This window comes from Aegilops tauschii, chromosome 2 (genome assembly GCF_002575655.3).
Source record: "Aegilops tauschii subsp. strangulata cultivar AL8/78 chromosome 2, Aet v6.0, whole genome shotgun sequence".
Classification (NCBI taxonomy): domain Eukaryota; kingdom Viridiplantae; phylum Streptophyta; class Magnoliopsida; order Poales; family Poaceae; genus Aegilops; species Aegilops tauschii.
Window position 1 is genome coordinate 653,773,950 of NC_053036.3, and position 72,089 is coordinate 653,846,038.

At 46.4% G+C, this 72,089-nt stretch overlaps 3 protein-coding genes across 4 annotated transcripts; 1 reads left to right on the forward strand and 2 right to left on the reverse strand.

Moving 5' to 3' along the window:
• Positions 1 to 21,748: 21,748 nt before the first annotated feature.
• On the forward strand, positions 21,749 to 24,848 carry LOC109745924 (probable magnesium transporter NIPA4). 2 transcript variants are annotated; one of them, XM_020305036.4, is made up of 9 exons: positions 21,749 to 22,166; positions 22,603 to 22,659; positions 22,824 to 22,914; positions 23,001 to 23,161; positions 23,271 to 23,398; positions 23,487 to 23,624; positions 23,974 to 24,066; positions 24,227 to 24,332; positions 24,405 to 24,848. In XM_020305036.4, exons 1-9 carry the CDS (start codon positions 21,989 to 21,991, stop codon positions 24,527 to 24,529), a joined length of 1,077 nt encoding a protein of 358 aa, XP_020160625.1. In that variant the 5' UTR covers positions 21,749 to 21,988; the 3' UTR covers positions 24,530 to 24,848. The 2 variants fall into 2 exon arrangements, with proteins under 2 accessions (XP_020160625.1, XP_040256211.1); XM_040400277.3 differs by having other exon boundaries at positions 21,762 to 22,166; positions 24,382 to 24,848.
• A 276-nt stretch (positions 24,849 to 25,124) lies between these two features.
• Positions 25,125 to 28,698, reverse strand: LOC109745925 (uncharacterized). The gene is made up of 6 exons (XM_020305038.4): positions 28,346 to 28,698; positions 28,117 to 28,189; positions 27,939 to 28,009; positions 26,601 to 26,687; positions 26,204 to 26,522; positions 25,125 to 25,542 (listed from the first exon to the last, which is right to left on the reverse strand). Exons 1-3 carry the CDS (start codon positions 28,607 to 28,609, stop codon positions 27,993 to 27,995), a joined length of 354 nt encoding a protein of 117 aa, XP_020160627.1. The 5' UTR covers positions 28,610 to 28,698; the 3' UTR covers positions 25,125 to 25,542; positions 26,204 to 26,522; positions 26,601 to 26,687; positions 27,939 to 27,992.
• A 6,851-nt stretch (positions 28,699 to 35,549) lies between these two features.
• On the reverse strand, positions 35,550 to 35,950 carry LOC141041463 (peroxidase 5-like). Its single transcript, XM_073507615.1, has 2 exons — positions 35,762 to 35,950; positions 35,550 to 35,696 (listed from the first exon to the last, which is right to left on the reverse strand). The coding sequence occupies exons 1-2, from the start codon at positions 35,948 to 35,950 to the stop codon at positions 35,550 to 35,552; spliced, it is 336 nt and encodes a 111-aa protein (XP_073363716.1).
• Between the last annotated feature and the right edge of the window lie 36,139 nt (positions 35,951 to 72,089).

The window sequence follows — 72,089 nt, forward strand, 5'->3', positions numbered from 1 at the left end:
GGGGAGCACGAGGCGGGGCGGCGCGTGGGGGCAGGGCGACGGCGACTAGCACCGGGCGGCTACCCGTCGAGGCAAGGGCGCAGGGCGACGGCGATGAGGAGCGGGCGGCGACGGCGAGCACGGGCAGCCTGGCGGCGTCGGGGGCAACTGGCGAGGTATGTCGAAAATTTCCTAAGTGTGGACTTATATAGCAAATCCTTTAGTCCCGGTTCATGGCACCAACCGGGACTAAAGGTGGGCATTAGTCCCGGTTGGTGCCACCAACCGGGACCAAAGGCCTCTTTTCAGCAGCCCAAAGGGCGGGAAGCGGCGGCCTTTAGTCCCGGTTGGTGGCACCAACCGGGACTAAAGGGGGGCATTGGTCCCGGTTGGTGCCACCAACCGGGACCAAAGGCCTTGCGCTGCCCGCGGCCAAAAGTTTAGTCCCACCTCGCTAGTTGAGAGGGGCTCGGAGTGGTTTATAAGCTCCACTGTGGCTGCCCTCTCGAGCTCCTCTCAAATGCAGGCTTACGAGCCTAATGTCACACTGTGCTGTTTGTTGGCCTATTGGGCCTTCTGCAGGCCTGAATCCTGGCCCAGGTTGGGTTTCTAGTCGTATTCAGGCCGTGGTGGCCCAATAGGTGGCAGTTTTTTAAAAAATTTGCATTATTTATTTTCTTTTGTTTTTTGCTTTATTTTTTAATTCTTTTTGCTTTTAGGTCAGCAAAATTATAAACTGTCTGTTAGTGCCATTAGTTTTAGAAAACATATAAACTTTCTATTAGTGCCATTAGTTCTTTATGAAAATTCTTTTTGCTGTATTTAGTTTTTTTATTTTCTTTTTTACTATATTTATTTTGTTTTATTTCTACTTACAGCAAAAAAACTTATTTATTTTATTTTATTTTGTTTCTAATTACTAATTATTTTACTTTATGATAATTCTTTCTGCTATTAAAGTTTCTACCAAAAAAAGTTCTTTATGAAAATTCTTTTTGCTTTTAATGATTAAAAATAAAAAAGAGGCGCAATGCGCGTTGATTTGCTTCAAGCCTTTCGGAATAGTGTAGACTGCACTGCACATAGCTCGATGCAGTCTACCTTATTCCTCAAGGCTTGAAGCTAAGCAACGTGAGCATTGCGCCTCTTCTTCATCGTCTCTGCACTCAGGGCTTATAAACCGCTCCTAGTGCCTCTCAGCTAGCGAGGTGGGACTAAAAACTGCTTAGCTAGTAAGAAACTCTAGTACCGGTTCGTGCCACGAACAGGTACTAAAGGTGCTCATGGGGCCACAGCCTCATTAGTACCGGTTCGTGGCACCAACAGGGACCAAAGGGTGGAATTGGTCCCGGTTCGTGCCACCAACCGGGACCAATGGCCTTGCACAGCGGCGTGGTGGTGAGTTTAGTCCCACCTCGCTAGCTAAGAGAGAGCCGCACCTGTTTATAAGGTGCAGTGCGCCTGAGCTGTCGAGCTCCTCTCTAAAGCAGGCTTACGGGCCTAACCTCTCTGCACTCAGGGCTTATAAAGCATTTCAAATGAACTCTGAAAAGGTTGAAAGTTGGCATGGTATCATCATTTCATCCACATAGCATGTGCAAGAAAGTTGAGAGGGTTACGGCAAAAACTAGATGCACTTCTTGTACAAAACGGACAATGGTATCATACTCGTCTATTACAAAGTTGGCATGCTATCATCATAATAGTTGCGGGAGAAAGTCTTCACTTTTTCTTTGCTTGTGTCATTTGCTTATTGCGCCGTAACCATGGATAATCTTCATCGTTTATCAGGATGCTTGGGTCAGCCTTGACTTTGAAGGGAGGAATTTCATGAAACTTTTCATAATCTTCAGACATGTCTGTCTTGCCCTCCACTCCCACAATGTCCCTTTTTCCTGAAAGAACTATGTGCCGCTTTGGCTCATCGTATGATGTATTCGCTTCCTTATATTTTCTTTTCCTCGGTCTGGTAGACATGTCCTTCACATAGATAACCTGTGCCACATCATTGGCTAGGACAAACGGTTCGTCAGTGTACCCAAGATTGTTCAGATCCACTGTTGTCATTCCGTACTGTGGGTCTACCTGTACCCCGCCTCCTGACAGATTGACCCATTTGCACTTAAACAAAGGGACCTTAAAATCATGTCCGTAGTCAAGTTCCCATATGTCCATTATGTAACCATAATATGTGTCCTTTCCCCTCTCGGTTGCTGCATCAAAGCGGACACCGCTGTTTTGGTTGGTGCTCTTTTGATCTTGGGCGATCGTGTAAAATGTATTCCCATTTATCTCGTATCCTTTGTAAGTCAATACAGTCGAAGATGGTCCCTTGGACAACGAGTACAACTCATCACAAACAGTGGTGTCACCTCTGAGACGTGTTTCCAACCAACTGCTGAAAGTCCTGATGTGTTCACATGTAATCCAGTCGTCACACTGCTCCGGGTGTTTGGAGCGCAGACTGTTCTTGTGTTCATCGACATACGGGGTCACCAAGGTAGAGTTCTGTAGAACTATGTAGTGTGCTTCAGACCAAGAATATCCGTCCCTGCATATTATTGAGTTCCCCCCTCCAAGCGTGCCTTTTCCAGTCAGTCTCCCCTTATACCGCGATTTAGGGAGACCTATCTTCTCAAGGCCAGGAATGAAGTCAACACAAAACCCAATGACATCCTCTGTTTGATGGCCCATGGAGATGCTTCCTTCTGGCCTAGCGCGGTTACGGACATATTTCTTTAGGACTCCCATGAACCTCTCAAAGGGGAACATATTGTGTAGAAATACGGGCCCCAGAATGACAATCTCGTCGACTAGATGAACTAGGACGTGCGTCATGATATTGAAGAAGGATGCTGGGAACACTAGCTCGAAACTGACAAGACATTGCGCCACATCACTCCTTAGCCTTGGTATGATTTCTGGATCGATCACCTTCTGAGAGATTGCATTGAGGAATGCACATAGCTTCACAATGGCTAATCGGACGTTTTCCGGTAGAAGCCCCCTCAATGCAACCGGAAGCAGTTGCGTCATAATCACGTGGCAGTCATGAGACTTTAGGTTCTGGAACTTTTTCTCTGGCATATTTATTATTCCCTTTATATTCGACGAGAAGCCAGTCGGGACCTTCATACTGAGCAGGCATTCAAAGAAGATTTCTTTCTCTTCTTTCGTAAGAGCGTAGCTAGCAGGACCTTCATACTGCTTCGGAGGCATGCCGTCTTTTTCGTGCAAACGTTGCAGGTCCTCCCGTGCCTCAGGTGTATCTTTTGTCTTCCCATACACGCCCAAGAAGCCTAGCAGGTTCACGCAAAGGTTCTTCGTCACGTGCATCACGTCGATTGAAGAGCGGACCTCTAGCTCTTTCCAGTAGGGTAGGTCCCAAAATATAGATTTCTTCTTCCACATGGGTGCGTGTCCCTCAACGTCATTCGGAACAGCTAGTCCGCCGGGACCCTTTCCAAAGATTACGTGTAAATCATTGACCATAGCAAGTACGTGATCACCGGTTCACATGGCGGGCTTCTTCCGGTGATCTGCCTCGCCTTTGAAATGCTTGCCTTTCTTTCGACATTGATGGTTGGTCGGAAGAAATCGACGATGGCCCAGGTACACATTCTTCCTGCTTTTGTCCAGGTATATACTTTCAGTGTCATCTAAACAGTGCGTGCATGCGTGGTATCCCTTGTTTGTCTGTCCTGAAAGGTTACTGAGAGCGGGCCAATCGTTGATGGTTACAAACAGCAACGCGTGCAGGTTAAATTCCTCCTGTTTGTGCTCATCCCACGTACGTACACCGTTTCCAGTCCACAGCTGTAAAAGTTCTTCAACTAATGGCCTTAGGTACACATCAATGTCGTTGCCGGGTTGCTTAGGGCCTTGGATGAGAACTGGCATCATCATGAACTTCCGCTTCATGCACATCCAAGGAGGAAGGTTATACATACATAGAGTCACGGGCCAGGTGCTGTGATTGCTGCTCTGCTCCCCGAAAGGATTAATGCCATCCGCGCTTAAACCAAACCATACGTTCCTTGGGTCAGCTGCAAACTCAGCCCAGTACTTTCTCTTGATTTTTCTCCACTGCGACCCGTCAGCGGGTGCTCTCAACTTCCTGTCTTTCTTACGGTCCTCACTGTGCCATCGCATCAACTTGGCATGCTCTTCGTTTCTGAACAGACGTTTCAACCGTGGTCTTATAGGAGCATACCACATCACCTTCGCAGGAACCCTCTTCCTGGGGGGCTCGCCGTCAACATCACCAGGGTCATCTCGTCTCATCTTATACCTCAATGCACCGCATACCGGGCATGCGTTCAGATCCTTGTACGCACCGCGGTAGAGGATGCAGTCATTAGGGCATGCATGTATCTTCTGCACCTCCAATCCTAGAGGGCATACGACCTTCTTTGCTGCGTATGTACTGTCGGGCAATTCGTTATCCTTTGGAAGCTTCTTCTTCAATATTTTCAATAGCTTCTCAAATCCTTTGTCAGGCACAACATTCTCTGCCTTCCACTGCAGCAATTCCAGTACGGTACCGAGCTTTGTGTTGCCATCTTCACAATTGGGGTACAACCCTTTTTTGTGATCCTCTAACATGCGATCGAACTTCAGCTTCTCCTTTTGACTTTCGCATTGCGTCCTTGCATCGACAATGACCCGGCGGAGATCATCATCATCGGGCACTGGTTCCTCTTCATCTTCAGCAGCTTCCCCCCTTGCAGCATCATTGGGCACATCGTCTGGTTCCTCTTGATCTTCAGCAGCTTCCCCCGTTGCAGCATCACCGTATTCAGGGGGCACATAGTTGTCATCGTCCTCTTCTTCTTCGCCGTCTTCCATCATAACCCCCATTTCTCCGTGCCTCGTCCAAACATTATAGTGTGGCATGAAACCCTTGTAAAGCAGGTGGGCATGAAGGATTTTCCGGTCAGAGTAAGACTTTGTATTCCCACATGTAGGGCATGGACAACACATAAAACCATTCTGCTTGTTTGCCTCAGCCACTTCGAGAAAATCATGCACGCGCTTAATGTACTCGGAGGTGTGTCTGTCACCGTACATCCATTGCCGGTTCATCTGCGTGCATTATATATAATTAAGTGTGTCAAAAACCATTACAGAACATCATGAATAGATAATTAAGTGACCAAATTAATGGAAGTTCATCATCACATTAGAACCAAAGTACATACATAGTTCTCATCTAACAACATATATATAGCTCTCCAGAGCATCTAATTAATTAAACCATACATTGAAACTATGTAAAACATTTCAATGCGAAAACAAATGCGATCATAATCGCAACCAAGGTAACAATTGACCCAACGGCATAATGATACCAAGCCTCGGTATGAATGGCATATTTTCTAATCTTTCTAATCTTCAAGCGCATTGCATCCATCTTGATCTTGTGATCATCGACGACATCCGCAACATGCAACTCCAATATCATCTTCTCCTCCTCAATTTTTTTTATTTTTTCCTTCAAGTAATTGTTTTCTTCTTCAACTAAATTTAACCTCTCGACAATAGGGTCGGTTAGAATTTCCGGTTCAACCACCTCCTAGATAAATAAAATCTATGTCACGCTGGTCGGTATATTTGTCATAAACAATAAATGAATCAAATAGTTATAAAAAGATAATATATACCACATCCGAATCATAGACAGGACGAGGGCCGACGGGGGCGGATACCAAAACCATCGTAGTATGTAATAAGAAGGAATAAAATAGTAAGAAAATTAGACAAGTATCTATCTAAAGTAAGAATTTTTTTCTTTCAAAAAGAAGATAAGAACAAGAGGCTCACCACGGTGTTGCCGGCGACGAGATCGGCGTGGGCGGTCGACGGCGGTGAAGACGGGAATGGGACGTGACGGGCCGCTAAACCTAGACAAATCTCGAGCAAAATGGAGCTTTGAGGGCGAGCTTCGAGAGGACAAAGCTTAACTAGTGTGGCTCAGGCATTTCATCGAACACCTCATGTGCATAGGAGGTGAGCTAGAGCACCACAAAAGCCCTCCCCTCGCCGGCCAGAGAAAAACAGAGCACTGGAGTGCTCTGCTCACGGGCGAGGGGTATATATAGGCACCTCATTGGTCCCGGTTTGTGGCATGAACCGGTACTAAATCCGGGCCTTCTGTCCCAGTTCATGCCAAGAACCGGGACAAATGGTTGTGGGCCAGGAGCGAGGACCATTAGTCCCGGTTCGTGGCTCGAACCGGGACAAATGGTTCCATACGAACCGGGACCAATGCCCACGAGGCCCCGGCCGGCCCCCTGGGCTCACGAACCGGGACGAATGCCCCCATGGGTCCCGGTTCGTGACTGAACCGGGGCTAATGTGAAAACTGCCCTGTGACCTATGCCCTGTTTTCTACTAGTGTTGAATAAGCTTTATACAATAATCTTCAGCATATCATACACATACAAATGTAATCATAGCATATACATACAACTAGTCTCATTAAATCATGTCATCATCATAATCATCATCCAACACAAAGTGGTCTCTCGTCATCATCTCGAAAATAGCGATACAAGTCTCGATTACTTGCAACTACATCGTCATCCATCTAAACAATGATATACGCGAGAAGAGCTATCACTTCGAGTGAGAGCGGAACTATGCAGTACATGAGTTCGTATCCCTCTCTCGCATTAGCGTGAACCTAAACTAACTACTGATGTCGCTCAGAAACCGGAAACCGGTACACCTGGGCCTGACACTCCGGCCACTCGTCGTATATATACTCCTGGCGTAGCACTTCTTCACCATCGATGATCTATGCACCTGCATCGTCACATGAGTCGGTGATATGCAACATATATAGTTGAGCAACAGAAAGAGACAGACTTGGCAAAAATAGAAGCAACATATCATAAGCATAAATAACTGTAGGGGAACGTAGTAATTTCAAAAAAAACCTACGCACACGCAAGATCATGGTGATGCATAGCAACGAGAGGGGAGAGTGTTGTCCACGTACCCTCGTAGACCGAAAGCGGAAGTGTTAGCACAACGCGGTTGATGTAGTCGTACGTCTTCATGATTCGACCGATCAAGTATCGAACGTACGACACCTCCGAGTTCAGCACACGTTCAGCCCGATGACGTCCCTCGAACTCCGATCCAGCCGAGTGTTGAGGGAGAGTTTCGTCAGCACGACGGCGTGGTGACAATGATGATGTTCTACCGACGCAGGGCTTCGCCTAAGCACCGCTACAGTATTATCGAGGTGGACTATGGTGGAGAGGGGCACCGCACACGGCTAAAAGATCAAACGATCAATTGTTGTCCCTTTGGGGTGCCCCCCTGCCCCCGTATATAAAGGAGCAAGGGGGGAAGGTGCGGCCGGCCAGGAGGGGCGTGCCAGGAGGAGTCCTACTCCCACCAGGAGTAGGACTCCCTCCCTTTTCCTTGTTGGATTAGGAGAAGAGGGGGAAAGAGGTGGAGGAGAAGAAGGAAAGGGGGGCGCCGCCCCCCTTTCCTTGTCCTATTCCGACTAGGGGGAGGGGCGTGCGGCCCTTGCCCTGGCCGCCTCTCCTCTTCTCCACTAAGGCCCACTATGGCCCATTAACCACCGGGGGGGTTCCGGTAACCCCTCCGGTACTCCGGTAAAATCCCGATTTCACCCGGAACACTTCCGATATCCAAATATAGACTTCCAATATATCAATCTTCATGTCTCGACCATTTTGAGACTCCTCGTCATGTCCGTGATCACATCCGGGACTCCGAACAATCTTCAGTACATCAAAACATATAAACTCATAATATAACTGTCATCGAAACGTTAAGCGTGCGGACCCTACGGGTTCGAGAACTATGTAGACATGACCGACACATGTCTCCGGTCAATAACCAATAGCGGAACCTGGATGCTCATATTGGCTCCCACATATTCTACGAAGATCTTTATCGGTCAGACCGCATAACAACATACGTAGTTCCCTTTGTCATCGGTATGTTACTTGCCCGAGATTCGATCGTCGGTATCTCAATACCTAGTTCAATCTCGTTACCGGCAAGTCTCTTTAGTCGTTCCGTAATACATCATCCCGCAACTAACTCATTAGTTGCGATGCTTGCAAGGCTTAAGTGATGTGCATTACCGAGTGGGCCCAGAGATACCTCTCCGACAATCGGAGTGACAAATCCTAATCTCGAAATACGCGAACCCAACAAGTACCTTCGGAGACACCTATAGAGCTCCTTTATAATCACCCAGTTACGTTGTGACGTTTGGTAGCACACAAAGTGTTCCTCCGGTAAACGGGAGTTGCATAATCTCATAGTCATAGGAACATGTATAAGTCATGAAGAAAGCAATAGCAACATACTAAACGATTGAGTGCTAAGCTAACGGAATGGGTCAAGTCAATCACATCATTCACCTAATGATGTGATCCCGTTAATCAAATGACAACCCATGTCAATGGCTAGGAAACTTAACCATCTTTGATCAACGAGCTAGTCAAGTAGAGGCATACTAGTGACACTCTGTTTTGTCTATGTATTCATACATGTATTATGTTTCCGGTTAATACAATTCTAGCATGAATAATAAACATTTATCATGATATAAGGAAATAAATAATAACTTTATTATTGCCTCTAGGGCTTATTTCCTTCAGTCTCCCACTTGCACTAGAGTCACTAATCTAGATTACACGGTAATGATTCTAACACGCATGGAGCCTTGGTGCTGATCATGTTTTGCTCGTGGAAGAGGCTTAGTCAACGGGTCTGCAACATTCAGATCCGTATGTATCTTGCAAATTTCTATGTCTCCCACCTGGACTAAATCCCGGATGGAATTGAAGCGTCTCTTGATGTGGCTTGGTTCTCTTGTGAAATCTGGATTGCTTCGCCAAGGCAATTGCACCAGTATTGTCACAAAAGATTTTCATTGGACCCGATGCACTAGGTATAACACCTAGGTCGGATATGAACTCCTTCATCCAGACTCCTTCATTTGCCGCTTCTGAAGCAGCTATGTACTCCGCTTCACACGTAGATCCCGCCACGACGCTTTGTTTAGAACTGCACCAACTGACAGCTCCACCGTTCAATGTAAACACGTATCCGGTTTGTGATTTAGAATCGTCCGGATCAGTGTCAAAGCTTGCATCAACGTAACCATTTACGCTGAGCTCTTTGTCACCTCCATAAACGAGAAACATATCCTTAGTCCTTTTCAGGTATTTCAAGATGTTCTTGACCGCTGTCCAGTGATCCACTCCTGGATTACTTTGGTACCTCCCTGCTAGACTTATAGCAAGGCACACATCAGGTCTGGTACACAGCATTGCATACATGATAGAGCCTATGGCTGAAGCATAGGGAACATCTTTCATTTTCTCTCTACCTTCTGCAGTGGTCGGGCATTGAGTCTTACTCAACTTCACACCTTGTAACACAGGCAAGAACCCTTTCTTTGCTTGATCCATTTTGAACTTCTTCAAAACTTTGTCAAGGTATGTGCTTTGTGAAAGTCCAATTAAGTATCTTGATCTATCGCTATAGATCTTGATGCCCAATATATATGCAGCTTCACCGAGGTCTTTCATTGAAAAACTCTTATTCAAGTATCCCTTTATGCTATCCAGAAATTCTATATCATTTCCAATCAGCAATATGTCATCCACATATAATATCAGAAATGCTACAGAGCTCCCACTCACTTTCTTGTAAATACAGGCTTCTCCAAAAGTCTGTACAAAACCAAATGCTTTGATCAAACTATCAAATCGTTTATTCCAACTCCGAGAGGCTTGCACCAGTCCATAAATGGATCGCTGGAGCTTGCACACTTTGTTAGCTCCCTTTGGATCGACAAAACCTTCCGGTTGCATCATATACAACTCTTCTTCCAGAAATCCATTCTGGAATGCAGTTTTGACATCCATTTGCCAAATTTCATAATCATAAAATGCGGCAATTGCTAACATGATTCAGACAGACTTAAGCATCGCTACGGGTGAGAAGGTCTCATCGTAGTCAATCCCTTGAACTTGTAGAAAACCTTTTGGAACAAGTCGAGCTTTATAGACAGTAACATTACCGTCAGCGTCAGTCTTCTTCTTGAAGATCCATTTATTCTCAATTGCTTGCCGATCATCGGGCAAGTCAACCAAAGTCCACACTTTGTTCTCATACATGGATACCATCTCAGATTTCATGGCCTCAAGCCATTTTGCGGAATCTGGGCTCACCATCGCTTCTTCATAGTTCCTAGGTTCGTCATGGTCTAGTAACATAACCTCCAGAACAGGATTACCGTACCACTCTGGTGTGGATCTTACTCTGGTTGACCTACGAGGTTCAGTAACAACTTGATCTGAAGTTCCATGATCATCATCATTAACTTCCTCACTAATTGGTGTAGGCGTCACAGGAACAAATTTCTGTGATGAGCTAATTTCCAATAAGGGAGCAGGTACAGTTACCTCATCAAGTTCTACTTTCCTCCCACTCACTTCTTTCGAGAGAAACTCCTTCTCTAGAAAGGATCCATTCTTGGCAACGAATGTCTTGCCTTCGGATATGTGATAGAAGGTGTACCCAACAGTCTCCTTTCGGTATCCTATGAAGACACATTTCTCCGATTTGGGTTCGAGCTTATCAGGTTGAAGCTTTTTCACATAAGCATCGCAGCCCCAAACTTTAAGAAACGACAACTTTGGTTTCTTGCCAAACCACGGTTCATAAGGCGTCGTCTCAACGGATTTCGATGGTGCCCTATTTAACGTGAATGCAGCCGTCTCTAAAGCATAACCCCAAAACGATAGCGGTAAATCAGTAAGAGACATCATAGATCGCACCATATCTAGTAAAGTACGATTACGACGTTCGGACACACCATTACGCTGTGGTCTTCCGGGTGGCGTGAGTTGCGAAACTATTCCGCATTGTTTCAAGTGTAGACCAAACTCGTAACTCAAATATTCTCCTCCACGATCAGATCGTAGAAACTTTATTTTCATGTTACGATGATTTTCAACTTCACTCTGAAATTCTTTGAACTTTTCAAATGTTTCAGACTTATGTTTCATTAAGTAGGTATACCCATATCTACTTAAATCATTTGTGAAGGTGAAAAAATAACGATATCCGCCACGAGCCTCAACATTCATCGGACCACATACATATGTATGTATGATTTCCAACAAATCTGTTGCTCTCTCCATAGTACCGGAGAACGGCGTTTTTAGTCATCTTGCCCATGAGGCACGGTTCGCAAGTACCAAGTGATTCATAATCAAGTGGTTCCAAAAGTCCATCAGTATGGAGTTTCTTCATGCGCTTTACACCGATATGACCTAAACGGCAGTGCCACAAATAAGTTGCACTATCATTATCAACTCTGCATCTTTTGGCTTCAACATTATGAATATGTGTATCACTACTATCGACATTCATCAAAAATAGACCACTCTTCAAGGGTGCATGACCATAAAAGATATTACTCATATAAATAGAACAACCATTATTCTCTGATTTAAATGAATAACCGTCTCGCATCAAACAAGATCCAGATATAATGTTCATGCTCAACGCTGGCACCAAATAACAATTATTTAGGTCTAATACTAGTCCCGAAGGTAGATGTAGAGGTAGCGGGCCGACAGCGATCACATAGACTTTGGAACCGTTTCCCACGCGCATCGTCACCTCGTCCTTGGCCAGTGTTCGCTTAATCCGTAGTCCCTGTTTCGAGTTGCAAATATTAGCAACGGAACCAGTATCAAATACCTAGGTGCTACTGCGAGCTCTAGTAAGGTACACATCAATAACATGTATATCACATATACCTTTGTTCACTTTGGCATCCTTCTTATCCGCCAAATACTTGGGGAAATTCCGCTTCCAGTGACCAGTCTGCTTGCAGTAGAAGCACTCAGTCTCGGGCTTAGGTCCAGACTTGGGCTTCTTCTCCTGAGCAGCAACTTGCTTGCTGTTCTTCTTGAAGTTCCCCTTCTTCTTCCCTTTGCCCTTTTTCTTGAAATTGGTGGTCTTATTTACCATCAACACTTGATGCTCCTTCTTGATTTCTACCTCCGCAGCCTTTAGCATTGCGAAGAGCTCGGGAATCGTCTTATCCATCCCTTGCATGTTATAGTTCATCACGAAGCTCTTGTAGCTTGGTGGCAGTGATTGAAGAATTCTGTCAATGACGCTATCATCCGGAAGATTAACTCCCAGTTGAATCAAGTGATTATTATACCCAGACATTTTGAGTATATGCTCACTAACAGAACTATTCTCCTCCATCTTGCAGCTGTAGAACTTATTGGAGACTTCATATCTCTCAATCCGGACATTTGCTTGAAATATTAACTTCAACTCCTGGAACATCTCATATGCTCCATGACGTTCAAAACGTCGTTGAAGTCCCGGTTCTAAGCCGTAAAGCATGGCACATTGAACTATCGAGTAGTCATCAGCTTTGCTCTGCCACACGTTCTTAATGTCGTCAGTTGCATCAGCAGTAGGCCTGGCACCCAGCGGTGCTTCCAGGACGTAATTCTTCTGTGCGGCAATGAGGATAATCCTCAAGTTATGGACCCAGTCCGTGTAATTGCTACCATCATCTTTCAACTTTGCTTTCTCAAGGAACGCATTAAAATTCAACGGAACAACAGCACGGGCCATCTATCTACAATCAACATAGACAAGCAAGATACTATCAGGTACTAAGTTCATGATAAATTTAAGTTCAATTAATCATATTACTTAAGAACTCCCACTTAGATAGACATCCCTCTAATCCTCTAAGTGATCACGTGATCCAAATCAACTAAACCATAACCGATCATCACGTGAAATGGATTAGCTTTCAATGGTGAACATCACTATGTTGATCATATCTACTATATGATTCACGCTCGACCTTTCGGTCTCAGTGTTCCGAGGCCATATCTGCATATGCTAGGCTCGTCAAGTTTAACCTGAGTATTCTGCGTGTGCAAAAACTGGCTTGCACCCGTTGTAGATGGACGTAGGCTTATCACACCCGATCATCACGTGGTGTCTGGGAACGACGAACTTTGGCAACGGTGCATACTCAGGGAGAACATTTTTATCTTGAAATTTAGTGAGAGGTCATCTTATAATGCTACCGTCAATCAAAGCAAGATAAGATGCATAAAAGATAAACATCACATGCAATCAATATAAGTGATATGATATGGCCATCATCATCTTGTGCTTGTGATCTCCATCTCCGAAGCACCGTCATGATCACCATCGTCACCGGCGCGACACCTTGATCTCCATCGTAGCATCGTTGTCGTCTCGCCAATCTTATGTTTCTACGACTATCGCTACCGCTTACTGATAAAGTAAAGCATTACAGGGCGATTGCATTGCATACAATAAAGCGACAACCATATGGCTCCTGCCAGTTGCCGATAACTCGGTTACAAAACATGATCATCTCATACAATAAAATTTAGCATCATGTCTTGACCATATCACATCACAACATGCCCTGCAAAAACAAGTTAGACGTCCTCTACTTTGTTGTTGCAAGTTTTACGTGGCTGCTACGGGCTTAGCAAGAACCGTTCTTACCTACGCATCAAAACCACAACGATAGTTTGTCAAGTTGGTCTTGTTTTAACCTTCGCAAGGACCGGGCATAGCCACACTCGGTTCAACTAAAGTTGGAGAAACTGACACCCGCCAGCCACCTGTGTGCAAAGCACGTCGGTAGAACCAGTCTCGCGTAAGCGTACGCGTTATGTCGGTCCGGGCCGCTTCATCCAACAATACCGCCGAACCAAAGTATGACATGCTGGTAAGCAGTATGACTTATATCACCCACAACTCACTTGTGTTCTACTCGTGCATATGACATCTACGCATAAAACCAGGCTCGGATGCCACTGTAGGGGAACGTAGTAATTTCAAAAAAAAATCCTACGCACACGCAAGATCATGGTGATGCATAGCAACGAGAGGGGAGAGTGTTGTCCACGTACCCTCGTAGACCGAAAGCGGAAGCGTTAGCACAACGCGGTTGATGTAGTCGTACGTCTTCATGATCTGACCGATCAAGTACCGAACGTACGGCACCTCCGATTTCAGCACATGTTCAGCCCGATGACGTCCCTCGAACTCCGATCCAGCCGAGTGTTGAGGGAGAGTTTCGTCAACACGACGGCGTGGTGACGATGATGATGTTCTACCGACGCAGGGCTTCGCCTAAGCACCGCTACAGTATTATCGAGGTGGACTATGGTGGAGAGGGGCACCGCACACGGCTAGAAGATCAAACAATCAATTGTTGTCCCTTTGGGGTGCCCCTGCCCCCGTATATAAAGGAGCAAGGGGGGAGGTGCGGCCGGCCAGGAGGGGGTGCGCCAGGAGGAGTCCTACTCCCATCGGGAGTAGGACTCCCTCCCTTTTCCTTGTTGGATTAGGAGAAGAGGGGGAAAGAGGTGGAGGAGAAGAAGGTAAGGGGGGCGCCGCCCCCCTTTCCTTGTCCTATTCGGACTAGGGGGCAGGGGCGCGCGGCCCTTGCCCTGGCCGCCTCTCCTCTTCTCCACTAAGGCCCACTATGGCCCATTAACCCCCGGGGGTTCCGGTAACCCCTCCGGTACTCCGGTAAAATCCCGATTTCACCCGGAACACTTCCAATATCCAAATATAGGCTTCCAATATATCAATCTTTACCTCTCGACCATTTCGAGACTCCTCGTCATGTCCGTGATCTCATCCGGGACTTTGAACAAATTTCGTTCATCAAATCACATAACTCATAATACAAATCGTCATCGAACGTTAAGCGTGCGGACCCTACGGGTTCGAGAACTATGTAGACATGACCGAGACATGTCTCCGCTCAATAACCAATAGCGGAACCTGGATGCTCATATTGGCTCCCACATATTCTACGAAGATCTTTATCGGTCAGACCGCATAACAACATACATTGTTCCCTTTGTCATCGGTATGTTACTTCCCCGAGATTCGATCGTCGGTATCTCAATACCTAGTTCAATCTCGTTACCGGCAAGTCTCTTTAGTCGTTCCGTAATACATCATCCCGCAACTAACTCATTAGTTGCAATGCTTGCAAGGCTTAAGTGACGTGCATTACCGAGTGGGCCCAGAGATACCTCTCCGACAATCGGAGTGACTAATCCTAATCTTGAAATACGCCAACCCAACAAGTACCTTTGAAGACACCTGTAGAGCACCTTTATAATCACCCAGTTACGTTGTGAAATTTGGTAGCACACAAAGTGTTCCTCCGGTAAACGGGAGTTGCATAATCTCATAGTCATAGGAACATGTATAAGTCATGAAGAAAGCAATAGCAACATAGTAAACGATCGAGTGCTAAGCTAACGGAATGGGTCAAGTCAATCACATCATTCACCTAATGATGTGATCCCGTTAATCAAATGACAACCCATTTCAATGGCTAGGAAACTTAACCATCTTTGATCAACGAGCTAGTCAAGTAGAGGCATACTAGGGACACTCTGTTTTGTCTATGTATTCACACATGTATTATGTTTCTGGTTAATACAATTCTAGCATGAATAATAAACATTTATCATGATATAAGGAAATGAATAATAACTTTATTATTGCCTCTAGGGCATATTTCCTTCAATAACAAAGTTGATCGTACCCAAAATGCCCTAACTAGAGTGATCGTCGCTAGTCGATGAGGACGGTTTAATTACATCACAAATAAATTTTCGTCGTGCATAACTCAAAGTTTCGTCATACAGAAAGTATGTACTAAACGGACACATTGTCATATATCGACAATCACTCCAACATGTCGTGCCATCCATCCAAGTCAGGGAGATAGTCCCCGAGCCTAGTGAAAGGCTTCAGGTCGAGACGCTGAGAGGCTACCCGTGTTCGGACGTCTTCCCGCGACATTTGTCCTTCTTCGTAGAACATCCCTGTTTTTCCGACGACCTCCTTCATGATGATTTGGGCAAGTTCGCGCTGGATGTGATAGAACTCAGCTCGAAGTCGATGATCCTCGATATCTCCTACGTTCTTTGCCCATTGCAGAATATGGGCATCGCCGGATGTAGGTGACATGCGAAGGTTCTGGTGATCCCGTCTGTACTCCAGCATGTGGTGTAGGACATAGAATCCATCATTAAGAGAATCACTCGGTTGCTGGATGCAGCAGAAGTCGGTCTTATGGCCGAAGGCGAGCCTGCCGCCCCTTCTCTTCTTGTCCTGGACCTCTCCACCCCGTGCTTCGTAGTAAAACATAGCACTGTCAGGAACATCCTTGATGTGGGTGTAATCCTTTTTGTTAATGTTCTTCAAAGAGTCCAAGTGAAGAGCGTGGGAGTATCGGGGGTAGAGGATGATGAGGACGGCGCGCCCGCCGCTGCGCAAAATAAGTACACCTCAAATTAATTAGCCTCCACCGTGCAAATGAATGATTGAAATCGAAGGAAGGATATCTGCGCGGATGACTTACAGGGGATGATAAGGCACGAGAATCGCCTCCTTGTCCTTATTGGCGAGCATGAAATTGACGATGTATTCACTCGCGTATTCACGGTGCTTTGCGCAGACTCCCAAGAAGCTCTCGTGCATGAAGTATGGGTCAGCGACACATATATGAGGTATCTGCTCAACCCCGATGATGTAGTTCATGTGCAAGGCACAAAGGCGGGCAAACGTAAAATCCACCTTCTTCACGTGAAACATGTCGAATATGTAATCGAATCGAAGGAAGAACATATCCGCGGGGAAGAAGTCGATGTACGACAATTGCCGCGAAACGTTAACCACGTAGAGTGGGTATCCTGGATCTTTCGAGGCGATGAGGCCTTTCTCTATCCGCAGCACATCGTCATGAAGTCTCCTTAGATCGCCGAATCTGCCCCCTAGTGCTGCTGCAGGTAGGATTGGTTAACCGGGGATATGCAATTTATCCGCACCGGGGATATCTATACGGTCTTGAACCTGAGGTTGCTGAGGCGGGGTTTCGTCGTCATCCCCCCTTAGTACCAGAGGAGGAAAATTCTCGTGCCTGGTTTGACACTAGCCACGGAAACCTTGAAGACGTTCGGGGGGATCGGCCGGCTGTGGAACAATGGTTCCTTCGGCTTCATTATCGTCGCCTTCCCCACGTCCACCTTCTGGTCGCCAATGGTGTACAATATGGTGCACGGGGTTTCGTCGGCCTGCAAAGAAAAGTCTGCGACGTGAGACATTCGAAAGGCAACGAAAACGGGAGATTATACATTTATTGAAGGGGGGCGGTGTGACAGATACCGTGAGGGCGTCGAGCTCAGCCAAAGACGAAGCACCGCCGAGCACGTCCGGTGTGGGAGCCGGTGCGGGAGCAGGTGCAGCTGCAGGTGCTGGTGCAACGCTAGTCGAGCTGCTCCCCAAGAAGTCAGCAAGGGGAAAGTCCGCTGCATTTTTTCTGGATTTTGCCTGGTCCAATTGAAAACGGCCGGAACCAAGGAAGTAGACATATCTACGACCATCTTTTTTGCGGCAGCTACCGCTGTTGCGACTGTCTGAGATGATTTCTTCTCAACCGCAATCTCAACCTTCTTGTCGATGTTTTCTTCGGTTAACCTCCGTCTTTCCTTTCTCTCCTCCGTGGTATCACTGTAGTACTTCTTCCACTTGGTGTCGTCTCCGACATCGTGCACGCGTCCATACGACGGTCGAGTATCCACCGGGAGTCGTTTCAATATGTTCAACGCCCGGTTGAATGGAGTGTCCCACTTGGGCCTCGCCAACGCCTCAGACGGCGAGTCGCTTTCGGCCGCAATCCTGTGCTGCTCTCTCTGCAAAAGGCACAAGGATCGTTTACAAATATGCATGACTAACGTGTAGTCGAACTGATCAGAAACTAAAATTACCAGCAGTCTCATGAACTCCGTCGTGAGCGCGTTCGTCTCGAAAACCTTCTTCACTGGGTCCCAACGGTGCCGGGCCCTGAGGACATCACGCTCCTGCGGGATGGTGAACTCCGCCAAGGGGTCTGGGATGCCCAGACTCGCGGCTTCCGCATCCTCCTTGGCCCATATGGACCTCTTCCCGCCGTAACCACGGCTTCCGAGGTGGTGGCACCCAATGTTCCTCTGTTGAAGCCCCTTCATGTACTTCGACTTTTTTGGCATCTTCGGCCTCGCAAGCCGCCTTGAATATTTCAAATTGCTCTGCCGTGATTGTCGGATTATCCTTTACAATCTCGGAGTAGGGTTCCTTTTTGTCGATCTTTGCTTTCACCCTTGTTTTCCAGGCGGCCAACGCGTCGCTAAACTTGGACATGGCGTGTTTGTTTATCTTCTTCATTGCCGGGTCCTTATCTGGATCTTTATAATCCTTTTCATTCCGGCCCGGGAACAAGAATATCTGGTGCAGCTTCTTTAGGAGGGAGGGCCTCACATTATCTATCTTCTGTAGTTTCTCATCGTTGATGGTGGCGGTTGTCCGTACGATGTAGCCTATTTGATTGCCATAGCACGCGCGCGCTTCCTCGGGCGCGGTTGGCTCAAAATTGCCGTCATCCACCGACGTGACCACCAGTATAGTGGTCCTGAGTTTGTTAGGAAGCCGTTGCCTCTTTGCTTTCGGTTCTACACTGGCTCCGCTCCCCAGGCAGCCGGTCTCAGTCTCAGCACCGGTCTGCGTGTTGGTCTCAGTCCCCGATGCGACCGGTGGGCCCAGCAACAACATCGGTTGATCGTCGGCAAGGCTCAAAAATTCGTCTGCTGCCAAGTAGACGTCGTCGCAATAACCAGAACCCTGTCCTTCATCGTTGCTAGTCATGTTTCCTACGATTAAATCTAGTCAATTAATTCTAGACCTAATAAAATGAATAATGACATAAAAAAATGCCTATGTTTTGCAGGAACGTTGACTCCTTCCCAGTGCAGCAAATTCCGGGCACTCCATATGTCCTAGTTTGTAGCACAAGTCATGCCGAAATTCACGGAAAATTTCGGCATGACCTTTGCTAAAAAGTGGACAAATCGAGAACCTGAAATTTGCCGGAACAGAAATGAATCAACATTCCGGCAAAACATAGGCCACTCAGCTTCATTCACTGGAAACAACAAAAGGCCACTTGGGCACAATCGAAACATGGGCAAACACAATTGAGGAATTTGCATATATCCTGACCACTTCAAATTTGCATGTCCTAGCGTTTGACACTTCAAGAAAATCTACACAAATCTCATGCTCTCTCAAGCTCAATTCAAAAACCAAATATAGATTATATTTAGTTAACTACTGAACTAAACTTTACTCTAAACTAAACCCTACTGCCCTAATTAACATCTAGTTAAACAAACTCAATTCAAAAACTAAACCCTACTGAACTAATTAACATCTACATTATCTACTACTTAACATCTATTATTACCCTAACTAAACAACATCAACATTATCTACTACTTAACATTAACATCTGTTAACTAAAAAGGATGGGTGGGGGGGCTTACAGAGAGGGGGGAGACGGTGGCGGGGAGGTGCTCGGCGACGGAGGTAGGGGCGGCAAGGGTGGGCTCAGGATCGGAACACGGTGGTCCTGGCGGGATCGGGGGCGGTGAGGTCGAGGGAGGCGACGGTGAGGTCGATGGCGGCCCGAGAGGCGGCGGCGGTGAGGCTGGGCGGCCTCGGGCGGCGGCCGTGAGGATGAGTGCGGCGTCGACGCCGGCAGCAGACGGCGGCGAAGTGGGGGAGACGGCGGCGAAGTGGGGCATGGGATCGATTTGGGGGAGAAGTGGTGGCCGGGGGGAAATAGTTTTTGGTTAAGTCAAAAGTAACGGTAGCGCGTTACAGAAAACGCGCTATAGCTAAGTTAGCTATAGCGCGTTTCAGAGAACGCGCTACTGCTACGTCTTCATCATTTTTCCCCTTTTTCATTTATTTTTCTTTACATTTTATATTTTTCCTTTCTCCTTTTTCTATTTCTTTCATTTTCATTTACTTTTCTATTCGTTTTTCATTTTATTGTATTTTCGTTAGCAGTAGCGCTTTACGCGTAAACACGCTCCTATAAGTATATTAGCGGTAGCGCGGTTTTTGGAAGATCGCTACTACTATGTGAAGCCCATTTGCTAAGTGATTGGAATTTTAGTAGTAGCGAGTTTTCGGTGAGACCCGCTACTGATATATGTCCATCTGCAGCGCGCTTATTTTGCACGCGCTACTGCTGTCTAGCAGTAGCGTGCTTTTTTAACAAGCGCTACTGCTAAAGTTCTGCGTATAACGTTTTCCCTAGTAGTGACTATGACGATATGACCGAGGTGTGTAACTGTGGAGGGGGGCACCGCACACGGCTAAGAGAAACTTTGATGTGCTATTGGGGTGCCCCCTGGCCACCTATATAAAGGAGGGGAGGAAAGAGGTGGACGGCCCAAGGGGCGCGCCAGGTGTGGGGAATCCTACTAGGACTCCCCAGTCCAAGTAGGATTCCCCTCCTCTTTCCTGTTCCTAGTAGGAGGAGGGAAGGAGGAGGAGGGGAGAAGGAAGGAGGGGGCGCCGCCCCGTCCTAGTCCAATTCGGACTAGCCCATGGGGCCGCGCGGCCACCCCTTGAGGCCCTTCTCTCCTTTTCCGTATGGCCCATTAAGGCCCACTACTTCCCCCGTCGAATTCCCGTAACTCTCCGGTACTCCGAAAAATACCCGAATCACTCGGAACCTTTCCGATGTCCAAATATAGCCTTCCAATATATCCATCTTTACCTCTCGACCATTTCGAGACTCCTCGTCATGTCCGTGATCTCATCCGGGACTCCGAACTATCTTAGGTCATCAAATCACATAACTCATAATACAAATCGTCCTCGAACGCTAAGCGTGCGGACCCTACGGGTTCGAGAACTATGTAGACATGACCGAGACACATCTCCGGTCAATAACCAATAGCGGAACCTGGATGCTCATATTGGCTCCTACATATTCTACGAAGATCTTTATCGGTCAAACCGCATAACAACATACGTTGTTCCCTTTGTCATCGGTATGTTACTTGCCCGAGATTCGATCGTTGGTATCCTCATACCTAGTTCAATCTCATTACCGGCAAGTTTCTTTACTCGTTTTGTAATGCATCATCCCGCAACTAACTCATTAGTCACATTGTTTGCAAGGTTTATAGTGATGTGCATTATCGAGAGGGCCCAGAGATACCTCTCCGATACACGGAGTGACAAATCCTAATCTCGATCTATGCCAACCCAACAAACACCTTCGGAGACACCTGTAGAGCATCTTTATAATCACCCAGTTACATTGTGACGTTTGATAGCACACAAGGTGTTTCTCCGATATTCGGGAGTAGCATCTTGATACATAGCAAGCACATGTTGATGGATGACTTTGAGAGCATAAATTAAGATCATGATGATCCCGAAACAAACATATGGTTGAAGCATAAGTCCTGATACACATGCCCCTATTTTTATTATAAGTGTTTTCAACGTCAGCTTGATTTACGATCCGGTCAAAGCTAAAATTTAATTCTGTAGCAAAAACGTGTTTAAGACCCTAGCTTAAAGGGCACCGTCCTTCCATGGGTTCGATACCTCAGGATCACCTTCAGGAAAAAAGACGAGGTTCATTTCTACTCTATTTTCAGGTCACTGAAGGAACTAAATCAAGATGCTCATAGGAATAGGGTGTGCGTACATTTACAAAGGTGAGTGGCTGAGGTTTGCATATGTATTGTGTGCAAAAAATTCAGTTTCACAGATGAAAAACACAAATATCAGTAAGAAAATTAGTACTTGCTGGTGCTGGAATGAATAATTGTGCTCCGAGTGAAGCAAAGAAAAAAAAAGGAAGAGAAAAATTGTGCCCAACAACCAACGAGCAACCCTCGCCGCCGCGCCACCACTCCCCGCCCCGCCCCGCCGCGGCTGCTCTGCTCCTGGAGAGAAGCACGCCGCCGCCGATCTCGCGCCGCATGAGGCCGACGCGCCCTCGCTGCTCCTCCTCCTTGTCGTTGCGGCGTTAGGGCTCGGCATGGACGGCGACGGCGGGTCGGCGTCGGGGGGCGGGAGGTGGTACACGGGCATGTCGTCGGACAACATCAAGGGGCTGGTGCTGGCCATCTCCTCCAGCCTCTTCATCGGCGCCAGCTTCATCATCAAGAAGAAGGGCCTCAAGAAGGCCGCCTCCTCCTCCGGCGGCGTCAGGGCCGGTAACCAACTCCTCTCCCTCTTGCGCTCCGGCGATGCGCAATTCGGGTTGAAAAATCACTTCTTTTTCCCCCGATTCACCGAAGACCACCCTATCCTATCCTCTGCACAAAGATGCCATCCCCATTTCAACTCACCTGTCTGATGCCTATCTAGCTTTACATTCAGAAGAAATGGAATTACTTACTGTCTGATTGCACTGAATGTTTTATTTGGCCGCAGTTTAGACTTTTATCATGTCCCACCACACTGTAATTCATACATCAAATGCTCAGAATTGGGTTTGTGATCCTCCTGCCGCACACTCGTTTACTCTGCTCGCTGCTCGGTCAACTTGTCTCAACATAACTTGTTGGTGCCCCCAAGCTGTTACTTAAATCTTGTGCTTCATGTGTATAACTAACTGTACTAAACAACTGATGCTCCATGTTATCACAGGGGTTGGTGGTTACTCTTATTTATATGAGCCTCTTTGGTGGGTTGGCATGATAACAAGTAAGCAAGCAACCACTCTTCTCTATCTTCTACTCCCTCCGTCCCATAATATAACAACGTTTTAGATTGAAAAACCTTCTTATATCATGGGACAGAGGGAGTATTTTATTTTCTCTATGTAGATAGATACCTTGTACCTTGTACATTTCTAAATTCCTTTGCAGTGGTTGTTGGGGAAGTTGCGAATTTCGTAGCTTATGCCTTTGCGCCAGCCATTTTGGTTACTCCTCTTGGTGCTCTCAGCATAATCATCAGGCAAGGCTTCTGGGTTACAGTATCCTTCCTTCCTGTGTTTCCTGTAATGAGATTCTTACTGGTTTCATCATTAATCTGTACTGCAGTGCTGTACTTGCACATGTAATGCTGCGCGAGAAGCTGCACATATTCGGCATTCTCGGATGCGTCCTATGTGTCGTGGGATCCACCACCATTGTCCTCCATGCCCCGCAAGAGCGTCAAATTGAGTCGGTGACTGAAGTTTGGGGTCTGGCTACTGAACCAGGTATACGTTGTCTGCGTCTGGCCAATTTCTGAATGTTCCTTCAAGTGTCACTCAGCCCAACTAAAGTGTGATTAACAGCAAGTGCTAACCAACTGATGCTGTTTTTCAGCCTTCATGTGTTATGTGGGTGTAGTACTTGCTATTGTCGCTCTTCTTGTGTTCAAGTTTGTTCCGCTTTATGGACAAACCCATGTCATGGTGTATATTGGTGTTTGCTCTCTCGTAGGTTCCATCTCGGTATGTTCTCTCTAGTTCTGTATCTCTGACCCTGTATCTATTGTTCTCCAGTCGTATATTGTGTGAACGTGTCTGTTGACATGTGCAGGTCATGAGTGTGAAAGCTCTTGGGATAGCTTTGAAGCTCACCTTTTCGGGAACGAACCAACTCATATATCCACAGACATGGGCATTTAGTATGGTTGTCATCTCATGCATCATTACTCAAATGAATTACTTGAACAAGGTATATACTTGATTTCCTCCCACTGAACCACCTATCCCTGACCTAGCATAATATGTAGGTTGTTGGAGTTTTAAACTATAGTATAGACATAAACCAAGGAGAAACAGCATGCAGTTTCTATTGTTTTTCACCCCTTGTGTCAAAAACACTCTTATATTAGAGCCTCAACTGTCTGGTTCCTTGGTGAAGGCTATGTGTGTTATAGAGATATGATTAGCTGAAATACAAGTTCATTAATGGTGGCTGCTTTACAAATTCTTACCTCAGCTAACTGTATCAAAATAGCCGCACTTTCCTAACCAAGCCATTTTTAAAATGACAACTGATTTCCTCCCTGAATACATTGCAGGCCCTTGACACGTTTAATACGGCAGTCGTCTCCCCCATATATTATACGATGTTCACATCTTTAACCATCTTGGCTAGTGTGATTATGTTCAAGGTATGATGATTCTATTGCTTAAGCTATTATTTTGTTTCTTTCCGTCTTTCATGGCATTTCGTTCAGCTAGTACGGAGTACCTGTCAAGAAGTTCAAGTAGTATCTGTCAGAACATTTTAATTGTTGCTTCGCATGTCATTTCATTTGTATCCACGTGCAGGACTGGGACCGGCAAAATCCGACACAAATCGTGACAGAGATGTGTGGCGTCGTCACCATCTTCTCGGGAACATTTCTACTTCACAAAACAAAGGACATGGCTGATGGTACTACATTTTTCTTGTTCCTTCGTTGGTGACATGCTCTGAAACCTAGTTATCTGCTCTGTGCCACCGCAGGGCTTTTGAACTCTTCTTCATTCCGTCTTCCAACCATTTCATCGGCGCGGTCCTTCAAGCAAACAGATGAGTATAGCGAAGGGGTTCCTCTCAGATCGTCGGACTCGTTCCGGTCACTGCATTGATGCCGGTCAGCCGCGCTGACCATCGATTTTCACCGAGCTAGGGCTCAGGAGCAAGCTTGTAATCAAATCTGTCTCGTGTGCGTTGTATCTCGGCTGTTTCGTATGTTCTGGGAGCATTGTGGCTGAGCCCCAAGGTATCTAAGTAGCAGGTTGTTAGCATAGCACCGGAGTGGGAGTTGTTCTGTATAATGGATGGATGGGTTATCAAGCAGGCAGGGTGCTGAAATTTTAACCTTGCTGTTGAGATGGTTTCATCCAATATGGTAGTTGAAAGTAAACTTAAATACATCAGCAAAATATTCATAATGTGATGCTGCAATCTCAGTCTTATGTCTGAAAAATTCACAACAAAGCCCGGTTTTTCTTCTGTTTATTGATTAGTACGTAGTGTGTATGTCTCAGATATAATATTACGTTTTACTTGATAATCCCAAAAGAAAATAGCTAAAAAAAATACAGTGGAAAAAATTGATATCAGAACACAACCTGTATTATCAACCATTATTCAATACATCAACTACATACACAAGACACAGCTACCATTACTCAAGAGATATCAGCCATTGCCGTGATGAACATTGCAGATTTATCTACATGCAGCAAGGAACCACCACAATGATTCATTGCAAACTTCTGACAGTCAAGCACGCGGTACATAATAAAACATTACCGGTAAGATTCAGACAGCTATGGTTACTAGAAGGCGTGAACCTTTAGGCACATTTTGCAGGTTCTACCAACAAGTAAGCTTAACTAACACCTGACAGTCCAGGGGTGAGTGACAACAGCTGCCAAGTACTACAGACAGTGCTACATCACACTGCATAGGAAGGGCTCGTGGATCTACATACTAAGAAGGGCTCGAGGCCCAACATAGCTCGATAACATCATATCGAGTGGCATCAGGGGGGTTGTTCGGCAACACTGGTGGTCATCGAAGCACTTCGCCTTGGCTATTGGTTGTGAAGGACATCATGTATCTCCCAAGAATGTTGCTGATAGGAAGAGGCCCCCTGTCACCACAAGCATCACCATCATTAGTACTACTAGACAGTTCCCAAACAATTTCTAGGAAAAACTATTGGAAGTAGTCATATACTTGAGCAACTGTAACCAAGTAGTAATTCCTTAGAGCACATTCTTCTGGCAACTACATACAGCCATAATACTAAAGCCACTTGAACAGAGCGAATCCTTGGAGCACATTCTGGTATGTGCATTAATACTCTCACACCATTACAGATCACATAATTATCATAGCAATTCAATGATTCAATCTGCAATCATACTGAAACTAGTCCAAAGCATGGATGCAATATGACGAGAACAAGATTTCCTCAACGGCCATAGCCAACATAAAACAACTGAAACCGAGCTAATCCTTTTAGAGCGCATTCTAGCAACATATGTGCATTCCCACTCTGAAGTTATTACACGAAACTGAGAACACATAAATCCCACCTCTTATTTACAGTCGACATCTTGACAGTACAGCTATAAATAAATAAACCTTTGGGGAAAAAAATTCATTACAATCTGTAATGACTTCAGATGACTAGCACGAGAATTTCGCAGCAGTTGCAAGTTTTCAATCAAAGATAGTCTGGACATGAGTAATCAGTTGTAATACATTCTACAGAAAGATAAAGCATGGGAGTGGATGTGTTGTGTTACCAGGCACGAGAATCACAGCTGTTATTACGGTTATCACCCATGACGAATACATGGCCTTGAGGGAGGCGCTGCAGGACGATGCACAGTTTCAGTATGGGAATCATCCGGGCATAGGTCAAGCAGATAACAACAAGGATGGAGTGGGAGGGAGAGATCGTCCACCATCTGAGACCCGTCATTTCATTTGGAAACAACAATGGGGGTACTCAGGAAGTCAACAACACAGAGCAGCCATGCCACTTTTGGTCCTCCTCCTGCAGTAGTAGTAGTATAGTCATTTGTTTGTGTAGTAGCAATGGTCATACAAGTATCTCTGGACCTGGCAATAGCAACTCCTCAATGTTGTTCAAGGAGACAATGCTCACTCAGCAGGGTAATAGAAAGAGATGCAACAAACCATGGCTTCCATCGTGTACGACGCATGCGGTGCGGTGTAGTGTTCGTTCTGTGCAACACCGTTAACAATAAGCTGGCCTTGCCGGACCTGTAAAATAAGAGAGCACGTAAGAATGTTGAAGGACTAATATGGAAGCAGCATATATAATACTAAGCACGGTCACGGGGACGGAAAGACGGGGATACGCATACAGGGACACGGGATACGGCTTTTTTCAAAAATAGCCATTCGGGGATACGGCAGGATATATAAGTATTTTAAAAAAATTAGATGAAAGATTGTTTTTTAGTACTGACATATGTTGCCTCATTTTTAGATGAAAGATTTTTTTTTTCTTCGAGGATCACACGGTCACTTTACAGGACCCTGCACTCAGAGCCCATGTAGCTCTCCACTCAGAGCCCACATAAGGCCCAATTCCAGGAAACCCTACACAAGTGCTCCTCCAGCTGTTCCCTATCCCGTGCTCCTCTTTCCTCCCTGCCCCAGCCGCCAAGAACTGTAGCGAGGAGATGAACATTACACCGCACCGCATGCGTCTACATCTTCCCTTTCAATCCACCCAAATCTTCTTTCTCCCTGCCCGGAGCTTTTTCCTCGCCTGCAACCACCTCGCCTTCTCCTCTCTGCCTGTATCTCCTTCCCTGCTAGCGACCGTCGAGGTTGCCAGCTCGAGCGTGGCATCCGTCGGAGGAGAGCTAAGCAGCGTCGTGGTCGCTGGAGGCCGGCTCCCGAGTCCCCCAACGTATCCCTACCGTATCTATGCCGTATCCTGATTTGTTTCATTTTTTTATTCAGATAAGATGGGATACTGCAGGATTCGCGTATCCCCCTGTGCTAGAACGGCAATACGGCAGTTTCTGCCGTATCCATGCTTTGTAATAGTATACGAATATGACAATCCTTGGTGAAGCAGCATGTGTGGATCAGCAGGATGAACAAATGAAAGAATGATTGATATGCATCTGAAGATATATAAGCACCGCCTTTGTGAAAGCAGCATATATCAATCAGAAGGATGAATGAATGATACTGTATCAATAATGTGAGTACAAGACACTGTGATTGTCGCCTTTGCTCAATCAGCAGGATGACTAAATGGAAGAATGAACAAATAATAAGTACTGTACTTAGTAGTACCAAAAAAAAAAGCTCAATCAGCAGAGGGGGGTGACTAAATGAAGGATTAATAAATGGAAGTAGCAATATCTATGAATGAATTGTACAGTAGTAATAAGGTGGGTGGAAGCAGGACAATGCTAGCGCCATCGCGTTTGCTCAATCAGCACAGCAGGATGAATAAGTGAAAGAATGAAGAGATGAGTAGTTGATGATTACCTCGATGAAGTCTCAATCAGCACAGCAATAACCCTCTTAATGAATACAACATCCTTACTTATGCCACAATTCTGCAGTAAAAATTAGGAGAAATGTAGCATCAGATTGACTGACTGACAAGTAGTAAAAATGGAATGGAAGAAGAGAAGAAGTAGAGGTAAAAAGCAGAGCAATGTACCTGCAGCGCGGTAGGCACCCTGAAGAAGACAATATCCCCCACAGACGGCCGCCCGAACATGCATGTAGCTCACCTGACCAAAATCAGAATCAAATCATCCATTCCCCATTTCATTCTTTGGTAGGTCATGGCAGATCATGGCAGATCCAAGGCAGGCAAGCAGAATGGAAGAGATCTATCTGTCTATCTAGCAGTGGCAGAGGGGGAAAAGAAAAGAAAAGGAAGCTACTTTCTCTGCGACGGCGCGGTCGCCGGGGCGGAGGGTGGGCGCCATGGACGCGGAGGCGACGAAGCGGACCTCGGCCAGGGCGGCGGAGACGAGGAGGACGACGAGGAAGAGCTTGAATCCGTCGGAGCAGCGGAGGCGCGCCAGCCAGCGGTGCAGGAGGGAGGCGGAGGTCAGCAGCTGCTGGTGGCACGGCAGCCAGTCCGCCGGCGACAGCGACAGCGGCGCGATGAGGCCCCGCAGCAGACGCGGCGGCGCCGTCGCCATCCCCTTCTTCTTCTTCTTGGTCGGTCTCTCTCTCTCTCTCTCCACCAAGAAGAGGGAGTGGGGAGTAATGGCTTCCTTCCACACCAAGAATCCTCCTTAGTACAGTAATGACTTCCCACAACCGCTCTAGTAACCGAGTAAGGCCCAGTTCTCTTTTGTACGATTCACCTAGAATCATAAGAATCAATCCTTTACCTAGCTTCTCTCAGATTCTTAAACCCATATATTTTTTTTACAATCCTAGCTGTTTATATCCTAACTAGCTAGGATCTTAAAAAGAAAATACGAGTTTAAGATTCTCGGAGAATCTGGGTGGAGAGTCGATTCTCAAATTCTGGGAGAATCGGTCAAAATAACTGGGCCGAAGAGAGAGAGACCACGACTCTGGCTACTGGCTAGTAAGGGAAATGACCAATCTGTCATCCACCTCTACCCAGAACGCACCAAGATTTATGGCTTTAAAAAAATCACATTTACATTCATGTCGTATGAATGGGTACAAATATATTTCAGCCCTTTTTTTTATATATTCAGACAGTGGCAATTTAGGACAGAGAAACTGGGCCTAATCCTAACCCTTTCATGCTCTAAGCCGTTTCCGTCACCAGAACCCGATCGGTTTTGGCACTTGGATGGTTGTCTTATGTCTTATCCCATGTTTTCTCGCTAATTGGGCTAAATGTGCTAAACTGTACCTACTCTAGTGGAAATTTCGGAACACTCTTTGTTAGTTGGGCCTAGCCATCACACAAAGCAGGAAAAATTTACATCTCGAGTCACTGTCGATACGTAGCACTTGAGTCTGCTCGGAAAAAAAGGCGGGTCGTTGCTCTCGAGAAACCTAGGCACGCCTCTACCGTCGTCGTCGCCGCCGCTACTGACGATACAGGAAACAACCAGTACCCTCGGTAGGGTTGTGATTGTGGCCAGAAGTATCAGAAGGGAGATCACACAAGGGGGTTGCCAAGGCTCGGGCCATCATGGTGAGGCAACAACTTATGCCCTGCTTTGTGTTTGTATTGATGTGGGAACACCTCGGGCGAGGGGGTTACAAGATGATGATGAATATGGCTACCGAGAGTATGGTCTATGGGATAGATGATAATGGCTACCCCTAGCCTCACCTTATATAGGGGACAACCACTAGGGTTTACAGGGTCCCTAACCGACCTTGCGTTGAGGGCTACTTGTCTTGCATGCCAAGATGATCGCCTGCTTGTGCCCTGTCAGGCCCCTCGGCCGGCTCCTGGAGATGTGTTGCCGCCAGGCCCCCAGGGTCCTGAGACCGGCCCAACACCAGGCTTCCTGACCGACGGGCCACCATCAGTCTGTTGCACCGTCAGGCTTCCTGACCGACGGGCCCCCGGGGACGCTGCTGGTGAACCAAAGTCGCAATATTTCAATGTTCCGATGAGTGGCTTCTCGATCAACTCACTAACTCTAGCAGGTGCTTCAGCGAGCCGTCAGTGTTTCAACTTGCACGTTCAGATTGTCTTTCATCTATTGGCCAACAGCGTCTCCTCTAGTACCTCGATGTGGAAAATTTGTCGAAATTTATCCATATTGACCCGATGCCTGGCAGTAATCCTCTAGTGCCTCGACAATTTGATTCGCACTTTCTGAAGCTGACTTGAAAAATAAAAATAGCAGACTATGATGTTCAAAAAGGAGGTGGCTGATTGCAGGATACGGCACTGCCACTTTTAAAGCTTGAAGAGTTGAAACAAAAACAGACGACGACGACAGTTAAGCCTTTTCAAAGAAATCGATGAAGTCCCTCTTCTGCATAGTCTCCCTCCATATTGGGACAAATATCAACTCTCTACCATTAACACACCCAGAAATGAGATCGGCAAGCCATGCCTGAAATCCAAGAAACATACATATAGATATAGTGATCATGTTCGCTTGTTGGGATAAAAAGTGGCGGAAGACATTATTTCCAAGAAAGACCTGAATACATATAGATATAGTTTCTGCTGGTACCAAGAAAGACCTGATTTCCCATCTTCATTCATCCTTGGGCTGTGCCTCATCAGATACTAGTTTTATTTTATTTAGTTGTTGGTTGAATCTCAAAGTCAACGGGACCATGTGATGTTTCAGCACAATCAATCAACGACAGTGCAGAGGACTTAATCTTGTCTATCGACCTTGTAACAGACTTCAGATTGGCCTTCACCGACTTGAGCTTGGCCTCCTGCAGTTGGGCGTGCTTGAGCTGCAGCACCCTCTTCTCCTCCTACAGCAGCTGAGCGTGCTTGAGCTCTTGCTCCTCCAGTACCTGCTCTCCTCCACCAGCAGCCGGGCACGCTTGAACTCCTCCCGCCGTACCCAGTTCTCCTACTGTGGTTGAGCCGCTCCTCCTGCAGCTTGAGCTCCAACAACAACATTCTGTCCATGCAACATGGACGGTTAGCCCCAGCCCCAGGAAATCATGCATGCATACATATATAAGGCCATGCACAAGTACAAATTGTTTGTTGTAACAAATGTCCCTGCCACTATTGTTGATAAGCATTCAAGAGGGATTCTAGCAAAGCAAATATGGCAGCATGTGAGTACTGCTAGCTGTGCAAATGACAGTTCCCAAAGTTATTCATGTTACAAAAACTGATTCCTGCAGAATTGACTGAGCATGACAATGTAACCAACCACAACGACTGGTCGAGCATTTTATATAAGATGAACAACCCTGTGGCCAATATTGTTGGGCCACATCGTCTCACCTCATGTCTCGATCCCTATATAAGTCGTCCCCATTTTCCCTACATACAGTAATGCAGATGGTATTGGTAGCTAAACAAATTCACCCACATAAGTAAATCATCACCTCAAACAGAATCGCTGTGGTGGTTTAACACCACTATTTTTGTTCACATATTGTCCTTAACAGGAAACATACACATTTTTTTTGAGGGAAAAACATACACATTTGCTATGACAAAGATCATCCTACTACGTACAGAGGTAGGGACAAACAATGTTTCCTTGTATGTACTCCCTCCGTTCCTAAATATATATAAGTCTTTCTCACCATCACCGTAGAAAATTCTTATGGGCAAGTAGAGAGGAGAGATCAGTGAGAGTGGGCTCACCTTGAAATCTGCGGCAAGAGAGGAGGGGCTTCACTTTCACTTTCACTTTCACGCGGAGGAGGAGGAGGAGGAGGCTGGACCTGGACCTGGACGACGCCGGCGACGGATGCGTCGGTGGTGGAGATGGGGGAGGACGAGCGGGACATGAGGACACACAGAGGGAGAGAGCACCCCTGCAGGTGGAGAGCGCGTGGCGGCGGTAGGGTGTGGAGAGGGACTGAGGGAGGGAGAGGCGGCGCAGAGGTTTCTCTTACGGGAACAAAACAAGACGTAGGCCCAGCCCATTAGACCCATTGAGACAGTCCACACGATCAATCATATATCCTCTAGTTTTTGCTCCAAAAAAAAACTATCCTCTAGTTTGTCTCATCCTCTAGTTTCTCAAAAAAAATTAAAAAAATCCCATGCGTACTCTCTTCCCCTAAAAGAAATAGCTTCGTTTCTCTCCTTCCCGGATCATTTTTATTTACCTATAGGTCATCTCCAACGGCAACCCGTATGTTTTCTCCCGCATCCGTCCGTGGATACGGATGCTGGAGGCCACCATTCAACGCTAGCCGTATACATCCAGCCTCACTCTCTTTTTAAGCCCACACGATCAAATAACCCCATACATAGATTGCAGACCCTCAAATAGCCGCATGCAGCACTAGTTCAAATTTAAAAAAGATCAAATATTACATCCCAACATTGTTGTCCCCTTTAACCGCCAACGCTTGAAGACAGTCTTGCGCATCCGAAAACGCCAACAAAAATAGTCAGTAAAGAGTACATCCGTCAAAGTAGTCGCCCATCAGTATCAAATGACCGCGTGCCTTGTTGCGGTTGAGTACTCGATGACCCTTGATCGAGCCCTTGAAATTGAGAACAAGTTCCTTCGCACGCTCCACGTCTTCAAGGACCGCCAACATTATCGCCGTCTCATCCGAGTATTCCTCTTTGTTGGACAAGCCATCCGACGACTCAACATAGTGCTCATGTATGTACTTCAAATCGCAACCCATAGTGCTCGTACAAAGCGGCTCAGTACCACACCTTTTACTTACCTCTGGATTTGGAAATCAAAGTGCACCATGAAGATCAAGGTGCTTGGCTGGCTACTAGTGTATGACCATCTTAACACAAAGAACATGTTGATCAGATAGCACTATATTATCGAGGGAGGTACTAACTGTCTCCTTTATATGACCGTCGAGCTAGAAGAAACCTTGGAACACATGATATTCCCTTGGAATCACCTGGCCCACACATGGCTTCATACTGGACTGGATTGCTCACTCAAAAAATCATTGGGGCCACCTCCTATTGATGGAAAACTTCCTAGTGGTGGCCTGGGCCATTTGGAAGGAGAGAAATGCCAATCACTTCAGAGGGATCTCACCTTCTTTTCTCTCCTGGAAAAACAGGACGACGAGTAAGATCTTGGAGGACAGTATCGACACCACGGGATCCCCGTATTGCCCAAGTCAGCTTGGCAACGACCTAGATTGGAACTACCTCTTGTAAAACCCACCATGCACATATAAGGGGAAGGCTAGTGGGATCTCATTCTCATCTACTTCCATAGACCTAGACTCTCGGTAGTAACTCATCTACACTATTGTAATCCCTCGCATGAGGTATACCCACTATGAATAACAACACAAAGGATGACATAGGTTATTTCTCCTCACCGGAGGTCCGAACCTGGGTAAAACACCTGTGTGAACTCTGATTTGGTACTTCCGGCCACATTAGCAACCCCTGTGCGAACCAGATTATGCACCATATCAGCTCCTCTTTCATTCCTAGTATAAAATATGTGACCAACATTGTTTCACTGATTGCACCGTCATATAACCGAACCTGATACACACACCAATTGATTCAACACCAGCAATTATCTCATGCAACTATGGTGCACATTCACACCGAATTCCTACAAAAATGTTATGCCTGAAACATGTGCGAAACATTTCTTTAATAGCATTTGCGATGCTTACGCGGACCCCGTAGGGGGAACAGACGAGCTTATGTATTGTTTTTCACGATTTAGGGAAGATTCTAAAAGGTTCTTCTCCTGAGAGTTTTTTCGTTGTTTGCTCTTGTTTCATTTTGGGATTTTCATTATTTTCTTATTTCAACCTTTTTATTTTCTTCCCCTTTTTTATTTTAAAATGAATATTTTTAAATGAACTTTGTTCAATTTATTAACTATTTTCATTTTTTATATTCACTATTTTTTCAAAAGTCCATAAACATTTATGAAAAAATTGAATATAATTATATTATATGACATTTAATAAAATGGATGATTTTTAAAATTTATTTAGATTCTAAAAAATTATGGTTTTTTTAGAAAGAAGTAATTAACCTTTTGAAATTTTTATGAACATTTGTTTCCCAAATTTCCAACAATTTTAAAATTCATAGATATTTTTGAATTCATGATTTTTATGGGTATGTTTTCAAAAAAATGTCCAATCAAAAATAAGTGAAAATAGTACTAATTTTCCCAGAGAATATAAAACCCAGCTCAAGAAGGTAATGCTGACCTAGTTTTTGTTGAGCAAGTTGGGTTATGAGATGAGAATTCGCCATGTGAAGCGTTCACCACACCCAGAACTGGACGGCTGCCTATTGCACCATGGTCACGCATATCACCCTCAAGGTAATGATACCCTAGTTTTCCTTGAGCAAGTTTGGTTGTGAGATGAGAATTCGCCATGTAACGATTCACCACACCCCGAATTGTACTGCTGCCTGTTGCACCATGGTCACATACATCACCCTCTGCCCGCCATTTTGGTGTGTGCCAACCTACATCACGCTGGTCGTGACTAGACCGCAGGCCCCCGCCCGCCACTGGAGGCTCCACGTCAGCGTCCACCTCCTTGTCGTGATAGCTGGCAGGAATCTTGATGGTGTCTGCGTGTGGATCGTGGGATGACGGTGTCGCTCGGATTGAGGCGTGGTGTGATCGATTCAATCCAGCAGATCTCAGGTATGGCGTCCAGAGCTAGTAGCCTTGGCACGATGATAAGAGTGGACACGGGGATTTGGGCTCTTTCGAAGAGATAATGCGCTATGTCTTGTTTTGATTGTATTGATTTCGAGGGTGTACAGAGCACATGTTGATCTAGCATGAGATCGATTGTGTATGAGTTTTCGTCTACCGTTCTCACCCCTCGGTTTATAATGATACCAGAGGTGCCTAGAGTTTACGCATAGGTCGCTTACATCTAAGGGTTAAACGTAACAAAGAAAACCTCTAAGTCTTGAAGTATGCGCCAAGTCTTCAAAAGATGTCCACCCTGGCGCTCTTGGGCCCGACAAACGTGACCCACTGCTTGATTATAGTGGAGTTGCTCGGCCGGGCCCATATAGCTGGGAGCCGGCGTGGCTAGCACCCCCGAGTCTAGGACACCATCACGATGCAACATGCATGCCATGGACGCCAACGAGCAGACATTATGTTCGATGAAATGTCCACACCAAAGATAGATTAAAAACGAGAGGAAAACATTGCCACGTGGACATGACTATGTCAAAACCACCCTGAGTCCCTACAGATACCACTTTAATTGAGTCGAGGGATGAAACTTCTCCGGTTTAGAAAGTTCAACCTGTAAATTGTCCGGTTTTGAAGTTAAGGAACGAAATATGCACTTCTCTATTGTTGTTGTTGTTGTTGTAAAATCTTGCTAGAACCAAGAACTGCCAATATTTATTTGTGAGAAAAATAGCTAGACTGAGCATGATGCATGCATGATCAAAGCATTCCTTTCTAGTACTAGAACCATTTCTCCTCTTCTCCTTTAATTGACAAGTCCATTTCATTGATCATGCTTTGCATACGGAAGTCAGCTGAGCCTGCCGTTGCCGTCGGGGCTGAGGTCCAGCTGCCCCATCCTGCCCATCCCCTGCACGAACGTCTCGAAGAAGGCGTAGGGGCTGTCGGCGAACTGGGTCACACACATGGCCGTCTCCGGCGACCCGGTGAGCAGCGTCTGGTCGGACGTCGAAGGCGTTGCTGGTGGCGTCGAGCTTGGCCGTGGCACCGTCGCTTGCAGGCCTTCGCCAGGGACGCCGCCATCCCGGCCTCCATCGTGGGGTCCTTGCCGGCCTTGCCAAAGCCGCTGAGCCGGTTCTTGAAGTTGGCGCAGTGGGCCTGGCCGAGCGTGTGGGCGCCGGAGAGTGCTACGAGCTCCGGCACGGTGAAGCCGTGGTCACCGACGAACACCGCCATGGAGTAGTAATCCATTGATGGTCACCTCTGTATCCACCTCCTCCTTGGCCGCCACCTCCACCGCCGTATTCGCCTCCCCTTCCTCCACCTTGTGCCGCCGCGCCACCGGCCGCCACGAGCAGCAGCAGCAGCACGGACAGGACGGCAGCGGTTGCGCGAGTGGCATGCTGCTGCTTCATGATCACCTTGACCCACACGCATGGGCACAACAAGTGAGAGGTCGTTTGGCCGGTTATTTGTAGACACGTGGATCGACAGAGGAGACTTCTCTGTTGGCCAATAGGCCACGGCTAGGCGTGTGGGTCATGCCCAGCTAGGCCCGGCTATATAATGCGTCGAGCCGATCGTTGTAACCTGTCCCGTGGAGTCGAGTTCGAGTTCGGGAAAGAAAAGGATTGCCGTTCTTGCGGCAGGGGGTGTACATGCGCAGGCAAATCCACTGTGTCATGTCTCTTGTTCCTCCTTCCTTCTTCTTGGTTCGTGCCAGAGAGCGAGAGGGTGACCGAGGAGAGAGCTAGATTTGGTTCAAGGTGTTGTAAGTCAAAAGTGAATGAATGGATCAAAACCTCATCTTTATTCCATCGATGATCACTACATATATATACAACCAGAACGGACGCGTCCGATCGTGGGGATGCGACGAAAGGTCGTACCGGTTAGCATCTGCACGTTGCAGTACAGAGATGATTAACACTCCCCCTAATCCTCGCTTGTCCTTATCACTGATCATGCTTGGAATCATCTCCTCCAAAAATCCTGTGGGAAAAAATATGACAAGATACACATAATATGCCATGAAAAACTCCTCCAAAAACCCTGTGGGAAAACAAGAAGAAAATGACATATCACCATGCTTGTATTACTATTGCCTCATTAAAAACCTTTCATGAGCACTAGTAGAAAAAGGGCCATTTGTCCCGGTTCATAAGGCCCACCTGTCCCGGTTGGCGAACCGGGACTAAAGGGTCGTTACTAATGCCTAGGCCTTTAGTCCCGGTTCTTATACTAACCAGGACAGATAGGCCTCCACGTGGCCGGTGCTGCGAGCCCAGGCAGGAGGCCCTTTAGTCCCGGTTGGTGGCACCAACCGGGACCAATAGGCATCCACGCGTCAGCTGTTCAGGGGATAGGGTTTTTGTTTTTTTTTCTGAAAGGGGGGTGGATTTGGGTGTTTCATATATTGTGTTAGGTAGCTAATTAATTAATAAAGAGAAGTGTCCTCTCTTATCTCCGTGCTTGGTCGACGCTACGTACTATACATAGAGAGACCCTCGACACGCTAGCTAGTAAGAAAATGAAGGAAACCATTAAGTATAGAAGTTCGTCATGCATACCGAGAGAAGTGATCGACCTCTCCTTCTCCGAGAGATTGGTCGAACAACAAGTTTTCGTATTATCTATCCGACGCTACTGGCTACATACATATACAATATGTAAGATCTCTTACAATCCCCTAGCATTTGAACTCAATTCTCCGGCTTTATTGATGACGTGGTCAAGAAAGAATCCCGCCAATTCCTCTTGAATTGCTTTCATGCGATCTTGTGGTAGGAGTTCATTCCGCATCTACCACGTCTAATTTGAAGAAGGGAGTTAATACATATATATGAATGAAACTCAACAGAAATGATGGTGTAATAAAATGAAATTGTGAATATTATTGCTTACGCACTTCATATTGTCTTTTAGAGTAGCCCCGCTTATTTTTCAAAGTCGCGTTGTAGATGAACTCGCACACATAGTATCCACAGTAATCATTCCCTTGTTCCTGCCACAAGCACTTTACGAGAAATAGAGGTCAATCAAACTGATAATGAAGCATTATAAATGGCATTGATGAAAGTAGCTAGAATCAACGGGAGATGCGCGCAACTAGCTAGCTAGTAGTATTTACTTTCGGATATCTATATTGCAGCTCCTTCGACAGTCCCGGAGCTTCTGCGGTGAACTGTTTCCAAACCCTGCAAGACAAAGAAAATAATTATTACTTGAGATATCAAGAAATGAACAAAAAGTTGCCGATATGGTGCGATAGTGATCGATTGAACTTACTTGTTGAGAATTTTAGTCATGTCCGCATAGGTCTCGGGATCTTTTCGTCTCGAGTCTAAGACGGTTACTAGTCCCCGCTCAAGCTTAATCTCCAGGAGAATATAGTGGAAGCTGCGCACGCATGCATAACTCATCAATTACATTACTATAACCTCGCTCGAGTAATAAGGGAAACCAAATATGCACACGACAGTAACACTCACTTGAAGTTGTAAGGAAAGAGTATTAAATCTTTGTTTTGATTTATTAACAATGATTTGAGCAAGTTGGCCTCGGCCTCTTCGGCGTTCTTTGTAACCTATAATTCATCTATGAGATTTGTGTTAATGAACCCAATATCATACATTTCTGCTTTTATGCACTCGACGATCTTCAATCTGCATAATATAGTGAGGATAATTATAAATACATGCAATGAAAGAGTTGAGCTATATATAGAGACTTAATTATGACAGAAGTAGTACTTACAGACAGTAGCAAGTGAGCGTTAATTTATCGAAGGCCTTTTAATTGAAGAACTGGAAGAACTCCTCAAATAGAACATGCAACAGATCAGTTCCAATGAGGTCGTGCTCCTCTTTAATTCTCAGATACAAAGTATTCGTCCCCCAGACTCTCTGCAGGTTTTCATGTACCAATTATGGAATCTTCGCATCATCGTTGTTAGAGATTTTTCATCTTTGACGAGAGGCTTGTTGGGGAACGTAGCAGAAATTCAAAATTTTCTACGCATCACCAAGATCAATCTATGGAGTAATCTAGCAACGAGGGGAAGGGGAGTGCATCTACATACCATTGTAGATCGCTATGCGGAAGCGTTGCAAGAACGCGGATGAAGGAGTCGTACTCGTAGCGATTCAGATCGCGGTTGATTCCGATCTAAGCGCCGAACCACGGCGCCTCCGCGTTCAACACACGTGCAGCCCGGTGACGTCTCCCACGCCTTGATCCAGCAAGGAGAGAGGGAGAGGTTGGGGAAGACTCCGTCCAGCAGCAGCACGACGGCGTGGTGGTGATGGAGGAGCGTGGCAATCCCGCAGGGCTTCGCCAAGCACCGCGGGAGAGGAGGAAGACATGGAAGAGGGGAAGGGCTGCGCCAAGACTTGGGGTTCGGCTGCCCTCCCACCCCCCACATATATATAGGGGCAAGGGAGAGGGGGCCCGGCCCCCTCAGATCCAATCTGAGGAGGGGGCGGCGGCCACGGGGTTGCCTTGCCCCCCAAGGCAAGGGGGGGCCTCCCATTAGGGTTCCCCCAAACACCCAGGCGCATGGGCCCTGGGAGGGAAGGCGCCCAGCCCACTAAGGGCTGGTCCCTCTCCACATACAGCCCATAGGGCCCTCCGGGGCTGGTGGCCCCTCCCGGTGGACCCCCGGAACCCTCCGGTGGTCCCGGTACATTACCGGTGACGCCCGAAACTCTTCGGGTGGCCAAAACGGGACTTCCCATATATAAATCTTTACCTCCGGACCATTCCGGAACTCCTCGTGACGTCCGGGATCTCATCCGGGACTCCGAACAACATTCAGTAACCACGTATATCTATTCCCTATAACCCTAGCGTCATCGAACCTTAAGTGTGTAGACCCTACGGGTTCGGGAACCATGCAGACATGACCGAGACGTTCTCCGGCCAATAACCAACAGCGGGATTTGGATACCCATGTTGGCTCCCACATGTTCCACGATGATCTCATCAGATGAACCACGATGTCGGGGATTCAATCAATCCCGTATACAATTCCCTTTGTCTATCGGTATGTTACTTGCCCGAGATTCGATCGTTGGTATCCCGATACCTTGTTCAATCTCGTTACCGGCAAGTCTCTTTACTCGTTCCGTAACACATCATCCCGTGATCAACTCCTTGGTCACATTGTGCACATTATGATGATGTCCTACCGAGTGGGCCCAGAGATACCTCTTCGTTTACACGGAGTGACAAATCCCAGTCTCGATTCGTGCCAACCCAACAGACACTTTCGGAAATACCTGTAGTGCACCTTTATAGCCACCCAGTTACGTTGTGACGTTTGGTACACCCAAAGCATTCCTACGGTATCCAGGAGTTGCACAATCTCATGGTCTAAGGAAATGATACTTGACATTAGAAAAGCTCTTAGCAAATGAACTACACGATCTTGTGCTAGGCTTAGGATTGGGTCTTGTCCATCACATCATTCTCCTAATGATGTGATCCCGTTATCAACGACATCCAATGTCCATGGTCAGGAAACCGTAACCATCTATTGATCAACGAGCTAGTCAACTAGAGGCTTACTAGGGACATGGTGTTGTCTATGTATCCACACATGTATCTGAGTTTCCTATCAATACAATTTTAGCATGGATAATAAACGATTATCATGAACAAGGAAATATAATAATAACCAATTTATTATTGCCTCTAGGGCATATTTCCAACAGTCTCCCACTTGCACTAGAGTCAATAATCTAGTTCACATCACCATGTGATTAACACTCACAGGTCACATCACCATGTGACCAACATCCAAAGAGTTTACTAGAGTCAACAATCTAGTTCACATCACTATGTGATTAATACTCAATGAGTTTTGGTTTGATCATGTTATGCTTGTGAGAGAGGTTATTAGTCAACGGGTCTGAACCTTTCAGATCCGTGTGTGCTTTACGAATATCTATGTCATCTTGTGGATGCTACCACACGCTACTTGGAGCCATTTCAAATAACTGCTCTACTATACGAGTCCGGTTTACTACTCAGAGTCATCCAGATTAGTGTCAAGTCCTGCATCAACGTAACCCTTTATGACGAACTCCTTGTCCACCTCCATAATCGAGAAAATTCCTTAGTCCACTAGATACTAAGGATAAGTTCGACCGCTGTCATGTGATCCATTCCCGGATCACTATTGTACCCCTTGACCAACTCATGGCAAGGCACACTTCATGTGCGGTACACAGCATAGCATACTGTAGAGCCTACGTCTAAAACATAGGGGACGGCCTTCGTCCTTTCTCTCTCTTCTGCTGTGGTCAGGTCTTGAGTCTTACTCAATACTCACACCTTGTAACACAGCCAAGAACTCCTTCTTTGCTGATCTATTTTGAACTCTTTCAAAATCATGTCAAGGTGTGCATTCTTTGAAAGTATCATCGGGCGTCTTGATCTATCTCTATAGATCTTGATGCCAAATATGTAAGCAGCTCTATCCAGGTCTTCCTTTGAAAAACTCCTTTCAAACAACCCTTTATGCTTTCTAGAAATTCTACATCATTTCGGATCAACAATCACCACTGGAATCAGCTACTTTGCCATCTGCCAGCTCTTTGCCATCTGCTAGCAGACGGCAAAGAAGCTCTTTGCCATCAGCTACCCAAAAGCTGACGGCAAAGAACTGGCTGATGGCAAAGACTTTCTTTGCCATCAGCCAGTTCTTTGCCGTCCGCTAGCTGACGGCAAAGATTCTTTGCCGTCGGCTAGCTGACGGCAAAGAGGGAGGGGGCCCCACTGACGAGCTGCTTAAAAAAAACTTAACGGCGGCAAAGAGCAAAAAAGCGGACGACAAAGGGGGCGGACGGCAAAGATTTAACATATCTAACGGCCGCGCCCCACCCCGCTCTTCACACGGGCGCCGCCGCCCCCACCAGTCGCCGCCGCCCGGTCGCCCCACCACCCCGCCGCCCCACTGGCCCCCCGCCCCGTCGCCACTACCGCCCGGCACCGTCGCCCCACCACCAGGCGCCCCACCGGCCCCCCGCCCCGTCGCCCCCGCCGCCCTACCGTCTCGGCGCCGCCGCGCCCCACCGCCCCGGGCCCGGCGCCGCCACCCCGCCCCCCTCCTCCACCGGCCACCTCCCCCCACCCGCCCCCCGCCCCGTCGCCCCCGCCGCCCTACCGTCTCGGCGCTGCGCCCCGGCCCCCCCGCGCCCCACCGCCCCGGGCCCGGCGCCGCCGCCCCAGGCCGCCCCGCCCCCCTCCTCCACCGGCCACCTCCTCCACCGGCCCTGCCCCAGGTGAGCTCTACCTCCTCTTTTTTTTCCTTTTTTCTGTTTTTTTAGTTTTAGGTTTATGTTTAGTTTACATTTAGTTTTAGTTTTAGTTTTAGGTTTAGTTTTAGGTTTAATTTTAGTTTAGTTTTAGGTTTACATTTAGTTTTTTCCTTTTTTTCTTCTGTTTATTTAGTTTTAGGTTTATGTTTAGTTTAGATTTAGTTTTAGTTTTAGTTTTAGATTTAGGTTTAGTTTTAGGTTTAGTTTAGTTTGAGGAAAGAAGAAGAAGAAGAAAAAAAGAGGAGAGGAGGAGAAGAAGAAGAGGAAAAAGGAAAGGAAGAAGAAGAAGAGGAGGAGGAGAAGAAAAAAGAAGAAGAGGAAGAAGAAGAAGAAAAAAGAGGAGAGGAGGAGAAGAAGAAGAGGAAAAAGGAAAGGAGGAAGAAGAAGAAGAAGAAGAAGAAGAAGAAGAAGGAAAAAAAGGAAGAAAAGGAAGAAAAGGAAGAAGAGGAAGAAGAAGAAAAGGAAAAAGAGGAAAAAAACCCGACCCGACACGGCACCCCGACCCCGACCCGGCACCCCGACACGACACCCCGACCCCTAGACCCCGACCCCGACACCTCGACCCCGACCCCGACCCCGACCCCGAGCCTGACCCGACACCCCGACCCCGACACCGACACGGCACCCCGACCCCGACCCGGCACCCCGACCCGACACCCCGACCCCAAGACCCCGACCCCGACCCCGACACGGCACCCCGACACCGACACGACACCCCGACCCCCGACACCTCCCGAAAAGGTGTTCTTTGGCCTTCCAGAGGCCGACGCGGTCATATATTTGTGAATTATTAGTTAGGTCATATATTTTTTGATTTTGTTATGAAAAACATCATATATAATTGTGTTGATCAGGTAGTTTTAAATGTGCAGTTGTTTCATCGCTGCGAGGTTTGGTGTTCGACGACCTCGCCATGCGTTTGACGAGCTCTGCCCCTTCGTTCGTGGGTGAGCACAAATGACATGTCCTCCTCCCCCATTAATTATTTGATCTATTCCGATGAAACTTGATAGCTAGCTATATATGTGTCTTGAATCATCAGTATGCGTAACCAATATGTGTCTCCCGTTCGAAAGCGTCATAGTTATAAATATGCATGCATTTGCATATTTATAACCTTGTTTCTTTCGAATTGTCCAACGCTATCCATGGACAGCCCGAGTATGTTTAGATTGGGTTCGTTTTCCCATATGCTTTGCTCCGGATCCGACGCATAAATTTCGTCAGTGCCTCCCCTGTTGTTCTCCGGGTACACATCCTCTCTGTTTATTGCAGAGACGTGTATCAGGAGAATAGCGGGGAGGTGCTGCCGAAATTTTGCGTAGGATCTGGAGCATAGCATGGGAAAATGAACCCAATCTAAACATACTCGGGTGGGATTAGGACCTATCATTACCTATTAGAGTGTAGGTTGCATGGACGTAATAAAATTGACAAAGTAGATCAACTGATGAATATATACATGGTGAATTATATATATATATATATATATATATATATATATATATATATATATTTGTTGTGTGTCTAGTAGCTCTGAAAGTCAAGATGAGTGATCATGCGTGGATGTACACTGGTCACACTGGTCAGAACAAATGGAGCACTGAATGGTTCACAAAAACCAAGGGGTTTGTGCGAGCCGCATTTGCAAATGGCCAGAGGAAAACCTGGTGCCCCTATTTACGGTGCGGCAATTGGGAAAAGAGGACAGAGGCTGAAATGGGCAAACACCTGCAGAAGAGTGGTTTTACGCCCGATTATATGGTGTGGACATTTCATGGTGAGTCTGCCCAACGTGACCGAGCTGAGGTGGATCGTCGTCGCACTGACGAGCATGGTACCAGGATGGAAAACATGGTGCAAGACTTCGATGATGCTCGGGATTCGGACGAGGAGATGGAGGAATCTGCAAAGGCCTTCAATGAAATGTTGGAGTCTTCAAAACGTCCGATGCATGAGCACACCGAGCTTTGTCAGTTGGATGCCATCTCACAATTAATGGCTCTGAAGGCTCAGTTCAACTTGGGTAGAGAATGCTACGATGCAATGATGATAGTATTTGGATGCTTTCTACCCAAAGGCCATGTAATGCCTGCAAACCTGTACCAGTCGGACAAAATCCTCCGTGCACTGAAGATGCCCTATGATAAGATACATGCCTGTGAGAAAGGATGTGTCTTGTTTAGGCTTGACTATGCGGACTTGAACTATTGTCCCATTTGCAAGTCTTCCAGGTATGTTGTGGTAGACAACGGTATGGGTGAGAAGACACAGACCAAAATCCCCGTTAGTGTTCTTCGGTATATGCCAATCGTACCAAGACTTCAACGTCTTTTCATGGTCGAAGAGACGGCCAGACAGATGACATGGCACAAAACGGGCAAAAGAACCGAACTAGATGCAGATGGGAATCTGATGATTGTACACACATCGGATGGTGTTGCGTGGAAAAAGTTTGATGAATTACATGGTGACAAAGCGGCAGATCCGAGGCATCCTCGAGTCGGCATCAGCACGGATGGGTTCAGTGTGTTTGGTATGACGGCAGCCCAATACAGTTGTTGGCCCGTATTTGTCTTTCCACTCAATCTCCCCCCGGACAGATTATGCAAAGAAAGAACATTTTCCTGATGTTGATAATTCCAGGGCCCAACTATCCGGGGAAAAATATGAATGTGTACATGTAGCCGCTTAAGGACGAATTGCAAGAAGCCTGGGATAATGGGTTCAAGACATACGACGCCTATAGCAAACGGAACTTCATAATGCGTGTCTGGTACATGTACTCGACGCATGACTTGCCGGCGTATGCGCTATTCGTTGGCTGGTGTGTGCATGGAAGGTTCCCGTGCCCCACATGCAAGGGAGCTCTTGAGTTTCGTTGGCTTCAGGACGGTCGCAAGTTTTCTTGCTTCGACATGCATAGACAGTTCCTGAATCCTCGCCATAAGTTCAGGAAAGGCAAGAAGAACTTCATCAGAGGTAGAGTTGTCAAAAACTCTGCACCACCTGCATTGACAGGCCAACAGACCCTGGATCAGTTAAACGCTCTCGAGCCAGATCCAGACGTCCAGGGTACTTCAAGGGGTATAATTCTAAGCACGCCTGGACTCACAAAACAAGCTTATGGGATCTGCCTTACTTCAAAGACCTCCTTTGCCCACACAACATCGACGTGATGCACACTGAGAAGAATATCGCCGAGGCACTTTTTGGTACATTGTTCGGCATAGATGTGAAGTCAAAGGATAATACTAAGGCTAGAGTCGATCTGGAGGCGCTATGTGATAGGCTGTTACAAAACATGAAAGAACCGAAAGGAAAGCAGAACTAGACGAAGCCAAAGGCATGGTTCAATCTTGGAAGGCCAGCTATGAGGGAAATTATCTTGTGGGTGAAAATGCAGTTGATGTTCCCCGATGGGTATGCAACGAATCTAAAGAGGGGAGCCAGTCTTGATAAATTGAAGATATTTGGTCTCAGGAGTCATGATTGGCACATATGGATTGAGCTGGTAATGCCGGTGATGTTGCGTGGCTTCATCCCTGAGGATGAATGGCTAGTACTGGCAGAACTCAGCTATTTCTTCCGTGTTCTTTGTGCGAAAGAACTATCGCCTGGCGTGCTAGAAGAAATGGAAGAGTTGGCGCCGGAGTTGATCTGGAAGTTAGAGAAGATCTTTCCACCGGGCTTCTTTAATCCAATGCAACATTTGATTTTGCATCTCCCGACCGAGGCAAGATTGGGGGGCCCGTGCAAAATCGTTGGTGCTACCCAACTCAGAGGATGCAGAAGACGCTTCGACAAAAATGTAAAAATAAACGTAGAATTGAAGCATCGATGGCTGAGCCATTCATCACTGAGGAGGCGGCAAACTTCGTGACAGCACACTACGAAGCCAAAAATCGTCATTTGCATAATCCGAAGCCTCGGTACAATGCTGACGACCCTAAAAAGGGTGGATCCAACCTCAGCCTATTCAAAGGGAATCTCGCACCAGCCAGTGTTTCAAATCCAGTATCTTTGGATAACGAACAATGGCGGACCATTTCGTTGTATATCTTCAACAACCTGATAGAAGTGCGGCCGTACATCGAGTAAGTTCTCGGTACATAGTTTCGCAACTTCTATTTCCTTTGAACTGCTCTTATTCCTGGATATTTCATACAGTCGATACGTCGCCTTATTCTCGTATGGAGCGGTGATCCAAAAGGATTCTGTCGAAGAGTATGAGCTTCTCGCAAAGCAAGGAGGCGGCTATCCCGGTTTCATCTCTTGGTTCAAACAAACGGTAATTTCTGTTAGACAATTTCATTTCATTCGCTAATTTGTGCGTAATGCAACAATCCTTTCATATTAAACTTGTAGGCTAATTCAGAGTCTATGGACGCCAAATTGAGACAAGTCGCTAATGGTTTTGACTATAAGGTCCGTTCATTTGACAAATACGACATCAACGGGTATCGCTTTCGTACCTATGGCAAAGAGCTATCTATGGCCGACCGAAAGTCTACAAATTGTTGTGTATCTGCTATCGGCGAAGGAGGTACCGAGTATTATGGGAGAGTTGAAGCAATTTATGAACTTCTATTCTATGGTGAAAACCCACCGAATGTCGTAGTCTTCAAATGTTATTGGTTTCAGCCGAAGGAGACTAGAAGGACTCATGAACATATAGGGCTAGTTGAAATCAACCAAAGCACCCATTTAGATGTTCCTGATGTCTATATTACGGCTCAACAGGCGACCCAAGTATTCTATCTACCCTGGGCCTGCCAAACTAATCCAAATCTCAAAGGTTGGGATGTCGTTTATGAAGTGCCGCCACGTGCTAGAATATCTCCCCCAAAGGAAGAGGATTATGAACCTCACATTAACCCAGACACATATGAAGGAGAATTCTTCCAAGAGACACGTCTTTCCAAAAAGCGTTTCAAGAACCGCTATACTTCACCCCAAAACATTGAAGTAGACAGCGATAGTGAATCCGACATCACCCCAGAGGAGGAACAAGAAGAGCCGGAACAAGAAGAGGTTACTGCTGCGGATGACCTGTCATTGCTTGACCGATTACGTCAAGGTGGCCTTCCACATGTTGATGCCACTGAACCCTATGAGCCCGTCATTGATTATAGTGATGATGATGATTATGCATTTATTGATGATACTGATCGAGATTATTAGTAGTGTCAGGTATTAAATTTTTTTATGTTGTACTTGATGATGATACACTTAAGTGATACACATATCATTATTCATGTCGGTCTTTTTTTATGTTGTACTAATTTCGTTTACTGTTTGTCATGGCAGGTGTTGAAAGATGGTGGGCGCTGGTCGGGAGCGCGCCAAGGCCCCTTCTTCGTCAGCGCGTGGTCTGAGGTCTTCCATTCCATACGCACCTCTCCGCCGAGCGTTGCTGGACAGTATGGCGACACCGCCGGGCCCTTCTTCGTCGACCGCGGTGCCCAGCAGGGGACGAGGTAGGAAGAGAGGAGGTGGGGCACGTGGTTGTGGGAGAGGAGGTAGGGTGACTGCTACGGCGCCTTCCTCACCGCCACCCCCAGCTGTTTCACCCGAGCACGTGACTGCTAGGGTGGACTCGTCCGAGGAGGAGGCTACACGGACTCCGGTCCACGAGCTTCCGGTCCACGGGTCTTGGGCCCACGAGCCTCGGGTCGACTGGCCTTTGGCCCACGAGACCCCGGAGGAGCACACGTCCGGATGGGGTACCTGGCCAGATCAGCCCGAGGAGCCGAGTGGCCATGCTGATGATGGCGGGGAGCCGACTGATATTGAGGAGGAGGGGGGCACCGTCTACCAGCGTGGTGCTACACGGCTCCCGTCCGTGCCGGCGACCCGCGAGCAGAGGTGGTTGATTTTCCCTGATGGGGAGAGGTACGTAAGTGCATTTAATATTTTTGTACCTTCTGCATTCACGTTTCTTCAAATAACTAATGCGTTGGCCTTGTCATGCTGCAGGGGTTGGGACCACCATCATAGTGTCCGCCGGCCCAACTCCGTCCCTGGAGTTCTTTGCCGGCAAAACTTCCTGGGGTTTGTCACGTTGCCTGGTGAGGGTCGGCTTCCAGAGCTTGGATTGAGCTGGGAGCACTACTTGGCTGCCCCGGCCCCGCCGGATGAGATTATCGACGGTGTCTTGTGCGACACGAGGGCAGACATGGTGATCAGAAAGTTCTGGGTAATTTCTCCTTTACACATTTAAAAATCTTCAACTAGCTAGTTATTAATTGTACTAATCAATATTGTCTCATTTGATTGCAGACATTCTACAGGTGTAGGGAGGGATACGAGGAGGACGCGGCACATGTTATCGAGAACGTCTGCAAGCGCCTACTACAGAACTTACGGCACGAGGCTCGGGTGCAGGCTGTTCGAGACTACTACGCCTTGCGTGGTATCAAGAAGACCAAGCCGACGTGCCGCGATAAGTTCCTGAGTAAGGAGTAGTACATGAAGGTAATTCTTAAGGCCTTCTACTTAAGTTCCTTCATTTAGTAATTCTTAGCCGTAGCGCTCAAGTTTCTATTTGCTAACTTAGGCGCCTCCGAGATGGTGTGCGGATCGGATGGATTGTTGGGAGGTGTTGGTCAATGAGTGGTGCTCAAAAGAATGGCTAGCCCTCCACAACGAGGCCAAGGACAAACGTGCCCAAATGGAAGGTGTGCCACACCATCAAGGCAGCTCCAACTTATATCAGTTCGGGCGGAACTGGGTATGTGGTTTGCTTCATGATTCATGCAATTCATTCAGCATGCTAGCTTGAGCCCTTTAATTACTAATTTACATTGTTTCTCTCTTTCAGGCACGCCACAATAAGGTGGATAAGGTGCCAGAGGTGTACGACCTGTATGCCATGGCCCACACTGCCTCTTTCAAGAAAGTCAAGGCTTTCTCTCAGTCTGACCTCGATGATGCAAACAACTTCACCAACATCTCCTCCCACAACAAGCTCGTGAGATATAGAGATAAGGGGAAGGCGAGGAAAGGGGAGGACTTTAACCCGAGCCAGGGTCCCATTGATCCAGAGCTGGTGATGATATCTGGTGGCGGGAGGTCCCATGGCTCCATAGCCATTGGAGATGGACTTATCCGTTGTCCTAGCACTCTCCCGGAGATCAAGGCGCGCCAGTCGAGCTCCGCTCCTGAGATAAGGCCTCGTGAACGGCCAGTGCAACTCGCCATCAAGGTTAGTGATACGTACTCAGCTATCTTTCTCCATTACATTGTGTGCGCTTCCATCAATGATTACAAATGGTCATGTGAGTGGTGTTGTAGGCTGCTATACAGAGTGAGAGAGATGGAACGGAGAAACTTCTGGCGGAGGCGGCGGAGAGGCAGCGGGAGTTGGAGGAGAGGACGACAAAGATGATGGAGGAGGAGAGGGCACGGAATGACATGCAGACAAGGGGCATGTACGAGCTCCTTGTGGTAAGTTTCTTCTGCAGATTAGCCAAAACATTCATGTAGTGTTTGTCTCATTACTAACTAGTATGACTGAGTCGTCAAAACCAAATGTGCAGTCTGTGTGCGAGAAGACCGGTCAGACCGCTCCGCCGATGCCAGTGATTGCTCCTGGGACCACGGTGAGTTTAATTTGAATGGACATTACTTGCTAGTCTTAACATTTGAGTGTCATAATGCTAACGAGACATTGGAAATGATCTTTGGTGCAGCTTAACTCTAGAAACGCATCGCACGATCCTTCTCCAGCTACCGGCACTAGCCAGCCCGCTCCTACACCTCCCTGATCACGGTAAGTTTCTCTAGTGTTTTGCTTAACAAATGCATAAAGACCTAGACTTAGCTTTATTTCCTCCAATATGCTTACCATAATGACCTAGAGTTAGCTTCTTTTCCTCCAAAATGACTTAATAAGCTTACTGACCTCATAAACCATCCATTTTACCTAGGTTAGCTCATAAATGACCCATTTCACCTAGGTTAGCTCATAAACGACCCATTTCACCTAGGTTAGCTCATAAACGACCTATTTCACCTAGGTTAGCTCATAAACGACCCATTTCACCTAGGTTAGCTCATAAACGATCCATTTCACCTAGGTTAGCTCATAAACGATCCATTTCACCTAACTTAGCTCATAAACGATCCATTTCACCTAAGATAGCTCATAAACGATCCATTTCACCTAGGTTAGCTAATAAACGATCCATTTCACCTAAGTTAGCTCATAAACGATCCATTTCAACTAATTTAGCTCATAAATGATACAGTTCACATAAGTTATCTAATAAATGGCATATACTTCTTCTTCTTCTTCTATTCTTTTTCTTCTAGTCTAATTCTTCTTCTAGTCTTCTTTTTCTAACTTTCTTATTTGTCATTTTGCAGGTTTCATTCACTTCACGGAAGCCAGCTTCCTATGATGGATTGCTTGTTTTTTCCTTTGATGCACTTCTTGTATTCTGCTCGCTTGCTATGATGGAATTAACTTGCTATGATGAAACTAGATTGCTATGATGAAACTTTGCATATTGTAATATGTATGGATCGATGGAACTATGTGCAACCTACTATGTATGAATGGATGGATATATATGTGTTGGATATTTATTATGTTGGATATATATGTGCTGGATATTTATTGTGAAAGAGTCATGTGATATATTTGCTGTGATAATTGTTGGATATAAGAAAAAAAATTTAAAAAAGAGGCAGTGCAGGCTCTTTGCCGTCCGCGGCAGACGGCAAAGACACCTTTGCCATCGGTGGCAGACGGCAAAGGGGGCACGTGGCGCCCACCTGTGCTTCCTGAGAGATGGGCCATTTGACAAATTTGCCTACCGTGGCGGACGACAAAGCTAAGCTGATGGAAAAGACTTTGCCTTTGCCATGCGCCGTGGCAGACGGCAAAAAACAGCAGGCGCTGACGCATTGCTGACGTCAACTGGCGGACGACAAAAGAGGCGCTCAAATTTGCTGTCCGCTGGCGGACGGCAAAGGCCGCCGTTAGCCGCCTAACGGACTAACGCTGGCGAACGTCCAGTATTTGCCGTCCCTCCTCTTTGCCGTCCGCCGCTGTAGGCAAAGGACTCTTTGCCGTCCGCCATAAAAAGCAGACGGCAAAGGACCTGTTTTCCGACCCTGTCTTTGCCGTCCCTATTTGCCGTCCGCCGCTGACGGCAAAGCTCTTTGCCGTCCGCCGTCCGTGCCTTTGCCGTCCGCCGTGGCAGACGGCAAAATACTGGATTCCTGTAGTGAATATGTCATTCACATATACTTATCAGAAATGTTGTAGCGCTCCCACTCACTTTATTGTAAATACAAGTTTCTAACAAACTTTGTATAAACCCAAAAACTTTGATCACTCCATCAAAGCGTATATTCTGACTCCGAGATGCTTGCTCTAGTCCATGGAAGGATCGCTGGAGCTAGCATACCTTTTAGCATCCTTAGGATCGACAAAACCTTTCTGATTGTATCACATACAACCTTTCCTTACGAAAACTGGTAAGGAAACTTGTTTTGACATCCATCTGCCAGATTTCATAAATGCAGCTAATGCTAACATGATTCCGACGGACTTAAGAATCGCTACGGATGAGAAAATCTCATCGTACTCAACTCCTTGAACTTGTGAAAACACTCTTTGCCACAAGTCAAGCTTCATAGACGGTAACCTTACCGTCCACGTCCGTCTTCTTCTTAAAGATCCATTTATCTCAATGGCTTGCCGATCATCGGGCAAGTTCACCAAAGTCCATGCTTTGTTCGGATACATGGATCCTATCTCGGATTTCATGGCTTCTAACCATTTGTCGGAATATGGGCCCACCATCGCTTCTCCATAGCTCGTAGGTTCAGTATTGTCTAACAACATGATATCTAAGACAGGATCACGTACCACTCTGAAGTAGCACGCATCCTCGTCGTCCTACGAGGTTTGGTAGTGACTTGATCCGAAGTTTCATGATCACTATCATAAGCTTCCACTTTAATTGGTGTAGGTGCCACAGGAATAACTTCCTGTGCCCTGCTACACACTAGTTGAAGTGACGGTTCAATAACCTTATCAAGTCTCCACCATCCTCCCACTCAATTCTTTCGAGAGAAACTTTTCCTCGAGAAAGGACTCGTTTCTAGAAGCAATTACTTTTGCTTCCAGATCTGAAATAGGAGGTATACCCAACTGTTTTGGGTATTCTATGAAGATGCATTTATCCGCTTTGGGTTCGAGCTTATCAGCCTGAAACTTTTTCACATAAGCATCGCAGCCCCAAACTTTTAAGAAACGACAACTTAGGTTTCTCTAAACGGTGTCGTCTCAACGGAATTGCGTGGTGCCCCTTTTAAAGTGAATGCGGTTGTCTCTAATGCCTAACCCATAAACGATAGTGGTAATTCGATAAGAGACATCATGGTATGCACTATATCCAATAGGGTGCAGTTATGATGTTCGGACACACCATCACACTATGGTGTTCCAGGCGGTATTAATTGTGAAACACTTTCCACAATGTCTTAATTGTGTGCTAAACTCGTAACTCAGATATCTCTATGATCATATCATAGACATTTTATCCTCTTGTCACGACGATCTTCAACTTCACTCTGAAATTACTTGAACCTTTCAATAATTCATACTTGTGTTTCATCAAGTAAATACACTCAGCATCTACTCAAATCATCTGTGAAGTAAGAGCATAACGATATCCACTGCATGCCTCAGCACTCATTGGACTGCATACATCAAATGTATTACTTCCAACAAGTTGCTCTCTTGTTCCATCTTACTGAAAATGAGGCCTTTCAGTTATCTTGCCCATGTGGTATGATTTGCATGTTTCAAGTGATTCAAAATCAAGTGAGTCCAAACGATCCATCTGCATGGAGTTTCTTCATGCATATATACCAATAGACATGGTTCGCATGTCTCAATCTTTTCAAAAACAAGTGAGTCCAAAGATCCATCTACATGGAGCTTCTTCATGCGTTTTATACCAATATGACGCAAATGGCAGTGCCACAAGTATGTGGTACTATCATTACTATTTTATATCTTTTGGCACGAACATGTGTATCACTGCGATCGAGATTCATTTTAGGTGCAAGACCATTGAAGGTATTATTCAAATAAACAGAGTAACCATTATTCTCCTTAAATGAATAACCGTATTGCGATAAACATAATCCAATCATGTCTATGCTCAACGCAAACACCAAATAACAATTATTTAGGTTTAACACCAATCTCGATGGTAGAGGGAGCATGCGATGCTTGATCACATCAACCTTGGAAACACTTACAACACATATCGTTATCTCACCTTTAGCTAGTCTCCGTTTATTCCGCAGCTTTTATTTCGAGTTACTAACACTTAGCAACCGAACCGGTATCTAATACCCTGGTGCTGCTAGGAGTACTAGTAAAGTACACATTCATATAATGTATATCCAATATACTTCTGTCGACCTTGCCTGCCTTCTCATCTACCAAGTATCTAGGGTAGTTCTGCCTCAGTGACCGTTTCCCTCATTACAGAAGCACTTAGTCTCGGGTTTGGGTTCAACCTTGGGATTCTTCACTAGAGCAGCAAATGATTTGCTGTTTCATGAAGTATCCCTTTTGCCCTTCCCCTTCTAGAAACTAGTGGTTTTACTAACCATCAACAATTGATGCTCCTATTTGATTTCTACTTTTGCGGTGTCAAACATTGCGAATAGCTCAACGATCATCTATCTATCCCTGATATGTTATAGTTCATCACAAAGCTCTAATAGCTTGGTGGCAGTGACTATGGAGAACCATCACTATCTCATCTGGAAGATTAACTCCCACTCGATTCAAGCGATTGTGGCACTCAGACAATCTGAGCACATGCTCAACGATTGAGCTTTTCTCCCTTAGTCTGCAGGCTTAAGAAACTTGTCAGAGGTCTCATACCTCTTGACGTGGGCACTAGTCTGAAATCCCAATTTCAGTCTTCGGAACATCTCATATGTTCTGTGACGTTTCAAAACGTCTTTGGTGCCACAATTCTAAACCGTTAGCATTACGCACTGAACTATCACGTAGTCATCAAAACGTGTATGTCAGATGTTTCGCAACATCTACAGACGACGCTGAGGTTCAGCACACCGAGCGGTGCATTAAGGACATAAGCCTTCTGTGCAGCAATGAGGACAATCCTCAGTTTACGGACCCAGTCCGCATAATTGCTACTATCAACTTTCAACTAAATTTTCTCTAGGAACATATCTTAAACAGTAGAACTAAAGCGTAAGCTATGACATAATTTGCAAAGACCTTTTGACTATGTTCATGATAATTAAGTTCATCTGATTATTTAACGAACTCCCACTCAGATAGACATCCCTCTAGTCATCTAAGTGATACATGATCCGAGTCAAACTAGGCCATGTCCGATCATCACGTGAGACGGACTAGTCATCATCGGTGAACATCTCCATGTTGATCGTATCTACTATACGACTCATGTTCGACCTTTCGGTCTCTTGTGTTCCGAGGCCATGTCTGTACATGCTAGGCTCGTCAAGTCAACCTAAGTGTTTCGCATGTGTTCCGAGGCCATGTCTGTACATGCTAGGCTCGTCAACGCCCGTTGTATTCAAACGTTAGAATCTATCACACCCGATCATCACGTGGTGCTTCGAAACAACGAACCTTCGCAACGGTGCACAGTTAGGGGGAACACGTCTCTTGAAATTTTAGTGAGGGATCATCTTATTTATGCTACTATCGTTCTAAGCAAATAAGATGTAAACATGATAAACATCACATGCAAATCATAAAGTGACGTGATATGGCCAATATCATCCTGCGCCTTTGATCTCCATCTTCGAGGCGCGACATGATCACCTTCGTCACCGGCATGACACCATGATCTCCATCATTGTGTCTTCGTGAAGTTGTCTCGCCAACTATTACTTCTACTACTATGGCTAACGGTTAGCAATAAAGTAAAGTAATTACATGGTGTTTTCATTGACACGCAGGTCATACAATAAATTAAGACAACTCCTATGGCTCCTGCCGGTTGTCATACTCATCGACATGCAAGTCGTGATTCCTACTACAAGAACATGATCAATCTCATACATCACATATATCATCACATAGCATACCCTGCAAAAACAAGTTAGACGTCCTCTAATTGTTGTTGCATGTTTTACGTGGCTGCTATGGGTTTCTAGCAAGAACGTTTCTTACCTACGCAAAAGCCACAACGTGATATGCCAATTTCTATTTACCCTTCATAAGGACCGTTTTCATCGAATCCGATCCGACTAAAGTGGTAGAGACAGACACCCGCTAGCCACCTTATTCAACTAGTGCATGTCAGTCGGTGGAACCTGTCTCACGTAAGTGTGCGTGTAAGGTCGGTCCGGGCCGCTTCATCCCACGATGCCGCCGAATCAAGATAAGACTAGTAACGGCAAGTAAATTGACAAAATCGACGCCCACAACTACTTTGTGTTCTACTCGTGCATAGAAACTACGCATAGACCTAGCTCATGATGCCACTGTTGGGTAACGTAGCAGAAATTCAAAATTTTCTACGCATCACCAAGATCAATCTATGGAGTAATCTAGCAACGAGGGGAAGGGGAGTGCATCTACATACCATTGTAGATCGCTATGCGGAAGCGTTGCAAGAACGCGGATGAAGGAGTCGTACTCGTAGCGATTCAGATCGCGGTTGATTCCGATCTAAGCGCCGAACCACGGCGCCTCCGCGTTCAACACACGTGCAGCCCGGTGACGTCTCCCACGCCTTGATCCAGCAAGGAGAGAGGGAGAGGTTGGGGAAGACTCCGTCCAGCAGCAGCACGACGGCATGGTGGTGATGGAGGAGCGTGGCAATCCCACAGGGCTTCGCCAAGCACCACGGGAGAGGAGGAAGACATGGAAGAGGGGAAGGGCTGCGCCAAGACTTGGGGTTCGGCTGCCCTCCCACCCCCACATATATATAGGGGCAAGGGAGAGGGGGGCCGGCCCCCTCAGATCCAATCTGAGGAGGGGGCGGCGGCCAGGGGTGTTGCCTTGCCCCCCAAGGCAAGGGGGGCCTCCCCTTAGGGTTCCACCAAACCGCCAGGCGCATGGGCCCTGGGAGGGAAGGCGCCCAGCCCACTAAGGGCTGGTCCCTCTCCACATACAGCCCATAGGGCCCTCTGGGGCAGGTGGCCCCTCCCGGCGGACCCCCGGAACCCTCCGGTGGTCCCGGTACATTACCGGTGACGCCCGAAACTCTTCAGTGGCCAAAACGGGACTTCCCATATATAAATCTTTACCTCCGGACCATTCCGGAACTCCTCGTGACGTCCGGGATCTCATCCGGGACTCCGAACAATATTCGGTAACCACGTATATCTATTCCCTATAACCCTAGTGTCATCGAACCTTAAGTGTGTAGACCCTACGGGTTCGGGAACCATGCAAACATGACCGAGACGTTCTCCGGCCAATAACCAACAGCGGGATCTGGATACCCATGTTGGCTCCCACATGTTCCACGATGATCTCATCGGATGAACCACGATGTCGGGGATTCAATCAATCCCGTATACAATTCCCTTTGTCTATCGGTATGTTACTTGCCCGAGATTCGATCGTCGGTATCCCGATACCTTGTTCAATCTCGTTACCGGCAAGTCTCTTTACTCGTTCCGTAACACATCATCCCGTGATCAACTCCTTGGTCACATTGTGCACATTATGATGATGTCCTACCGAGTGGGCCCAGAGATACCTCTCCGTTTACACGGAGTGACAAATCCCAGTCTCGATTCGTGCCAACCCAACAGACACTTTCGGAAATACCTGTAGTGCACCGTTATAGCCACCCAGTTACGTTGTGACGTTTGGTACACCCAAAGCATTCCTATGATATCCGGGAGTTGCACAATCTCATGGTCTAAGGAAATGATACTTGACATTAGAAAAGCTATTAGCAAACGAACTACACGATCTTGTGCTAGGCTTAGGATTGGGTCTTGTCCATCACATCATTCTCCTAATGATGTGATCCCGTTATCAACGACATCCAATGTCCATGGTCAGGAAACCGTAACCATCTATTGATCAACGAGCTAGTCAACTAGAGGCTTACTAGGGACATGGTGTTGTCTATGTATCCACACATGTATCTGAGTTTCCTATCAACACAATTTTAGCATGGATAATAAACGATTAGCATGAACAAGGAAATATAATAATAACCAATTTATTATTGCCTCTAGGGCATATTTCCAACAAGGTTTCCCGTACTCGTATCTGTGTTCGTCCACCTCCAAGAAATCATAATGTACATCGTCGGGCAGGTAATCTCCAAGATTGCTATAACCGGAGCATTAGCGACGATGTCGCTAGACACATTGAGCGGGGGGCACAATTGGTTTGCTTGTTTGCCGAGCTGGGCAATTTTTTTCTCAGCTGCTCGTTCTTTTAACCTTTGATCACTGACAGTACTTCCCGTCCGCTCCGCTTCGAGATATGCCTTTTCAGTAATGCGCTCATAGTTGGTTTTCGGCAGAGACTTTGGTGGTTTCCTCAGGGCATCGATAATGCGCTTTGCTTTCACCGGATCTACCTTCTCCTCCGAAGGTGGATGTCTCTTTGCTTTCAACCCTTCAAAGAAGTCCTTCACTTCGGTCCGCATGATCTTCGCGTTTTCCTCTGCGGTCCTCTCATATGGTAACTTCTCTAGAGGCTTGAGAGGTGGACCGTATCTGTATTGCCTCCCGCCTCTGGCTGTAATGCTAGACGCCGGAGCAGACGGAGCGGCTGCGGCTGTCTTCTTTCGTGCTTGCTTACGAGGCGAAGGAGAAGGACTACGACGCGCCGGAGCAGCCGGGGCGGCGGCGGGTCTCTTCCGCCTTGCTGGCGAGGCAGAGAAGGAGGAGGCTGGTGGCTTCTCGGGCGCGCCGGCGCAGGCGGAGAAGGAGGCGGAGTGCCGCCACGCGCCGGAGAAGGAGGATGAGTGCCCTGGTCGTCACTCGCCGGAGGAGGTGGCGGTGGAGGAGGCGGAGTGCCCTGACTCGCCGGAGGAGGAGGAGGAGGCGGAGGCATCCAGTTCGGAAGGTTGATGAGCTCCTTCCGCCATAGGCATGGAGTCTTCAGACAAGAACCCAGCCGAGTCTCCCCTTCACCCGTAGGGTGGTCAAGCTGGAGGTCCTCAAATCCTTCTGTGATTTCATCCACCATCACCCTAGCATATCCTTCTGGAATCGGCCGGCAGTGAAAAGTTGCGCCAGGTTCAGGAGGTGCAACAAAGCCAACAGCCGCCTTGACTTTCAATTCCATCCACTGCGTCATAAGGTTGCAATGCTGAGACTCCATGATAGCATCTACGGGGTAGCTAGAAGGAGTCGTGAAGACAGGCTCCTGAAGCAGCTCCGTGGAAGCCATGCTGCTTCTCCGCTGAGATGGCGGGGTAGCTTCGGGTGTAGCTTCAGCAGGTCGCGTTCTGCGAACTGCCTCTCGTTCCTCTAGCGCTTGTACCCTTGCGTGCAGCGCATGTAGTTGGGTCAACTCCTTTTTCTTCTTCCTCTCCCGGCGTTTGTAACCGCTTGCGTCGGGAAATCGAGCTTCCATGAAAGGGAGCCTGGCGTGCCTCGTGTCCGTCTGGGGTGCTCAGGATTCCCAGGGCCTCTGTGAGCTCGTCGTTCGCTCTGTCCGGAATGAACGTCCCTTGCTGCGCCTTTTTGATATACTCCTGAAGCTTCTCGATGGGTGTGTTCAGCTGCTCGTCGGTCCAAACGCACTTCCCTGTTACAGGGTCCAATTTTCCCCCAACCCCAAAGAACCAAGTCCTGCAACGGTCTGGCCAGCGTCGCGTCTCTGGTTCGATCCCTTTATCAATGAGGTCATTCTCAGCCTTGTCCCACAACGGCCGGGCTTTCAGGTAGCCACCTAACCCCGTGCGATGGTGATGCTTCTTCTTTGCAGCATTTTTCTTGTTTGTCGCTGACATCTTCGCTGCTCTCTCAGATTTCTTTTTGGTGTCAAATTCGGGCCACTGATCTTTGATCTTCTCAAATCGGCCGATGAATTCAGGAGTCTTGTCTTGGTCGACAAACGATGATTTCAGCTCATTCTTCCACCTCCTGAATAGCTCAGCCATGTTCTTAAGAGCACAAGCCTTGATCATTGGCTTTTTAACTGGATTCTCGGGATCCTCCTCTGGCGGGAAGGTGAAATTTTCCGGCAGCGCGGTCCAAAGATCAGCTTTCTGCCTATCGCTGACATAAGACACCTGAGAGTCTTTGTCCTTAGGCTTCAACCATTGCTCGATGCTGATCGGGATCATGTCCCTCACTAGAACCCCGCACTGAGCATTAAATTTTTGCTTGGTCCGGAGGGGTTCAATCGGTTGGCCAGCACGATCAATTTCGATGATCGTGTACCTTTCATCCGCGCGCAACTTTCTCTTCGGGCCTCGTCTCGTTACCGAAGTGTTGCTCGATCCGGAGGGCTAGAAAAGAAGAAAAAGAAGAGAGTTAATATGTGTACATACCAAAAACAATTAATGCATCAATTAGCTATAGTCAGCACATGCTTAATTAATTAATATATATACCTGGCCGGACTCCGTTCAGTCACCGGAGCCTGCTTCTTCATCCTGTCCTTCCCCCTCCATTCTGTCACCGGAGCCGTCATCACGGTGTCCTTCGTCCTCCATTGTTTGATCATCGTCATAGCCTGCTTCTTCATCCTTTCTTTGAAGACCATCGGTGCATGTGTCGTTGAGAAACGACAAGACGGCATCACTTCCGTGTGCGATTATCTGCCCCAACACCGCTTCTTTTGCTTCATCTCGGGGGTGCGGATCCATAGTTTCTGCAAATATTTACAACATGGCAATTATTATTCAAACATGACAGATGGATATATTAGTGGCAAATGTTGAACTAGCTAGCTAAGCACAATAAGGAATCATATTAGTGGCATGGCCTCGACGCTTCTCTAGGGTTTGGGGTGGCCTCGGCAACGCTTCAAGGGTTTGGTGTGGCCTCAACAACGCTTCAAGGGGTTCGGGGTGGCCTCGACAACAACGCTCTTTTTACTTGGTAAATTTGGGTGGCCTCGAGAGAGTTTGTCGGGTAGGGGCGCGGCGGGAGGGGGTAGGAGACCGACATAGTTTTTTTTTAGGGTTTGGGTGTCCTCGAGAGTTTTAGTCGAGCGAGAGGGCCGGGGGTGCTCCCGTGGTATAAGTTATCACGGTCGAGAGGGGGTTATATCGACAACGACCTACCCGATAAAAAATAAGAAAAGGAAGAAGAAGAAAAAAAGAAGAAAAAAAAGGAGAAGAAGAAAGGAATAGAGGAGAAGAAGAAAAAATAGAAAATATTCTATTTTTTCTTCTTCTCCTCTATTCCTTTCTTCCTCTTTTTTTCCCTTTTTTCCTCTTCTTATTTATTTCTCCTCTTCTTCATCTTTTTCTTTTCCTTATTCCTAAACTAAACATAAACTAAAATAATCCTAAAACTAAATGAGACAAAAAAAATCCTATGAACAAAATTACAATAAAAAATCCTATGAACAAAATTACAATAAATATTCTATGAACAAAAAAAACAATAAAAAATCTATGAAAAAAATAAAAATTCTTTGCATATGAACATACAAACATTTGCATATTCTACAATATCATCATCATATTCTACAATAATATCACCAAAAATCCTAACTTTTGCATATGAACAGGGGGCCTGCTTCGTCGACGGCGTCGGGGCGCGCAACGGCATTGGGGCGGGCGCGCGGCGGCATTGGGGCGCGGGGAGGAAGGGGGAGAGGAGGGGGAACGGCGCGGTGAGGCTCACACTGCAGGCGAGCGGCGGCGAGGTCGGGGCAGGGGCGACGGCGACGAGGTCGGGGCAGGGTGCGGCGAGGCCGGGGCAGGGGCGACGACGACGACGGAGACGGCAGCGAGGTCGGGGCAGGGGGCGGCGAGGCCGGGGCAGGGGCGACGGCGACGAGGTCGGGGCAGGGGCGACGGCGACGAGGTCGGGGCAGGGTGTGGCGAGGCCGGGGCAGGGGCGACGGCGGCGAGGTCGGGTAGGGGGCGGCGAGGCCGGGGCAGGGGCGGCAGCCTGGCGGCGTCTATGTCGTCGTCGTCGTCGGGGCGGCAACTGCGAGATGAGAAGTGAAATTTTCACAAGTCCTGCTTATATACCAAGAGCATTAGTCCCGGTTCGTGGCACCAACCGGGACCAATGCAACCCTTTAGTCCCGGTTGGTGCCACCAACCGTGACCAAAGATCAGTTTTCGGCAGGCCAAAGGGCGGGAAGCAGTGGCCTTTGGTACCGGTTGGTGGCACCAACCGGGACTAAAGGGGGGCATTTGTACCGGTTGGTGCCACGAACCGGTACCAACGCATCCCTTTAGTCCCGGTTGGTGCTATCAACCGGGACCAGAGGTCCTGTGCTGCTGCGCCCGCGTCGAAAGTTTAGTCCCACCTCACTAGTTGAGAGGGGCGCGCAGTGGTTTATAAGCACCACTGTCGCACCCCTCTCGAGCTCCTCTCCATTGCAGGCTTACGGGCCTAAATGTCACTGCTATGCCTGATGGACCTACTGGGCCTTCTGCGGGCCTGAATCCTGGCCCATCGATGGGTTTCTAGTCATATTCAGGCCGTGACGGCCCAGTAGGTGGCATATTTTTTATTTTTGACTGTTTTTTTTTGTTTTTTTTGCTTTATTTATTTTTTTTGTTTCTACTTATTAAAAAACTTATTTATTTTATTTTATTTTATTTTGTTTCTAATTACTTATTTATTTTATTTTGTGATAATTCTTTTTGCTATTAAAGTTTCTAGCAAAAAAAGTTCTTTATGAAAATTCTTTTTGCTTTTCATGATTTTGAACAGAAAATACTTCGATAATTTTAGTTGCATCAATTTTATATAATTTTAGTTTCAATAATACTAGAGGTTGCTTATAATGTTTTGAACAGAAAATACTTTGTTAATTTTAGTTTCATAAATGTTATTAAAGTTTATTTTATTTTGTTTCTACTTACATATTTTATTAAATTTTATATTAATTTGTTTCTAATTACTTATTTATTTTATTTGTTATTTTTCATGCACCATTTTTCATGCATTTACTGATTATTTTGAGCTATAAGACCCTCAAATTGAAAAGCACTACAAATGAACTCTGAAAAGGTTGAAAGTTGGCATGGTATCATCATTTCATCCACATAGCATGCACAAGAAAGTAGAGAGGCTTACGGCAAAAACTGGATGCACTTCGTGTACAAAACGGACAATCTCTTTCGAAGTATCAGGGTTTCATATGGAAACTCGTCTGTTATAAAGGGATTTCATTTTTTAAAAGTTATTTGAACTCCACGGTGGTGCCGGCGACGAGATCGGCGCGGGCGATCGACGGCGGTGAAGACGGGGACGAGACGTGACGGACCGCTAAACATAGAAAAATCTCAGGGAAAATGGAGCTCCGAGGTCGAGTTTCGAGAGAAGAAATATTAACTAGTGTGGCTTGGACATTTCATCGAACACCTCATGTGCATATAAGGTGAGCTAGAGCACCCAAATGCCCTCCCCTCGCCGGCCAGCAAAAAACAGAGCACGGTGGAGTGCTCTGCTCGCTGGCGATGGGCTATATATAGGCAAATCATTTGTCCCGGTTCGTGGCTGGAACCGGGACCAATGGTTATGGGCCAGGAACGAGGCCTATTGGTCCCGGTTCGTTCCTAGAACCGGGACAAATGGGTCCAGACGAACCGGGACCAAAGCCCGCGAGGCCTCGGGCGGCCTCCTGGGCTCACGAACCGGGACGAATGCACCCATTGGTTCCGGTTCGTATAAGAACCGGGACTAATGGGCTGGCCAGGCCCGAACGAAAGCCTCTTTTTCTACTAGTGGAGAAACCATTAAGAAAAAACTCATAAAAGAAAAAAGTGCAATACAAAAAATCTAAAGATCTCGAACAGGTTATCGTTCAGGAGTGCACTCCCCCTGAACAGCCCCTGAACAGGTTATCGTATCCGCCTCCCCTTCCTCTACCTTGTGCCGCCGCCGCCATGAGCAGCAGCAGCACGGACACTACGGCAGCGGTTGCGCGAGTGGCATGCTGCTGCTTCATGCTCACTATGGTTAATCTGGATTTGTATCGACCAAGCTACGACTCGCCACCACTTAAGCTGCATGCATGGACACAACAAGTGAGAGGTATTTATAGACACGTCGATAGAGGAGGGTTGGGCGCATCTCAGTTCAACTGAATGAATGCATGCGTACTTCCACTTTTATTTACTCTGCATGTTAGATTTGGTTCAAGGCAAACATCATGAAATTTGACCAAGGTTATAAAAAACAATATAAACTTTATCATAACAAATGTATACGATATGAAAGTATATTCAACAATGAATCTAATGATATTGATTTGTTATTGTATATGTTAATGTTTTTGTTTATAAACTTTGTCAAAGTTTACAAAGCTAACGCCCGGATTAAATAAAAACGAAGGGAGACGAGAGACCGGCCGCCACTAGGACTAGGATCGATAATGCATGTGCATCCTGCAATATATACTATAGTATTTTAGTTGGGGAAACTTTTTTCTAGCCAACACTATATGCATGGATGGTTGGATAGTCATCTCATCGTTAACTAAAAATAAAATGCCACAAGTGCTAATCCATCCATGAGTGGAGCATAATGCATGCATGCATGCGTGCGTGCTATATACGTATCATAATCTCAACAAACAGTATTAAAATGACCTAGTGGCAATGGTGGGCCTAGAACCTTGCCGTAATTTAAAATTTACACTAAACATTATCATAATCTCAACAAATAGTATTAAAATGGCAACAACTTGATGGATATTTAGTGTTAGGTACTTTCTGGGTCTTAAACTATTTGTCTAGATACGATGTCTGTAACGTGTCTAGATACAACCGTATCTAAAAAAAGCTACTAAAAAGTAATTTTAAATGATGGTAATATATATTTCCTTCGTCTGAAAATACTTATCGGAGTAATGAATAACCATGGATGTATTTAAAATTAAAATACGTCTAGATACATCCATTTCTCCGACAAATATGTATCAGAGCACTTATTCTCTTGTGATGGAGCCAGCCATGACCTGCTCCTGCACTGAAGGGTTCCAATCATCTTCGTACGCTCTGTGGATCTGCAATTGGAAGGAACGCCTTGCGAGGCAATATGGAGCACCTCAGCCCGCTCGAATCGCTAATCATTATTGAATGTTTGAATGTCCGGTCACTTTCAACATTACCAGAGTCTCTTAGGTATTTTTTTGGCTCAACAAGTGTGACGATGGGTTCATGGAGTCTTGTCAAAACAGTTGGACATCCAAACTGGCGAAACATTCACCACATCCCCATGAAAACTTTGTAGGTGAAAAATGTAATTCCCCTTGTACAGCGTTGCTTTATGAATTATTATTACGTTATTATAGTGACCGCCTATGTTATGTTCTCTAATTATAATACATGTGCTTCCTTTTGTAGGGTCTGACGAGAGGGTTTGCAATCGGAGTTAGACTACTCATGGCCTCTAACTTGAGACCCTGCTGTTGTAAAAGAGTTTATTTTATTCCAATCGGAGTCAAGAGTATTCACATAATCTATTTCTAGGTGGATTTGTGCTCCTCTTTCCCAATCCTGTGTGGATTTCCTCTTGTGAGTCCGAAAACCGGTCGAGGACAATATTAAAGAAAATCCAGTGCGAGTTTGCAACTGTAGAGAGTGCATATATAGTGTCATTGTACCTTTGGATTTTCTTTTCTGTCCCACTTGCATTTGTGTATTTTATCCTAGTATTATTAAGCAGTGAATACATATTGGAGAGGGTGCGGACAGTCAGGGACCGACAGGGGGCATGAATTGAGTGAACGTAATTAATTATCAGCATGTGGTTCAAAAGAAATACCAGCATGACTAAGGTTTCTTCGGACTCAACTCCCCTGACGTACTGCAGGGCGCAGTTGGGTCACCGGCAGGTGGGCCAACTTGCTTTCAGGCCCACATGTCAGTGGCCCAACTGCGCCCTGCAGTATGTCAGAGGAGCCTCGTCCGGTTTCCTCAAAAGTTACTGAATCAAGATTTTCAACTGTAATGGTGTATGCTACATCTTCCATCCAGACGCACATGGGCAAATCAAAGCAGATTAATATAGCATTTCTAATATGCATTGCTAGTTAGATCAGCTGAGAATTTGAATGTTTTATTGATTCTTTCTTTGGTCCTAGAGAAATGCTACAACCTAATTTGTAAGATAATAGTCTCAGATCCAAACAGATATACAGGAAGTAAGTGGTTGACATATGTTCCAGTAAAGGCAACCATCGAAGCATAAAATAGCTCAAAAATATCCCAAACATAGAATGGCTATCGATTTGATGAAAGAAGAAGAAAAAGAAAAGACAAGAAGCATACACTATGCTGCAAAGGTGTTCTCCAGGGCCTGGTAGTGCAGGTAAACGGGCAAGTCTATCCAGAATCCTGGTAGTGCGTGTTGTTGGAAGTAAACACGACAAGTTGTGTCCGTGTCCTTCTGGTCATGAACCGGGACTAATGTGAGCATTGGTCCCGGTTCGTGCGGCCAGGGGCCTGCCGGGCCTCGTGGGGACATTGGTCCCGGTTCGTCCGGCCCCTTTGGTCCCGGTTGGTGGGATAAACCGGGACCAATGGGCGACGCTCCTGGCCCACCACCCTTTAGTCCCGGTTCATACCACAAACCGGGACTAAAGGGCTGGTCCTAGTTGCGGCCATTGTTTAGTCCCACCTCGCCAACCGAAGGGCGCTCACACCAGTTTATAAGTCCGTTCCTCTATGCCTTGTTGAGCTTCTCTTAAAGTGAAAATAGTTGCCCTTATACAGGGAATTTCACCTAAATTCACAGTAAATTGAAATTTTGCTGTGAATTTAGGTTTAATTTTCTCTATAAGCGCATCTATGTTCATTTTTTTATATTTATAAAATAAATAAATCTTAATAAAATAAATAAAACTAAATAAACCTTAATAAAATAAAATAAAATAAACTATAGTAACTACAATAAATAAACCTTAATAAATTAAGTAAAAATAGCAGCAGTAAAATAAATAAAAATAGCAGCAGTAAAATAAATAAAAATAAAATAATTAAAGTAAAATACATAAGTAATTAGAAATAAAATAAATAAGTTTTTTGTTGTAAGTAGAAACAAAACAAAACAAATAAAGCAAAAGAGAAAAAAAATAGAGGAAAAAATTATGCCACCTACTGGGCCACCACGGCCTGAATACGACTAGAAACCCATCCATGGGCCAGGATTCAGGCCCGCAGAAGGCCCACAGGCAAATAGTGACAGAATAGGCCCGTAAGCCTGCATTTGAGAGGAGCTCGAAGTGGTCAGCGCAGCTGCGCTTATAAACCACTGTCGAAGCCTCTCGGCTAGCGAGGTGGGACTAAACATCCCACCGCACCGCGCCAGTTCCAGCACAAGGCCTTTGGTCCCGGTTGGTGGCACCAACCGGGACTAAAGGGGGCATTGGTCCCGGTTGGTGGCGCATTGGTCCCGGTTGGTGGCACCAACCGGGACCAAAGGCCTTTAGTCCCGGTTGGTGCCACCAACCGGGACCAATGAGTTCCCTATATATACCCCATCGCCACAGCAGAGCACTCCAGAGTGCTCTGTTTTTTCTGGCCGGCGAGGGGAGGGCATTTGGGTGCTCTAGCTCACCTCCTATGCACATGAGGTGTTCGATGAAATGTCTGAGCCACACTAGTTAATCTTTGTCCTCTCGAAACTCGACCTCCGAGCTCCATTTTCCCCGAGATTTGTCTAGGTTTAGCGGTCCGTCCCGTCCCGTCCCCGTCTTCACCGCCGTCGATCGCCCGCGCCGATCTCGTCGCCAGCACCACCGTGGTGAGCCTCTTGTTCTTATCTTCTTTCTGAAAGGAAAAAAAATTCTTACTTTAGATAGTTACTTGTCTAATTTTGTTACTTTTATTATTCCTTCTTATTACATAGTGCGATGATTTTGGTATCTGCCCCCGTCGGCCCTCGTCCTGTCTATGATTCGGATGTGGTATATATTATCTTTTTATAACTATTTGGTTCATTTATTGTTTATGACAAATATACCGACCAACGTGACATAGATTTTATTTATCTAGGAGGTGGTTGAACCGGAAATTCTAACCGACCCTATTGTCGAGAGGTTAAATTTAGTTAAAGAAGAAAACAATTACTTGAAGGAAAAATAAAAAAATTTAGGAGGAGAAGATGATATTGGAGTTGCATGTTGCGGATGTCGTCGATGATCACAAGATCAAGATGGATGCAATGCGCTTGAAGATTAGAAAGATTAGAAAATATGCCATTCATACCGAGGCTTGGTATCATTATGCCGTTGGATCAATTGTTACCTTGGTTGCGATTATGATCGCATTTGTTTTCGCATTGAAATGTTTTACATAGTTTCAATGTATGGTTTAATTAATTAGATGCTCTGGAGAGCTATATATATGTTGTTAGATGAGAACTATGTATGTACTTTGGTTCTAATGTGATGATGAACTTCTATTAATTTGGTCACTTAATTATCTATTCATGATGTTCTGTAATGGTTTTTGACACACTTAATTATATATAATGCACGCATATGAACCGGCAATGGATGTACGGTGACAGACACACCTCCGAGTACATTAAGGGCGTGCATGATTTTCTCGAAGTGGCTGAGGCAAACAAGCAGAATGATTTTATGTGTTGTCCATGCCCTATATGTGGGAATACGAAGTCTTACTCTGACCGGGAAATCCTTCACACCCACCTGCTTTACAAGGTTTCATGCCACACTATAATGTTTGGACGAGGCACGGAGAAATAGGGGTTATGATGGAAGACGGCGAAGAAAAAGATGACGATGACAACTATGTGCCCCCTGAATACGGTGATGCTGCAACGGGGGAAGCTGCTGAAGATCAAGAGGAACCAGACGATGTGCCCAATGATGCTGCAAGGGGGGAAGCTGCTGAAGATCAAGAGGAACCAGTGCCCGATGATGATGATCTCCGCCGGGTCATAGTCGATGCAAGGACGCAATGCGAAAGTCAAAAGGAGAAGCTGAAAGTTCGATCACATGTTAGAGGATCACAAAAAAGGGTTGTACCCCAATTGCGAAGATGGCAACACAAAGCTCGGTACCGTACTGGAATTGCTGCAGTGGAAGGCAGAGAATGCTGTGCCTGACAAAGGATTTGAGAAGCTATTGAAAATATTGAAGAAGAAGCTTCCAAAGGATAACGAATTGCCCGACAGTACATACGCAGCAAAGAAGGTCGTATGCCCTCTAGGATTGGAGGTGCAGAAGATACATGCATGCCCTAATGACTGCATCCTCTACCGCGGTGCGTACAAGGATCTGAACGCATGCCCGGTATGCGGTGCATTGCGGTATAAGATCAGACGAGATGACCCTGGTGATGTTGACGGCGAGCCCCCCAGGAAGAGGGTTGCTGCGAAGGTGATGTGGTATGCTCCTATAATACCACGGTTGAAACGTCTGTTCAGAAACGAAGAGCATGCCAAGTTGATGCGATGGCACAGTGAGGACCGTAAGAAAGACGGGAAGTTGAGAGCACCCGTTGATGGGTCGCAGTGGAGAAAAATCGAGAGAAAGTACTGGGCTGAGTTTGCAGCTGACCCAAGGAACGTATGGTTTGGTTTATGCGCGGATGGCATTAATCCTTTCGGTGAGCAGAGCAGCAATCACAGCACCTGGCCCGTGACTCTATGTATGTATAACCTTCCTCCTTGGATGTGCATGAAGCGGAAGTTCATTATGATGCCAGTTCTCATCCAAGGCCCTAAGCAACCCGGCAACGACATTGATGTGTACCTAAGGCCATTAGTTGAAGAACTTTTACAGCTGTGGAATGGAAACGGTGTACGTACGTGGGATGAGCACAAACAGGAGGAATTTAACCTGCAAGCGTTGCTGTTTGTAACCATCAACGATTGGTCCGCTCTCAGTAACCTTTCAGGACAGACAAACAAGGGATACCACGCATGCACGCACTGTTTAGATGACACTGAAAGTATATACCTGGACAAAAGCAGGAAGACTGTGTACCTGGGCCATCGTCGATTTCTTTCAACCAACCATCAATGTCGAAAGAAAGGCAAGCATTTCAAAGGCGAGGCAGATCACCGGAAGAAGCCCGCCATGCGTACCGGTGATCACGTACTTGCTATGGTCAATGATTTACACGTAATCTTTGGAAAGGGTCCTGGCGGACTAGCTGTTCCGAATGACGCTGAGGGACACGCACCCATGTGGAAGAAGAAATCCATATTTTGGGACCTACCCTACTGGAAAGAGCTAGAGGTCCGCTCTTCAATCGACGTGATACACGTGACGAAGAACCTTTGCGTGAACCTGCTAGGCTTCTTGGGCGTGTATGGGAAGACAAAAGATACACCTGAGGCACGGGAGGACCTGCAACGTTTGCACAAAAAAGACGGCATGCCTCCAAAGCAGTATGAAGGTCCTGCCAGCTACGCTCTTACGAAAGAAGAGAAAGAAATCTTCTTTGAATGCTTGCTCAGTATGAAGGTCCCGACTGGCTTCTCGTCGAATATAAAGGGAATAATAAATATGCTAGAGAAAAAGTTCCAGAACCTAAAGTCTCATGACTGCCACGTGATTATGACGCAACTGCTTCCGGTTGCATTGAGGGGGCTACTACCGGAAAACGCCCGATTAGCCATTGTGAAGCTATGTGCATTCCTCAATGCAATCTCTCAAAAGGTGATCGATCCAGAAATCATACCAAGGCTAAGGAGTGATGTGGCGCAATGTCTTGTCAGTTTCGAGCTGGTGTTCCCACCATCCTTCTTCAATATCATGACGCACGTCCTAGTTCATCTAGTCGACGAGATTGTCATTCTGGGGCCCGTATTTCTACACAATATGTTCCCCTTTGAGAGGTTCATGGGAGTCCTAAAGAAATATGTCCGTAACCGCGCTAGGCCAGAAGGAGGCATCTCCATGGGCCATCAAACAGAGGATGTCATTGGGTTTTGTGTTGACTTCATTCCTGGCCTTAAGAAGATAGGTCTCCCTAAATCGCGGTATGAGGGGAGACTGACTGGAAAAGGCACGCTTGGAGGGGGGGACTCAATAATATGCAGGGACGGATATTCTTGGTCTCAAGCACACTACACAGTTCTACAGAACTCTACCTTGGTGACCCCGTATGTCGATGAACACAAGAACAGTCTGCGCTCCAAACACCCGGAGCAGTGTGACGACTGGATTACATGTGAACACATCAGGACTTTCAGCAGTTGGTTGGAAACACGTCTCAGAGGTGACACCACTGTTTGTGATGAGTTGTACTCGTTGTCCAGGGGACCATCTTTGACTGTATTGACTTACAAAGGATACGAGATAAATGGGAATACATCTTACATGATCGCCCAAGTTCAAAAGAGCACCAACCAAAACAGCGGTGTCTGCTTTGATACAGCAACCGAGAGGGGAAAGGACATATATTATGGTTACATAATGGACATATGGGAACTTGACTACGGACATGATTTTAAGGTCCCTTTGTTTAAGTGCAAATGGGTCAATCTGTCAGGAGGCGGGGTACAGGTAGACCCACAGTACGGAATGACAACAGTGGATCTGAACAATCTTGGGTACACTGACGAACCGTTCGTCCTAGCCAATGATGTGGCATAGGTTATCTATGTGAAGGACATGTCTACCAGACCGAGGAAAAGAAAAGATAAGGAAGCGAATACATCATACGATGAGCCAAAGCGCCACATAGTTCTTTCAGGAAAAAGGGACATTGTGGGAGTGGAGGGCAAGACAGACATGTCTGAAGATTATGAAAAGTTTCATGAAATTCCTCCCTTCAAAGTCAAGGCTGACCCAAGCATCCTCATAAATGATGAACAGTATCCATGGTTACGGCGCAATAAGCAAATGACACAAGCGAAGAAAAAGTGAAGACTTTCTCCCGCAACTATTATGATGATACCATGCCAACTTTGTAATAGACGAGTATGATACCATTGTCCGTTTTGTACAAGAAGTGCATCTAGTTTTTGCTGTAACCCTCTCAACTTTCTTGCACATGCTATGTGGATGAAATGATGATACCATGCCAACTTTCAACCTTTTCAGAGTTCATTTGAAATGCTTTTCAATTTTAGGGTCTTATAGCTCAAAATAATTAGTAAATGCATGAAAAATAACAGGCCAAAAATTAAAAATTATGCCACCTACTGGGCCACCACGGCCTGAATACGATTAGAAACCCATCCATGGGCCAAGATTCAGGCCCGCAGAAGGCCCAGTAGGCCCACAGGCATGTACAGAGAGGTTAGGCCCGTAAGCCTGCTTTAGGGAGGAGCTCGACAGCTCAGGCGCACCGCACCTTATAAACAGGTGCGGCTCTCTCTTAGCTTGCGAGGTGGGACTAAACTCACCACCACGCCGCTGTGCAAGGCCATTGGTCCCGGTTGGTGGCACGAACCGGGACCAATTCCACCCTTTGGTCCCTGTTGGTGCCACGAACCGGTACTAATGAGGCTGTGGCCCCACGAGCACCTTTAGTACCTGTTCGTGGCACGAACCGGTACTAGAGTTTCTTACTAAGCAGTTTTTTAGTCCCACCTCGGTAGCTGAGAGGCACTAGGAGCGGTTTATAAGCCCTGAGTGCAGAGACGATGAAGAAGAGGCGCAATGCTCACGTTGCTTAGCTTCAAGCCTTGAGGAATAAGGTAGACTGCATCGAGCTATGTGCAGTGCAGTCTACACTATTCCGAAAGGCTTGAAGCAAATCATTGAGCATTGCGCCTCTTTTTTATTTTTAATCATTAAAAGCAAAAGGACTTTTCATAAAGAACTTTTTTTATAGAAACTTTAATAGCAAAAAGAATTATGATAAAGTAAAATAAATAAGTAATTAGAAACAAAATAAAATAAAATAAATAAGTTTTTTGTTGTAAGTAGAAACAAAACAAAATAAATAGAGCAAAAAAGAAAACAAAAAAATAAATAC

Excerpts from the sequence above, each read along its gene's own strand:
- LOC109745924 (XM_020305036.4), top strand. The coding sequence starts at position 21,989 with ATGGACGGCGACGGCGGGTCGGCGTCGGGGGGCGGGAGGTGGTACACG. Across the intron at positions 22,167-22,602 it reads CTCCGGCGGCGTCAGGGCCG|GGGTTGGTGGTTACTCTTAT; the intron begins GTAACCAACTCC and ends ATGTTATCACAG. Across the intron at positions 23,399-23,486 it reads CTCTCGTAGGTTCCATCTCG|GTCATGAGTGTGAAAGCTCT; the intron begins GTATGTTCTCTC and ends TGACATGTGCAG.
- LOC109745925 (XM_020305038.4), bottom strand. The coding sequence starts at position 28,609 with ATGGCGACGGCGCCGCCGCGTCTGCTGCGGGGCCTCATCGCGCCGCTG. Across the intron at positions 28,190-28,345 it reads ACCGCGCCGTCGCAGAGAAA|GTGAGCTACATGCATGTTCG; the intron begins GTAGCTTCCTTT and ends GATTTTGGTCAG.
- LOC141041463 (XM_073507615.1), bottom strand. The coding sequence starts at position 35,950 with ATGGATTACTACTCCATGGCGGTGTTCGTCGGTGACCACGGCTTCACC. Across the intron at positions 35,697-35,761 it reads TGGCGGCGTCCCTGGCGAAG|ACGCTGCTCACCGGGTCGCC; the intron begins GCCTGCAAGCGA and ends ACGTCCGACCAG.